At 41.0% G+C, this 60,948-nt stretch overlaps 8 protein-coding genes across 11 annotated transcripts; 6 read left to right on the top strand and 2 right to left on the bottom strand.

Annotated features, from left to right (window-relative positions):
* Positions 1-386: 386 nt before the first annotated feature.
* On the top strand, positions 387-5,863 carry LOC122034940 (glutathione hydrolase 1-like). 2 transcript variants are annotated; one of them, XM_042594298.1, is made up of 7 exons: positions 708-824; positions 947-974; positions 1,699-2,217; positions 3,174-3,409; positions 4,457-4,721; positions 5,071-5,208; positions 5,318-5,863. In XM_042594298.1, exons 2-7 carry the CDS (start codon positions 948-950, stop codon positions 5,567-5,569), a joined length of 1,437 nt encoding a protein of 478 aa, XP_042450232.1. In that variant the 5' UTR covers positions 708-824; position 947; the 3' UTR covers positions 5,570-5,863. The 2 variants fall into 2 exon arrangements, with proteins under 2 accessions (XP_042450231.1, XP_042450232.1); XM_042594297.1 differs by lacking the exon at positions 947-974 and having other exon boundaries at positions 387-824.
* An 8,752-nt stretch (positions 5,864-14,615) lies between these two features.
* On the bottom strand, positions 14,616-17,086 carry LOC122033408 (pentatricopeptide repeat-containing protein At2g22070-like). The gene has a single exon (XM_042592421.1). It carries the CDS (start codon positions 17,022-17,024, stop codon positions 14,661-14,663), a length of 2,364 nt encoding a protein of 787 aa, XP_042448355.1. The 5' UTR covers positions 17,025-17,086; the 3' UTR covers positions 14,616-14,660.
* Positions 17,087-25,457: 8,371 nt separating this feature from the next.
* On the top strand, positions 25,458-40,029 carry LOC122034325 (MICOS complex subunit MIC60-like). Of its 3 annotated transcripts, none has more exons than XM_042593527.1 (12): positions 25,458-25,660; positions 25,805-25,865; positions 31,839-32,507; positions 33,794-33,889; positions 34,066-34,188; positions 34,789-34,866; positions 35,997-36,089; positions 36,169-36,288; positions 36,455-36,532; positions 38,276-38,455; positions 39,225-39,326; positions 39,468-40,029. In XM_042593527.1, the coding sequence occupies exons 1-12, from the start codon at positions 25,650-25,652 to the stop codon at positions 39,693-39,695; spliced, it is 1,839 nt and encodes a 612-aa protein (XP_042449461.1). In that variant the 5' UTR covers positions 25,458-25,649; the 3' UTR covers positions 39,696-40,029. The 3 variants fall into 3 exon arrangements, with proteins under 3 accessions (XP_042449461.1, XP_042449460.1, XP_042449459.1); XM_042593526.1 differs by having other exon boundaries at positions 25,459-25,660; positions 31,842-32,507; positions 33,794-33,931; XM_042593525.1 differs by having other exon boundaries at positions 25,459-25,660; positions 33,794-33,931.
* A 650-nt stretch (positions 40,030-40,679) lies between these two features.
* On the top strand, positions 40,680-41,795 carry LOC122034463 (chlorophyll a-b binding protein CP24 10A, chloroplastic-like). The gene is made up of 2 exons (XM_042593725.1): positions 40,680-40,982; positions 41,077-41,795. Exons 1-2 carry the CDS (start codon positions 40,762-40,764, stop codon positions 41,624-41,626), a joined length of 771 nt encoding a protein of 256 aa, XP_042449659.1. The 5' UTR covers positions 40,680-40,761; the 3' UTR covers positions 41,627-41,795.
* On the bottom strand, positions 41,665-44,947 carry LOC122034462 (pentatricopeptide repeat-containing protein At1g74600, chloroplastic-like). Its single transcript, XM_042593724.1, has 2 exons — positions 42,416-44,947; positions 41,665-42,213 (listed from the first exon to the last, which is right to left on the bottom strand). The coding sequence occupies exon 1, from the start codon at positions 44,897-44,899 to the stop codon at positions 42,581-42,583; it is 2,319 nt and encodes a 772-aa protein (XP_042449658.1). The 5' UTR covers positions 44,900-44,947; the 3' UTR covers positions 41,665-42,213; positions 42,416-42,580.
* On the top strand, positions 44,898-48,222 carry LOC122034099 (type I inositol polyphosphate 5-phosphatase 5-like). The gene is made up of 8 exons (XM_042593227.1): positions 44,898-45,020; positions 46,047-46,131; positions 46,389-46,587; positions 46,675-47,194; positions 47,277-47,473; positions 47,562-47,670; positions 47,748-47,896; positions 47,991-48,222. The coding sequence occupies exons 1-8, from the start codon at positions 44,898-44,900 to the stop codon at positions 48,220-48,222; spliced, it is 1,614 nt and encodes a 537-aa protein (XP_042449161.1).
* Positions 48,223-55,867: 7,645 nt separating this feature from the next.
* LOC122035053 (probable LRR receptor-like serine/threonine-protein kinase At4g31250) lies at positions 55,868-57,022 on the top strand. Its single transcript, XM_042594421.1, has 2 exons — positions 55,868-56,181; positions 56,274-57,022. Exons 1-2 carry the CDS (start codon positions 55,890-55,892, stop codon positions 56,888-56,890), a joined length of 909 nt encoding a protein of 302 aa, XP_042450355.1. The 5' UTR covers positions 55,868-55,889; the 3' UTR covers positions 56,891-57,022.
* Positions 57,023-57,858: 836 nt separating this feature from the next.
* On the top strand, positions 57,859-58,629 carry LOC122034098 (putative protein TPRXL). The gene has a single exon (XM_042593226.1). It carries the CDS (start codon positions 57,859-57,861, stop codon positions 58,627-58,629), a length of 771 nt encoding a protein of 256 aa, XP_042449160.1.
* Positions 58,630-60,948: the final 2,319 nt, after the last annotated feature.

Genomic DNA, 60,948 nt, shown 5'->3' with positions numbered 1-60,948 from the left:
GTCATAAATTGAATCATATTATTATTGTGTTAACTTTGTTTTACAGGTTAGATATCGTTGTGTTGGACTCATTTCAGTTCTTATAGATTTCTGAGGTTGCAAGGAGTTCAAATATGTTATCCATTGTTTATTTCGACTTCTCAGAGATATTACAATATAATAAGAAAGAATCGTCAAAATTCTCCACATTGAGCACATTGGGTATGGATAAATGTGGATCTTATATCATTCCATATCACTCACATTGGGTATGGATAAATTCAAAAACCTGGATGCGCGTTTTTAGTAAATTATCGATATTAAAAAATTTTGCTAATTTTTTTAGATTATTAACAGTTTATACTACACTTAGTCACTAAATGGTTAACATATAAGAACTTGTTAGTTTCCAAAATAGAAACATTGGACCTTCAGTTTCAATTTTGTTTATTATATCTTCGTCAATGGACTTGGGCAGTGTCGCGTAATCGTGTCAATTACTTCACCAAAACCGTGGAATCTCCATGGTGTTCTTCTGGGCGGTCCTCGCTTTGGGCCTCCTCCTTCAATTGCCACCGCCGACGGCGGGATTGGTGCCGGAGTTCATTACCTCCAGGCGCGGAGCCGTGGCCAGCGATGACCGCCGCTGCTCAAGAATCGGGAGGGACGTCCTCCGGGAGGGCGGCCATGCCGTGGACGCCGCCGTCGCCGCCGCTCTCTGTCTTGGTGTCGTCAGCCCTGCGTCCAGCGGTATTGGCGGGGGTGCTTTCATGCTTGTGCGGTCGGCGAGCGGGAGCTCACGCGCCTTCGATATGAGGGAGACCGCTCCCTTGGCTGCCTCCGAGGTATGGGCTTGATTTTTGTGGTCTTTTCTCTTTTTCTCTTACCCTATTGGCGAGTTTAATATTTTTTTTTTCCTTTTTCTCATGTTATAATTTCTATTTGTTAAATTTTTATGGGAAAATAGGATGCTGGATTCTTATGCACTTTATGAGGTAAGCTTTGCTGTTTTCTTTCCAGTATAGTTGATTTAGGTTTCAGAAACGTAAGTCTGTGGTTGTATACTTTTTTTTTTTAATATTTTCTTCTGGTTGTTGTTAAAAATAATTAAAAGTGGTAGAAACCACGATTGGAACTTTGTAGTTTGATCTTTGCATCGAATATATAAAGGGTTGTTGTGCAACTTTAACAGGCCAAATAAATGAACTAGTTAAACAACAGTGCAAAACAGATATAAGTTAGATGGGATGCTGAGATATGGAAGAAGCTTTTTTTATTTTTTTTTGAGTGTGTGTGTGTGTGTTGTTGTTGTTGTCCTATAGCCTTTGTAGAAATATGGTGGCGTTTGATTTGCTGAATGTCGTAGGTGGGAAATAGCGTGGATATGGACTCAATAGTATGATAGATAAGGAATAACTTGGGTTGTAGCTTGCAAGTGATTGAATCGCTCAAGCATGCCTGAGCTCCAAAAGGGCTCAACCAATGTTTTGAACTTCTGGTTCAAACTGGTTTATTGAACTGGAGGCTAGAACTATAATCAAGCTTTTAGTAAGTTCTTTAGTCAACTTCATGTGCAGTGTCGAAACTCAGTGTACTTTGTTTCTCTCTTGCATATGGCTTCTACAAATTTCCACTTCATAGTTCAAATGAATATTAAGAGAATTGCATTTTAGAAGTTTCCATTGAAAAGGAATACTTTTTCTTTGCTGATGCTTGCAGAATATGTATGCTGGAAATGCTACACTTAAAGGAAGTGGTGCTCTCTCAATAGCTGTTCCAGGGGAACTTGCAGGCTTGCATGAGGCTTGGAAGCATTATGGAAAACTTCCATGGAAGAGACTGGTGATGCCAGCCGCACAGATTGCTTACAGAGGATTCAAAATATCTCCTTATTTATATTTTCAAATGAACAGAACAAAATCAGGCATTTTGGCAAATAAAGGACTGTTTGACATTTTTACATCAAATGGAAGCCTCCTGCAAGTGGGAGATGTGTGTTATAATAAAAGACTTGCTGATACTCTGAAAGAAATATCTAAACACGGACCAGATGCGCTTTATAATGGTCCAGTTGGAGTTAATTTAATCACGGATGTGCAAAAGTCTGGAGGGATATTAACAAAAGAAGACTTGGAGAGATATAAAGTAAAAGTGAAGAAGGTTGTATCCGGTAAATTCATGGGACTAAACATACTGGGCATGCCACCTCCTTCAGCTGGTGGTGCTGGACTCATACTTGTAAGTACTATGTAAATATGTGTTTCCAGCTAAATTGTTAAAAATTCAATCTTTCATCTAATAGGCACATAGAGGTTAGTACATACTACTGCTTGTTATCTCAAGCAATTTGGCATCTGGACATAAGTTTCCAATGTCAGGGATCTGATGCTTATGTATTATTTGACATTAAACTTTAAATGGCATGTCCACAAACTTAATTGCCATATACCCCTAGTTACTTAAAATGTATTCCAAACATCTGAGGAGAAAATTGACTCTACATTTAGCTATTTGTTAATTAACCTTTTTGTCCTTCCTTGGCATTTTGCAGTGACAAATCAATAAAAATCATTAGAGGACACAATGGTTCGTATTTGGTAAATACAGTGCCAAAATTGATAAAATGTTGTAGATTTTTGTTGTGACTTTCTAGGTTGAATGTAATCATTAATTCATCAAACTAATCGGAATAACTACAATTTTCTCCAGAAATCAATTGCTATGGTATCTTAGAATTAAGTTGTGCTTTTGCCAATTTTCCATATGATATGCGTCGCTTTTATACTCAATCAAGTAGCATGTCGAAATAAGATCACTTGCACAAAGAAGCTACACAAAAAAAAAAAATGTTAAAGAATAATTTCAAGTCACTATTAAATGGAAGTGTTTAAAATGCCTAATCAATAACCAGCCTCTAGGAGTAAGATTGTGGAATAATTTTCTTTTTTTTCCAGAGGGAGGGGGGAGCTACCTATGTGCCGTTTCATAAAATAGCTATATCATGCTATCTAACCAAGGTTTCTTTATAAGTTTAGTTCACCTAATAGCTTTTGAACATCTGAGCTTTTAGGTACCAGATCCTGAAATTAACAATGAAAGATCTGGAGAGAATGCTTTTTGTTTGCAAAGCAATAAGATTGTGTAGTTCTTTCATGTAACAAAAGTATCCTTTCTTTGATTTCCTTGTGGCGCAGATATTAAATATTCTTGCTCAATATAGAATTCCATCTGGTGTTTCCGGCTCTCTTGGACTTCATCGATTTATTGAGTCACTAAAACACGTGTTTGCCATAAGAATGAATCTCGGCGATCCTGACTTTCACAATGTCACACAAGTTCTTTCAGATATGCTTTCTCCTAAGTTTGCAGAAGAATTGAGAAAAACCATATTTGACAACAGGACATTTCCTCCTGATTATTATGGTGGAAGGTAAGCTGAAATACATAAAGCTGCTTTAGTAGCTAAGTTTGTATAACATGGTAACTTTGAACTATGTTCGCTTTAGCGTCTTTACATTTACAGAAAGTAACAAACATGCAAAACCTAGGGTTGGTCCATCTTTAACTCCAATGAACCAAGGGTGAAACCGTAATAAAAGACACATTCAATGCAAGGTTTTCTTATTTACAAATTGCATCATCTCTTCTAAGCTGAGTTTTGAATTGCAATGTCACTCAATAATGTGCATGTGGGCTCACATTTCATTCCCGTACTTTTGTTGGTAGCTTAATTTTCTCACATGAGAAATTACATGCAGAGTTTGTTAGCTGTACTGTTTAATTTCCCATTAATAGACTAGCAGTTGCACAAAATTAGTGAGGCAAAGCTGGAAGACGAAAAGATTATTAATGTACATTTGTTGAAGGGGTTTGTATTTGATGCAGTTGACATTTTTTTTTGTTTGGTCAATTAGTTTTGTCACATTTTTGGACTGTCGAATATTGAGATTTTGGTACATTTCTGCTGCTTGCGCGCATGATGTTTAGCTTTGACCATGGCAAATAGGATCTCATTTTTTTGAGCATGTTGAAATAAGATCGGTGAGATATGAGCACTCTTCTGCTCACACCCATGAGATTAAACATGAGCTTTACTGGGAGCAAATAAAGGATGTCGTACTTTGTGAGTTTAAAATTGATTTCTTGATCAATAAGCAGCAACTTCTCCTATCGTAAGATCTGTCTTTCTATTAACATTCTGCAAGTAATTACTTGATAGTACTGCAATGTTAATACCTAAACCATGTTTAGATAGAGGATCATTGATTCTTTTTGGGACTGACATAGCTAAGATTTTTAAATTACGTCTCTATACTGTCTTACCTCAGAAAGGTAACATTTTTATCTCCTTTTTTTTTTACCAAATTTCTTGTATGTTACTTCTCATAATTCACACAAACCCATTTGTGCTTGTTTTTGAAAGTTGAGATACTGATTGAGATATTAGATACTTATTATCTGTGGTGCAAATATCCAGGTGGAACATTATCCGTGATCATGGAACTTCTCATTTAAGCATTGTCGACCATGAGAGAAATGCAGTTTCAATAACCAGTACTGTCAACTCATACTTTGGATCACACATTTTGTCACCTAGCACTGGTATATTGCTCAACAATGAAATGGATGATTTTTCCATCCCTGGTAATTTTTCTGCTGATGTTGCGCCACCAGCTCCTGCAAACTTTATTAGACCACTAAAAAGACCATTATCTTCTATGGCACCTACAATTGTGGTTGAGGTATGACATTTATGGTCAAAGCTTAATCTAATTCAACATACAAAATTTTAAAAATTTAGTCAGGGCTACCTGCTTTTCAAGAACTGTGGTGAATGGTGATTCGTATGGTTAAATTGTACGATAAATATGAGATTAGTGATATACATTTTGATATGCGTTTTCATTTTTCATTTTATTCTACATTTTTGTATTCATAATTCATATAGTGACAGTAGTTGGCAGATAAACATTAACTTAGCTATACCATCAATTCAAAATATATGTACATAATGAGTTAATTCGTAGAACTGTTGGCAGTGTCAATTGTGAACCATTTTATTGTATAAGATCTTCATTTATTGCTTTGCAGGATGGACAATTGAAAGCTGTGGTGGGTGCAAGTGGTGGGGCTATGATCATTGCTGGGACTGCCCAAGTATTTCTGAATCATTTTGTGAAAGGAATGGATCCTTTATCTTCAGTTCTAGCACCTAGATTGTATCATCAGGTTAGCCTACAAAAGCGACTTTGATAGATCAAAACCTTTTTGTTTTCTTAATAACCTTTCAGCATTATAATCATTTCATTTAAACCAAAATGTTTTTCTGCTTTTGTAGCTAATACCGAACGTGGTTCAGTTTGAGAATTGGACGACAGTAACAGGAGGCCACTTTGAAGTCCCCGCTGCAACAAGAGCAGCCTTGCAAAAGAAGGGTCATGTTCTTCAAGGCCTTGCTGGTGGCACAATTTGCCAGTTTATTGTTCACCACCTGGGGAAGTCATCTGTCCATGGAGACGGAAGGGTTTCTTTCGGCCGACTCACTGCTGTGAGTGACCCTAGAAAAGGAGGTTTACCAGCTGGTTACTGAAGTGCTATTCAGATGAGCTTAGAACCATTCAAGGAAAGATCACACTTAGATAGTTAATGGTTTTTCTTTTCCAGTAGGTATCTTGGAGTAGTCAGGAGAGTTAATGGCCTTTTTCCAGATTTCTTCATTCAGGAACAAAAAATTAAGAACAATCTGTGTGTCTGATGGCACGTCAATATAGCCTTAGTTGAGTTATACTGGTTACAGCTTACATGATCATGTCTCAGCCTGATTCAAATAATGTTCTATGTATTCACACATCAAAAAGTGCATGAATAAATCAACTTATTTTAGGAATGGCCAAAACTGTTCCTTAATATGTTTCCATTGCATCTTACGAGTCAAGGCCCAACTTAGTAGAAATTTTCTGTATTACTTTCCAATTTACATGAGTGGCCATGTATATCTTGGAATCCAATCTTGAACTTTCTAGCATTTCCCTGTTTTCTTTAATGTACTGTAAGCCTAGATGTTCTTTGTTAGGCGTGGATCTTATGCTACTCCACTGCATCTGCAGAGCCACATATCTAGATAAATAAAAGTTTTATCACCATATGCCAAAATATATCTTGCATTCTACCAGAAATCGCTGCACGAGCAAAATCCATCTCTCAAATGGTGAGAGCGAGTAGCATCTCTCACAAATAATTTCCCTTCCTGCAACTTTCGATATAAACTTTATTGCAGAATAACAATCATTACAAGCTCTTAGGGTTTTCAATTTCTTTTCTATAACCAGATGTCCAGTTTTACGATCAATTAGTTGTGGAGGTGATTGGTTGGATCCTACATAAGTTTTCCACCCGTTTCCAAAGATAAATCACGGAAGCACAATATCAAGTCATTAACAATTGATTTGTCTTCGCTGTCCCTATATGACCGTCCAATGTCAAATCGATATTCTGCTTGTGAAAACAAATTTATGGGCTTTTTGTACCCATGGGTACTTTAACCCACGGTCTCTCAATCTAAGTTTTCCATTAAATTCAGCGCTAAATATATCCCAACAAAGGATCAAACTGTGACATTCTGAGAATCCCTGTTACGCCTTAACCCAACACCATGCTCGTGAGGAAGCTCTTAGGTTTTTCATAATCCTTATAGTAGGGTTTTCAATAGGGCTCTAAATAAATCGAATATTCATAGATAAATTTGATGTTCGGATTGGTAAGAGCTTATTTATATTTATTTAATACAGAAGATCAATTAAATAAATAAGTTGTAACAACTCATTAAACTAAATGAACAAGTTTGAACACATATGTGTTCGGCTCATTAATATTCGTGAACGATTCATGAACAACGTTCGTGAACGATTCAGGAACAATATTCTTGAACTAGGTTTATTAATAAAACTTTTATCAACATACTAAATAAATAAAGAAACTTTCAAAATAAATAAATGAATTTGTATAATCAAGCTCAATAACCATGAAACAAACTTAAAATGTATAAGTTTCAAACAATCAAACAATGTTGAATTGAGGGCTTAATAACATTTAAACGAATTAAGCTCAGGTCAATTTTGAATCGAACTCATGCTTATAAAAAAGAAATCAAGCCAAGCTCGAACCATTATTTCAATGGTTTAGTTCATTTTAAGCTCAATTTAACTTGTCTCGACTATCTTATCAAATAAATTTAAACATCTCAAAGCTTAGCTTGGCTTGACTGTTCCGTTTATAGCCTAGATATGACCAAAATAATTCAGATATCTTCATAATTATATGATATTGTCCAGTTTGGGTTTTACTCTTGGACTCTCCCCAAAACGCCGCATACCAATAGAGATATCTATCTCTTATAAACTCATGATCTTTTCTATGTGTTTTCAATGTGAGACTATATTTGTAACCTTTCAACCCTAACATGACACCCTGCACATTTATCCTAAGCGATATCCAATGTGAATGATCTGACGCGGCCTTTACTCATTTTTTATTTTTCTCTCTCATCTGCATGTAACTTTTTTTTCTCTCCGACATGTAAATATTTCTCCTGCATGCAAGGGGTGCTGGTTTGAAACCAGCACCAACCAACACCAATGCTGATTTGAAACCAGCACCAGCCAACACCATGTTGGTGTTGGTCCTTAAAAATCAGCACCAGCTGGTGCTGGTTTCAAACTAGCACCAGCTGGTGTGTTCTTTAAAAACCATCACCAACTCTAGTGCTGGCCTTTCAAATTAGCATTGGTGTTGGTCTTTAAAGACCAACACCAACGTGGTGCTGGTCTTAAAGACCAGCACCAATGTAGTATTGGTTGGTACTGGTTTCAAACCAGCATTGATTGTACTGGTCTTTAAAGACTAGCACCAACACTGGTGTTGATTTGTAGAAACTAATATTAATTTACATGCAAGAGAGAGAAAAAAAGTTGCATATAGATGAGAGAAGGAAATAAAAATATGAATAAATGCCACGTCAGATCATCTATGTTGGATGTCGCTCAGGATAAGTTATGCAAGGTATCATTCTTGTGTGTGTGTGTACACATACACACGCTAGAGGGGGGTGGGTGAATAGCAACATTTGTTAAAAATCGAGAGTTAAAACGAGTTACGCAACGGAATAAAGAAAACAAAAGCCAACGCTAACACAGATGATGTTACTTGGTTCGGAGCCTGTAACGACTCCTACTTCAATGCTCGCGATCGTCAATCATTTTTGTTGGGCAATCAGTATTAATCCAAATAATGTGTTACAAGCATTGCCTACAAGAACTGAAATAATTATTATCGACAAACAGAAAGGAAATTGAAGTATTTCATTATTTGAACTTCTAAGCAGCCTTTCGGTATCGTCGGAGCCTTTTCAGAGCAGCACGCAAGAATGAAAGCCGTAGAAAGTGTTGTTATGAAGCTGCTGGTCGAAAGCCCTTATATAGGCCCATTCCGGGAGCCTAGAACTTCTCTAGGGGCCTAGACCATGTTGATATGGTGATCTCTTGTCGAAACTTCATCCGTGAAGTTTTATCCACCTTCGAGCACTTGGACCCCCTCCAGGCGCTTAGAGTACTGTTGACGTGGGCTCGGCCAGTCGATGTGCTCCAACTCAACTCCTAGATAATTTTTTGGCTATGGTCGGTTGGACCAATTTTAGACGCCCAGACCGCTAGGGTGCCTGTCAAGGTACCCGCCCAGGTAAGCTGGTTCGAGCACCCCGACCAGGTATGGGCACTCGGAGTCAGGGCGCCTAGACTGCTCGGGTGCTTGTCCAGGCACCCGCCGGGGCGAGTTGGTCCGAACGCCCCGACCATCTCCAAGCACCCAGAGTCGGGGTGCCCGGATCCCTTCTAGGCACCCGGACTCCCCTTTTTCACACTTCTCTTTCCTAAAAAAAAGTTAATCCACACAAATAAAAATATGGTTATCTTATAAAACAGAGTTAGCACAATATAATAAGATAGAGTTAGTCCAGGATCTAGTCAAGGTCTCAACTTAGGTTTCCCAAATGGACCTAAAATAGATCTACGCCTACAGTTCTCTCAACCAGGAATAGGTCCTCACTGGATCTCTCATCCAGTTACTTACTTCTTACTTACCAAATGCAGTCACTTGACTTACCTTTGACCCACCAGGTCTTCTCGCCAGTTGTCAAGTCCACAGACTCAACTGAACTTCGACCAATTGTCAGGTTCCGCAGATCCAATCAGACTTCCCGTTAGATATCGGGTCCCACAGACTTATTTGGACTTCGCTTTAACTATCAAATCATGTGGACTTAGTTAGATTTCAGCTTGATGTCAGGTCCTCCAGACCTGTCAAGTCCTGCACACTTAGTTAAGCAATTAGATAATAAATATTCTAACTTCAATCTATTTATCATTTATCAAAATCTAAATTAAATTATTAATATAAATTATACCAATATATATCTCGAGAGATTTGATACCCTGTATACTCAATAAGCAACTCTTTACAATCTGGGTGTCTAAATTGTAAAGGATCACCCTGAGTATGGATAAGAATGTATGGACTAAAAAATCTTTATTATATATAATTATTACAACTCTATTGCATTCCCTACTTTAAACACATTAATTGTATTTTTTTTTATGAATATTACATTATGCCATTTTTTTATTCCATGAATTTAAACACCACCAATTTTTTTTTTAAAAAAATACGGACAAAAAATTGAATACTTACAATCAATGAGGTGTCAAAATAATCCGATCTCAATAAAATATGATGTGGAAGTAATGTTTTGAGAACTTGGTCAAAAATTTAGTCATAAATTTTATCTCTGATGGAATTATTACAAATACCAGGGTAAATGATGTATTTATTAGACATTAATACTAAACTAGTTACACTCGTATTTAGTAACCAAGTCAGTTAGCAAATTTATCATTTGGATTGTTCTCAGTTCTTACAAACTATTGAGTTTTGACTAGTCCACTGTGTTTCTTGTCAACCAAGTTGTCTTATTTCAGCAACCTTGCCAGCCAATCCAAGTAGCTTCCCATTCTTCCTCCTACAAAGTCCTCCCTCATTCTCACAGTCTCACAACTCATGCAGCAGTTACTCTACTGGAACAAACATTGTTAGTCATGGCTTTTGCAGGGCGCGACATTGCAGAAATCTACATCGCGAAGAAACTCTGCATGGAGGAGATGAAGTCGAGTGAAGAGAAACGAGAGACAGTGCAGGCAAAAGAAGGAAAAATTTGGTGGAATGTTTTCAGAATTGTAAAGAAAATACACCCAAGCAAGAGCAAATCAGACCTGAGATCATCAAAGAATGATCATATGAAGTAATTTATAGGTGTTGGCTTCAATTGTATTGATATTTCAACCATATCGTCCTCACGTATCTTAGTGTATCACTACAAAAATTATCATTATTACCGACTGAATTTTCCGTCGGTATTCCGTCGGTATATGAGATTACCGACGGAATGCCGACGGAATTTCTGATGTCGAAAGAATTTTGGTCGGCAATAACTTTACCGACGGAAAAATACATCCGTCGGTAATTACCGACGGAATATATATTTCCGTCGGTATATTACCGACTGAGATTCTTACCCGTCGGTAAAAAAACAAATGGCGGTCAACGGAGACTACCGACGGAAACCCTAATTCCGTCGGTATAATTCCGACGGAATCAGTTTTTCCGTCGGTAAATACCGACGGAATAGCCTTTTCCGTCGGAGAACACCGACGGAAGTATAGTTTCCGTCGGTGTTTGCCGACGGAAAAGGCTATTCCGTCGGTGTTTGCCGACGGAAAATATGTTTCCGTCGGTGTTTACCGACGGAATTAGTTATTCCGTCGGTATTATATCGAAGAAACCTGTGCTGTTTTCGATAAGTTACCGACGGAAGTTATAATTCCGTCGGTAAAAATCTGGAAAAATTTTGAAATCCAGCCCCTGTTTTGCTAGTTTCCCATATACAAATTTAATACAAATACAAACCATCACAATCGATGGTATCACAAACACAATCCACACAATATATTAACAATATCACAATATAAATCAATCCACAATCTCCAAAATACAACATACAACAAATATATAAACATAACTGAACGACAAATAGAAAATCTCCAAACTATAATAAAATCTAAGTATCAAGTTCTCACAATCAAAAATATCTAAATTTATACAAGTGAACGACAAATACAAAATATCCAAAATACATACCATGATACATCACTTATACATATATCCGAATATAATCCTGTAAAAGTCAAATACAATAGATTATGATTAGAATAACTCGATGCAAATGTAATATAACTCAAACATTGTTATATATGACTAATTTTACTTGTAAAAAAAAAATACCTGGATTATATTTTGGATAACCAATAATAGTGGTGATGGTGAATGCATCAGTATGAACTCCTGAAAAATGTAAAACACTTTAAGATAAGTATCTAATAATATACAATAAATATATTTGACTTAATGAATATCTAAAAAAATATAAAAAAAAATCAAGTTATAGATAAACATACCTCAACAAAATCTAATCATCAGCGGGGTCTGGGTCTGATGGGTCTGGGGTCTCCTCTGACTGGGGCTGCTGTGAGGGGTCCCATCGTGCAATGATTGCTTGCATCTGGGCCAATGTCTGCTCCTGTGCAGCCCACTTCTTCTCCCACTTCTGATCCATGGTAGTCATCGAGTCTTCAAGTCTTGGTTTTCTTTTCTTAATGACTCCACCTCAGAAGAAGAAGAAGAGGAACTCGCACGACCCCTAGGAGTCCTCAAGCGATCAAATACCACCTTCGCCTGGGAACCAAGGCCGTAGAGGGAGGAGTTCTTTGTCCTTCCACCCACAACATCATAATAAATTTCATTTATATCCTGGGTGGATAGATCCTGTGACTCCCCTCCCTCTACTGGTGGCTGAGATGCCTGAGCAACCCTGCTTGTCATTTCCTCCTGTGTAGAAAAAATATACAATTTATATATTATACACAATTAGTAAAGCTAATTAATCATTATTAAAGATTAAATATAAATTAATTCAAACCCCAATGTTCTTTGATCGATCATCAATATATGTGCCATCCTTTCTCTTGTGAGTTTTGAGAAAGATCTCCAAGCAAGTGGGTTGTCTTTCTAAAGAACGCTCCTGCATGCACAAACAAATTTGACTAAAATTATACAAGTTCATTAATAAATAAAAATTTAATTTATATAACTTTAAATTAAAATCACCAGATCCATAGCGTGCTCAACAATGGAACGAGATCCTGATGTATGTCGAGCAGATCCAGTACTCGGACCACCTGGCTCTGTATTCCTATTCGCTCGAGCTTTTAGAGCATTTGTTTGCCATCTTTCTGCAGACCAAGTGGTCGTCCATGCACTCCAAATCTCCTCGGATACATAAGCAGGCCGTGTGCCATCCTTTCTCACATAGTATAATAGGTCTTTGTACAACTTGGCACAATAAATATTCCAAGTTTTTGCAAATTCTACCTCGTATCCCTCCTCCCATGTATATTTTTTCTGCAATTTAAAAATAAAATTTTAGAATATTAAAGGATAAATATAATGTACATATTCAATTTACTTACCACAAATTCTTGATAATAGAAATCCTTAGTTCCAGCATCTACATGTCTCCATGTAGTCCCAGATATGCAGACTCTTTCCTTAAATTTCCGTGTGATATAGGTGGATACTCGATGGCCGTCGGGAGTAAACCTACATATAAGCAATATTAAGACATAAGATATATGTTATAAATAAAGAACTTGAATTACTAATAATAAAAAAAAATACTTACGACTCTCCAACAACCCTAAGTACGGTGGATCCACGGAGTGGTGCTGGAAGATCTGCCATGATACCTTATATCTACAAAAACCATATTAGCACACATCATAATAAATCTTTAATAACATGATAAATAAGCAAAAAAACATGATTAAAGCATAACTTACTAGATGAATAATAATGCTAAAATTTAATCAATGCTAGACTCTGGAAGCATTTCTACTCAACAAAGCACCGCTACAATTGCGAGCAGGTTGCTGGCCGCGAGTAGCGAGCCGTGAGCAGGCCGCCAGCCAAGAGCAGCCCGCTAGCTGCGAGCAGGCCGGCGGCCGCGAGCAGGCCGCTGCCCGCTGGCCGGCGGCCGCGAGCAGGCCGCTGCCCGCTGGCCGGCGGCCGCGAGCAGGCCGCTGCCCGCGAGCAGCCCACTGGCCGCCGGCCTAGAGCACCCCATTGGCCGCCGACCTAGAGCACCACAGGAACCCCCAAGCAGCCCGCCAGCCGCAGGGCCCCTGCCGGCCTCGAGCAGGCCGCCGGGCGCAAGCAATCTGCCGACCGTGAACAGGCCGCCAGCAGCGATCAGCGAGCAGGGCGCGGCTGTCGGCGTGTGAAAACACAAACGAGAGAGGAGAATAGAAGATCATACCTGAGAGATCGCCGGAACGGTGTGCACGGGAGGAAAGGGCGCCGCCGAGATCGCTCGAAGAGCCGCCGAGATCGCTCGAAGAGCCGCCGGAAAATCGCCACCGCCGCTGAGGGAAAGATCGCGCGAAGAGGAAAGGGAATTCTGTGCCCTAAATCGAGATTTACCGACGGAATTATACTTCCGTCGGTAATCACCGACGGAAGTATATTTCCGTCGGTAATCACCGACGGAATTATTATTTCCGTCGGTGATTTCTGCTAAGTTAGCGGGCAAGGTTTAGCGAACGCAGAGGAAACGGGTACGGGGGAAATTTCCCGACGGAATTATATATCCGTCGGTATAATATAACCCTAAACCCGTTAATTACCGACGGAATATTATTCCGTCGGTATTCTTTACACCCGGACCCGCCTCTTTACCGACGGAATAATAAGTCCGTCGGAAATACCCAAAATTCTAACGGCGATTTTATGCTACTCGTCGACGGAATTAAGAATTCCGTCGGTGTTTACCGACGGACCTAAACCCCGTCGGTACTTACCGACAGAATTATATTCAGTCGGTATATGCCGACGGAGTTAAGATTCCGTCGGTACTCCCGTCGTTAAACTCATGTATTTTTGTAGTGGTATGCTTATGATACATGTGATTGATCAAATAAATTTGTATACGAACTGTAAACCTGTCATGATTGTTTCTGCATGATGACAAACTTGGATGAGGATTGGGATAACCTCTTCAAAGACTATATGGAACTAAAGAGCATAAATAGAAAGTGATATAACCAATATGAAGGGTGAAGGACCATCAAGTAATTCTAACTCAAAACAACTTCGTTATCCTCTGCAACTCATAAATGAAGATCACTCTCCCCATGTATACGTATCAGTTGTTGGATAGACAATATGAGCATTGTAGCGCCATTAAATGACCGCTAAAAAGTTTTCACCATAAAAGAATTACTCATTTTCATGTTTTATGAAGTGTATTTTGTTTATATGTATGCTCATTAGGGTATACTACTTATTTAACGCATTTGATCTCAATAATTAATAATCAAATATAATATTATATACATAAAAATTGAGAATTTCAAATCTCAATATTGATAATTTGAGTCTGTTTCTTTTATTTATTTACTCAATGTGCCACATATCTCTAAATAAATAAAAGTTTTTCTCCATATGCCAAAATATTTTACATTCTACCAGAAATCTCTGCACGAGCAAAATCCATCTCTAAAATGGTGAAAGCGAGTAGCATCTCTCACAATAATTTCCCTTCCTACAAATTTGGATATAAACTTTATTGCAGAGTGACAATCATTACAAACTCTTAGGTTTTTCATAATCCTTAGAGTAGTGTTCTTGGGTGTACTGATCAAACCGAAAGCTATAGCAAGTTTTTCACTGTGACGACTTAGTAATTCCTCCTTCAACTCATCATCTATGTCATGCAACACAGATTGTGTATCTGGAACAAAACCTGCTTTCTTAATCTCTTTCCAGAGCTTTGCAGCCATCTGATATATTTCATATCTCTGTGGGTGCAATCCGTCATCAGCGCCAAAGACATGAACCTTATTCTTTGAGTACATCCAGCTGAATCCTTGTTCTTTCCTCACTCCTTTGTCCTTCATTGATTTCCAAATCTTAGCAGCATCATTCCATCTGCCACATGCAGAATAGACGTTAGCAAGTGCAGAATAAGCACCACTATTGTCAGGATTAGTTGCTAGTAATCTTTCTGCAGCAATCTTTGCCAGCTCTGCATCTTTGTGAACTTTACAAGCAGCAAGAAGAGAACCCCATGCTATATCATCTGGATCTATAGGCATATGTTTGATGAATTCTTGTGCTTCCTGTAGTAAACCAGCACGTGCAAAGAGATCAATCATGCATGAATAATGGCTTTGTGTGGGTTGAATCAGATGTTTTGTCTGCATCCACTGAAAATACTGCTTGCCTTGTTCCACCAGTCCTGCATGTGTACAGGCTGAGATGACACCGACATAGGTTATATGGTCAGGCTTCACACCTGTGTTGATCATCTCTTCAAACAAGGTTATAGCTTCTTCTCCAAGACCATGTTGAGCTAATGCGATGACCATTGAAGTCCATGAGACTGTTTCTTTAAGTTGGCATATCTGATCAAACACTCTTCTAGCTCCTGTGATGCTTCCAGATTTAGCATACATTGTAATAAGGGCATTGCTTACTGAGACAGACAGGTTCCCGGATTTGATAGCTTTGCAGTGAATTTGCTTTCCATTGTCTAAAGATGCCAAGGTAGAACAGATACTTAGTACTGCGGCCAATGTGTAATTGTTTGGCTTAGGGCCTTTGTCAAGCATCAACCTGAAGAGGTCCATAGCTTCACTATTAAAACCATTTTGCTCATACCCAACAATCATAGCAGTCCAAGCAATAACATCACGATTTTTCATCAGCTCAAAGATTTCTCTAGCTGGTTGCAAATCTCCAAGCTTAATATAACCCTCAAGAAGTGCAGTGAAGGATATGACATTGAGATCAGTAGCCACTGTTTGTTTAACAAGCCTTCGAGCAATTTCAACCCCACCTGATTTGGAGTACATAGAGATCAAAGCATTTACAAGATGCATATGGAGAGACTGTTCAGTTCTTATAATGTGAGAATGAATTTGCTTCCCTACATCCAACCTTCCAAGGTAGCCACATGCAGAAAGAACACTGGTAAAAGTGAAGGTATCAGGGGCTGCAGATTGGTCTTTAAGCATCCGCGAGAAGAATTCCATTGCCTCCTGGTTCATGTCATTCTGATTGTACCCTGCGATCATTGCATTCCAAGAAACAATGCTGCGCTCCTCCATCTGCTCAAGTTGGTCAAGAGCAAGATCCATCCTTCCAGATTGAGCATACAAGGTAATCATTGAATTCCAACTCGACACACTCCTCAATCTCATCCTATTAAAAACAGCCTTTGCAGTCACTGCTTCCCTCGACTTCCCATACATGTTAATAAGGGAATTAGCAACTGGAACAACGCTACTTAGTCCAAGCTTCACCACAAAAGTGTGAACCTTCCTGCCAATATCTAATGCCTCAAGGGCGGCACACGACGAGAGCACATTTGTGAATGTGAAGTGAGAAGGTGGAACGCCGAAGCGAAGCATCTCCAGAAACAAACAAACAGCTCGCTCAAAATCTCCCACCTGATTAAATCCCACGATCATTGTGGTCCAAGAAACAGAGTCCCTCTCAGGCATTTTGTCGAACACGTTGTTCGCCACCTGAGTCATTCCGGCTTTGGCATACATGGACAGCAAGGAGTTCCAGGAGAAAATGTTCTTCAGGGGCATCTCGTCGAACACAAGGTGGGCATCGCTGAAAAATCCGAACTTGGAGTAGAAGTGGATGAGATTGTTGGTGAAGTAGACGCCGAGTTGGAGACCGGCTTTGATGACATGGGCATGAATAGATCTACCGGCGGAGATGTTCTCGGTCCGCAGGCACGTCTGGAGGAGAGAAGTATAGGGCTCAGAGAGCAATGGCCGGGAAAGGACAGATTGAGGCCTAGTTAGGAGCATTGGTTTAGAGCGATAGAAGAGGGAGAGGGAAGATTCAAACCCTGATATACTTATATTAATTTATTTGCATTTTGAACGTGAATAACATATATATATATATATATATATATTTTGCAAAAGAGTTGTTTTTCCCACCCCGCTAAGGGAAGAGCCCATCATAAAATACAATGATATTTACCTTTCTATCTTTTTTCTTATTCCTCATTCACGTTTTTTTTTTATTTTAATTTTTTTAAGTTTTGTTTTTTTAAACTAATTTTATTTTTTATCAGTTTTATTTTTTAAATAATTTTATTATTATTTATTTTAATCTTTGTTTATTTTTATCTTAGATTTTAAGAGTTAATATTTGTAAAAATTTAAATAGTATAAAAATATGGATCAAAATAAAAATTATAAATATATATATATATATATATATATATATATATATATATATGTTGAGTGGCAATACTTTTTCCACCTTCACGTTTTATTTTGTTTTGTTTTATTTTATTGATTTTTCTTTTTTAATCAGTTTTTTTATAATTTTAATTCTTTTTAATTTTTTATTATATATTTATAATCTTTTATTTATTTTTTAGTCGTAGATTTTCGCACACATTCCCTTCTCAGTCCCATCATATTATTTACCTTTGTACCATTTTTTTTAAAAGTATTTTCTCGGCAAAAAGTCATGTTTTTTTTATATTTGTAATATGAGATTGGATCTTTTGTCCCCAATTTTCTCTGTCCTCTTATCTTACTCGTCGCCTCAAGCCCACTACCGACGGCCTCTGGTCGTCGTCCCGACCAGAACTATACCTAGGGGAAGGTGAACCCGGGGGTCGCTATCAGGGAGATCGACGTCGAAATTCGGCCGAATTTAAGCAGGGATTCAATCGTCAATAAAGGAAAGTTTACTCAAATCCGGCCGAATTTTGGGGTTGATCGCGTCGATGGCGACCGCATTCACCTTCCCCCTAGGATATAGTTTTAATCGGGGTGGCGGTCGAAGGCCGCCGACGGTGCCGCCGACGATGGACTGGTGTAATGAGTGGGACACGGGGACAAGTAATATTGGGATAGAGGATTCGATATCTTATAATCTTTGTTTTTTTTAATAATAGATTTTAGGGGTTATTATTTATAAAAAATTTGAAAGTAAAATATGGATAAAAAATAATAAACAAAATTTATTTTAAAAAATAAAATTAAGGAAGTAAATAAAATTGAAAAAAATAAAACTAAAGAAAGTAAATAAAATTAGAAAAAAAATAAAATAACTTGTTATTTTAAAGGAAGGGGTAAAAAGATCATTTAATAGGGGAGAGAGGGGGGTGCTGTTAGAAGTGGTGGGAAAAATAATTTACATTTTGCAATTGTTACCACTCTGTTGCATTCCTACTTTAAACCCATTGTATTTTTTTTTTATGAATATTATTACATTATGCCATTTTGTTATTCCATGAATTTAAACCCCACCAATATTTAAAAAAAAAATGGTAGAAAAAATTGAATATTTATAATCAACGATGTGTCCAAATAATTAATAAAATATGATGCGAAAATTAATAACTAGAGATAATTTGCTACTCTCTCGTAATGTTACGATGACTATAAAATTTGATATTTTCATTCATAACAAAATTTAGTGCTTAGTTCCTCGTATTATCTCCATAAATATTATGGGTTTCAAATGAGTCTTCCGTCTCAAGTATCATGTATTGATGACTCTCTGATAAATGTCTCCCTTATATGCTAGTTAATATTCCAAAGGCTAGTAGTCGTCCGTGATTTACCTCCTCCGTATTGGCCCTGGACGAGTTGGCGGAGGCGCTGGGAGTTAGCGTATTCGCATTTTACCATCATGTATTGATGACTCTCTTGAATGGTATAAAACTCATCTTGTGACAAAATAATTCAATTAACAGCCAGATATTGACTTTAACAACACATTTAGCCTAGTCATTAAGATTAAAACAGTTAGATTATTATTATTTATAGTTATTAGTTTCAATTTATCAATTCTACCATTAGATATTTTCAATACTTTCCTTCCTTCATAGTTGTCTTCAGGAAAATGTATTTATGGAGCAATTGCCTAGGTTCATCCATTTATAATTCTCAGCACATATTTATCAGCTCAAGAAATCTATATATATGATCTTCATCAAATTCCTCGTGCATAGTTTTATCACCTACTACTTAGCTATACACTCAAGGATTCTACCAATTCTTCTTTATTTAATAAATACAATGCTAGCTCTTGATATTTCTTCTTATTTATGTAATCGATATTCTACTAACTGACAATGATCAAGAAGTCATCTCTTCTCTACTCCATCTTCTTAATTAAGAATTTTCGATCCGAGATGTTAGCAATGGTCATTATTTTTTTGGTATTGAACTTTTTCAAATTCTGGAGGTTGTCTTCTTTCACATAGCAAATGCATCATTGAAATTCTATAATGGACTAAAATGAATAGTGCATGTCCTATTTCTATACCGATTTTTGTAGATAACTTTTCTACGTCATCACTGTTGGATCGTGAAAGTCGATAGAGGGGGGGGGTGAATATCGATTTAGAAATTCGTTGAAAATCGAGTGTACAGCGGAAAGAAAAAAAACACAACGCTAACACAAGTAATTTTTTACTTAGTTCGGAGCCTTGGTCGACTCCTACTCTAAGACCCGCACTCGTCGAGTGTTTTCGTTGGACAATCCACTAGCAGTTCGAAAATTTGATTACAAATTTAAGGTACAACAACTTTTTAAAAAATACCGACAATAGTAAAGAAATAAAGGCAGCACGTTGTCGGAGTCGCTTCACGACGTCGTAGGAGCATAGCACGACAGAGCAAGCTTTAGAAGGCTTTGTTGTTCGTTGTTCTTTGCTCCAGGGTGCATCCTCCTTATATAGGAGGCTCCGGGGGCCTGGATCCCTTCCGGGCGCCTGGAGTGTGACGTAGCCCAGCCAACCATAAAGCTCCACGTGGAGACGCAGCAAGAGGATATACTTTGTATTCCATACACCCAGACCTCCGGGCGCCCGGATCCCTTCCGGACGCCCGAACATTTGTTTTCCAGCAACCTGCAAAAAACATTAGTCCGAGACAAAATGCAAAACTACCTTGCAAAACAAAGTGTTAGCATAGTATAGTTATAATAGTAATAAAAGCAGTAATTAGATTCTGTCTTCTCGAGACCGGAATCTAGTCACGATCTCAACTTAAATTTTCGAAATCGATCTAAGTTGGATTGACGCCTAATGTTCCCTTCCCGAGAATGCGTCCTCATAGTCACTCCCCTCCAGTGACTTACCTTAATTTACCTGCTAGACGTCCGGTCAGCCTTCGACCCGTCTGGACTTCGTGCCAGACGTTCGGTCAGGTCTTCGTGCCAGCTATCAGGTCAGCCCGTCGACCTAGCTGGACTTCGTGCCAGACGTCAGGTCAGCCCTTCGCCTCATCTGGACTTCGTGTCAGCTATCAGGTCAGCCTGTTGACCTAGTTGGACTTCGTGCTAGACGTCAGGTCAGCCCGTCGACCCGTCTGGGCTTCTCCTTCACACTTGGTCAAAGTGTTAGATCAATATGAAACTAACTTAACCTATTTTGTCATTCATCAAAACTTGAGTTAGACCATTAGTGCTAACCGCACCAACAATCACCTTCTCTGCCTATGAATGATCCTCAAATGTATTACACCCAACTTGATATTGCTTTTGTTGTCAATCAAGCTTGCCAATTTATGCATGCTCACTTTGAACAACATTGGGAAGGCGTTAAAAGGATCCTTTGACATAGGAATTAGATGCCTATAGTGATACAAATGAGATCTGTTCTCTTGAAGATAGATGTTTTACATGTGGATATGCAATTTTTTTGGGTCGAAACCTGGTTTCATTGCATTCTAAAAAGTAACATACTATTTCCTGCTCAACCACTGAGGTCGAATATAAACCTATAGTCAATGCAACATCTGAAATCATTTAGCTTCAATCCATTCTTTCTGAACTACATCTTTCTACCAGTATTGCTCCTAAAATATGGTGTGATAAAATTGGAACAACATACCTTACCACAAATTCAATTTTTCATGCTCATACTAAGTATGTGGATATTGATTTTTATTTTATTCGTGAATGTGTGATAACTCACAAATTTTCAGTTTCTTACCTCTTTAAAAAAGATTAAATTATTGATATATTCACCAAGCCCATATCCAGACAACGCTTTACCAAATTGGCATCCAAACTTAACGTTCGAATACTCCCATTGAGCTTGTTGAGGGTAATAATGGTAGAGAGAATAATAATGGACAATAATATGGAATTGATTTCAATCAATCGAGATTTATCATGTCTGGCATCATCGACATGAGTCGATAGTAAAAAATAATAGTCCTGGGGCAATGGTGCAACTACAGACCACCTTTTCAATTTTTTAGACATCTAAGGATCGAGTCTCAGTTTCGATGAATTAACATATGAATTTCCTTTAATGGATGGTTGACCTAAGAACGATGGTCTTTTGAGTCACCCGCTGTGAGCGTTTCTCGATTTACACTAGTGGCCGGTGGAAAACTTCTGTAGGACCGAACTGATCACCTCTAGAATTAATCGACATATGTTGGATACCCAGTGTCAACTAAAAAAATAGCAAAAAATAATATTTCCAAATTTATCATATTGATTGCTATGATTATAATTTTTTTTAGTTTCACCGGTATCCAGTTCTTTGAACCAACTAATTCTAGGGGTGACCAGCCTAGCCTGACATAAGTTTCCTATAGGCTACTGGGTAATCGAGAAGTGCTAATTGAGACTCATCCAGACGACTAGAATTCTTTGGTCATTTCTACGATTATAATGGTAGTATAGCATATTTAATCTTTTCATTTATTATTTAGATAACTTATATAAATATACCTTTTAAAGTAGATCCGCTATTATAATTATTTCCGTAGTGTCGGTTCTACGAATATAAAGAAAGATACATGCAGATACACAGAAGTTAGACGTATGGTGGGGTAAATCTTAGGTCGTCAGTTCCCGTCTTCCTGAGAATCGACCCCTGATTATTATTATAACAGAGATATTATGTGTCCACCATCTGTGCTACGCCCCGGGGACTTATAAATAAATATGCCCTTTAGGCTTTAGATCCTACATTAAGATATCCAAAATAATTATTCTCAATCTCTCTATTAATATTTTAAGAACTTGGTCAAAAACTTAGTCCTATAGTTTCTTTCGGATGGAATTATTACAAAATCCAGAGTAAATGATGTATTTATTAAACATTAATAGTAAACTAATTACCCTTGTATTTAGTAACCAAGCCAATTAGCAAAATTTATCAGTCGGATTGTTCTCAGTTCTTGTAAATTATTAAGTTTTGACCAGTCCACTGTTGTGTACTTCCTTGTCAACCAAGTTGTCTTATTTCGGCAACCTTGCCAGCCAATCCAAGTAGCTTCCCATTCTTCCTCCTACAAAGCCCTCCCTCATTCTCAGTCTCAAAACTCATGCAGCAGTAGCTTATCTACTGGAATAAACATTGTTAGTCATGGCTTTTGCAGGTCGCGACCTTGCAGAAATCTACATCGCGAAGAAACTCTGCATGGAGGAGACGAAGTCGAGCGAAGAGAAACGAGAGACAGTGCAGGCAAAAAAAGGAAAGATTTGGTGGATTTTTTTCAGAATTGTAAAGAAAATATACCCAAGCAAGAGCAAATCAGACCTGAGATCATCAAAGAATGATCATATATGAAGTAATTTATAGGTGTCGGCTTCAATTGTATTGATATTTCAACCATATCGTCTTTCACGTATCTTGCTGTATGATTATTGATCTTGTTGATACCGGGAGAGATGACGTGTTGAGTACATGGTTCTATTGTTAACGGGAAAAAGACCTCAAATTGGTCTGAAAAGGACTTCTAACCTCTCCTTCCTCTATGTGCACATTAAAGAGAGAGTAAAAGGAATCTTAGAGTGAGAACTAGGGAGAAGCAAACACTACAATGCTTAAGTTAGTATGGATAGCCGAGTAAAAAATAGAGAAGAAGAATAATAGATATATGTGCATGGTGTAAAGTTTGCAAAAAATATTGTTATTTCGCTAACGGAGAGAATCCCTTTTATATTACGTCTCATAACCTCTACAATAATGAGACGATAAGGAATATTCGGCATTAGAAGATGTTGGATAATGAAAGATGTACAATCTTCCTCTAAGGAATTTTCCTTTACATGTATATGAACATTCTTTTGTAACCTCCGTAATAATGATAGAAACTGCGTGGCCATCTTCCTAATAAGGTTCTGTTGCAGGTATGTGTCAGATATAAGAATATTTTTTGGTGAGTAACTATTATTCCTCGATAGGATATTACGATTCTCTGATAATATTGTCCCTTGGATGTAGCCCAGCTGGATCTTTAGCCAACCGTATCTTGGCCAGGTCTTTAGCCGACCGTATCTCAACCAGATCTTTAGCTGACCTACCGTATACTGTGATGCCTGTCTTTAAAGAGCGGGGATTCAAGTCCCGAAAGATCCTATCGGCTTTGGACCGATCGACCATATGTTATGAAACTTGCCCCTGAAATGCTTTGAGATTTGGAGGTCCTACCGAATCTATATTTAAACAGGGTTGAATTGAGAGCTGCCTTATGCATTTGCCTTATTTATACATATATGAGACAGGAACACTGAACCATGTAAATCTGACTGGCTGACTGATAGGCTATATGGAGGGAGACTGGCACATAAGAAGTGAATATAATTGAGATGCTTAGGTTCGACCGATTGTTGGGTCGACCTAGCAATATACTAAGTTATATTGTAGCAATTATGAGGAACTGTATATGCTTGATTAGCGCTAGGACTGTTCGGGTTTAATCTATATCCCTTGACATTGAGTGGCACGATAAATTTCTTAAGTCTGCCCGGTTCTCAGATATGTCACCACTGGTCCACTTACAGCATTCCGTTTCACTTATTATATAATTGATCAAATAAATTTGCATATGAACTGTAAACCTGTCATGATCGTTGTACAAATGGCACCCTTCTCAAGTAATTCTAACTCAAAAAATACTTCGCTGTTCTCTCCAACTCATAAATTAAGATCGCTCTCTCCCAATGTATACAAATCAGTTGTGGATAGACAATATGAGCATTGTAGCGCCATTAAGTGACCACTTAGCGTTTTCACCATAAAAGAATTACTCAAGTTCATGTTTTATTAAGTGTATATGTATGCTATTGGGACACATTTAATCTCAATAATTAATAATCACATATAATATTATATACATGATAAGGAAAGTCTTGATGCATAAAATTATTATGCATAGATATCTTATGATAATGTAAGATAAGACTTTGTTAAATAAATTTAATATAGTCTGACTCTGGACTCCGTATTGACGGAGTTTCTTATATGAGATTGTCGTTGTTTTTTTAAAAATAATATTATATAAATAAAAATTGAGAATTTTAAATCTCAATATTGACAATTGGAATATATTTCTTTTAATTATTTACTAGGTCTTGTTATTTTTGTTTATGATAAAGTAACAGGTTCGATTTGACCGTTTCAATTCTATGTATCATTGTGTTCATTCCAACTCTACCAATCCAAGGTGATTCTGAAGTGATAGATTTAGTCCTATAAAATTATTTTATTAGTCTTGCGGAAAAATTGAGAAGTATAGATGATCAAGTATTACAAATTATTCAAACACACCAAACATAACTTACCTTAGATGAGATTTGGACCTTCACTACATAGAGATTGATCCATTTTATATCATGAGAGGTGAGCATTCGATTAATTTGGTACATAAATTAATCGAAAATTGATTTAGTGTTGGCTAACCAAATCCAATCAAAGTTTTACTAAAACTGAATTAACCGAATTAGTTATTTCAGTTAACACCGAATTAACTAAATTTGTTTAAAATAATAATAAAAAGAATTTATACAAAATTAATCGAATTAATCCGAATTAACCGAATACTTACCCTACTACCATCGCACCATAGGCGGGCTCAATTAACTTTTATCTGATCCATTTAGACCTTTTGCTCAAAATATGATGGTTTGCCCTTAGCACAGGGCTATGGTGTAATGGTAGAATATTAAGTTGTCACCTACACTTTTGCGATTTAATTCCTAGCTATGACGTATTTGTAGAGATTTGTCCTTCAAATGAAGCGTAAAATTATGTGATATTGAGCTTCTAGATCATCTGTTACGGACGTTTCTTAATTTATCGAGTGATTGATGAAAAATTTACGTGGAACTAGAGGATTACCTCATGTTCGGGTGATCGGTTTGTTTTTTTTTACAAGACATGGTGGTTTGATTTTGGAAATTTTAAACTTCAGAGGGGTTTTCTGAAGAAACGATAAAATTAGGCTTCCAGTCCTCCTGCTAACCCGTGTTGTTCTATTCTTCATTTTCCCGATTTCGGGACCAATCTCTCCTCCCACCGCGTTTCGCCGCCTCTTTTCCCTTCCTCATCACTGCGAAAACCGTCTGACAATTCCTTGCGATCGACATCCTCAGCGTTTCATCAGGCCGATTGATACTTTAATTACGGTGACCTAAGGCTCGGTATCGTTGCCGTGATGTTGCGAAGGTACTTCATTTTTTTTGGTTGTTGAAGAAGACTATCTTCGTCAAGTTCTCTTCTAGGATGCGTATTTTGTTTGATATTCCTCTTCGGTCACTTGCTTGAATCCACCATTTTTCATAGTTTTTTAATGACATTGTACCGATGCAGGTGCTTTTGTGAGATCTCTTCGCATCAAGCCATCTGTAGGATACGACCGATCTTGTCTCAGGTATGCATGCACCTCTCCTCGAAATTGATCTCTAGTAGCTTCCGTTCTTCTAGTTGAGTTATAATGTTTATGAGGATAGGTTAGGTTTCGACTTTGTACAAAATATTTGCTATTTCTGTGAAACACAAAACTTGATTTACTTTTAACCTGGTAAGTTTGTTTCTTTAAGTTAATTTTGAAGTTAAAATTCCTTTTACAATTTCTGCATTGACCAAGTGCGACCCATTTGGAACTTGTTATTGAAATTCTTTATACCTACATTACCAGAAGAGTTGTGACAAATACAGTATCTCTAGTTGATGAGTATGTATACAACATGAATTTTCTATTTGTTTTTGTTGTGCCCTGAGCAACTCTTACCCTCTCCGCCTCCTTTTTGCGGAAGAAGATGAGAGAGACGAAATAGAATTGATCACAACAAGGCAACCAAGGAATCCCACATAGGAGAACTGCGAAGAAACCAAGAACGAGAAAGAAACAAAAAGAAGAGACAACGGAGGATTACTGTGGTTTGGCAATGTGCTTACTCCACAAAACGGTCGAATCTTTATTAGAATTCTCTCTACATCTTCATAGAGTTACAATGATCCCATAGTTATAGTGTTCAAATGCTTACATGATATTCCGGATCGAAAATACTGAAAAAATCCTGAAATCTAGGTTTTCTGTTGCCTCTCGGATGCAACATGGTCCGACCGTGCCTCCTGGGCACAATCGTGTCGGGCCGTGGGAAGCCTCCAGAACCGGACATGGTGCAGCCGTGCCTGGCCGTGTCGTTTCTCCAGAACCGAACACAACCATGTTCAGGAATCATGCCAGTGCCTGGGCATGCCAAACCTCCTGAACCGGGCACGACCGTGCCATGTGCGGTGGGCACGATCGTACCTAGCCATGCCCCTTTCTCCTTTCTTCCGTGACGGTCTTCGTGTCGTCCTCCACTTAGATATGAGTCACTTGGCAACCATCTCCACTTTGGCGAATATCCACCCATTCGAAGAACACGAGTATTTGAGCAAAACTCCACTTGGAACTCTGGGTTTGAACTTCCTCTAGCATCTAGAGACATGGATCAAATTCAAGCAATGCTTGATTTTCTTTGCGATCACTGGCTTCGTCAATATGTCTGCAATATTGGTTATAGTGTGAATCTTCTCAAGTTGAATTTCCCAGGAAGCAATTAACTCTGATCTTGTGAAACCTCATATCAATGTGCTTAATTCTCACATGACACACTTGATTCTTCGTCAAATAGATATCACTTTGACTATCGCATAACAATTTGACTCCGTCTTGCTGATAGCCCCTTTCACTGAGCAACCGTGTAAGCCATAAAGCTTCCTTCGCTGCTTTAGCTCTAGCTTTGTAGTCCGACTTCGTAGTGGACAATACAACAATAGATTGTATCATAGACTTCCAACAGATAGATCCTCCCGTCATAGTGAACACGTATCCTGTAGTAGACCTGTAGTCATCTAAATCTCCTGTATAGTTTGCATCTATGTGATCTTCCGATTGTCTACATGCTATAATCAATTGCATTTCTCAAGTATTTGAAAATCTATTTCATCCCAATGTTGTTGACTAGGATTTAAGAGAAACTTGCTCACCATACTAATCGCTTGCTCCAAATCAAGTCTCGTGCAAACCATAACATACATCAGACAACCAACCAACTGTACTGACATAAGGAGCTTTTGACATCTCTTGGATTTCCTCATCCATTTTTTTTGGCACTGTGTACCAGATAACTTGAAGTGATGCACTAAGGGTGTGCTCACCGGCTTTGCATTTTTCATGTTGAACCTATCAAGAACCTTCTCCATATAGTTACGTTGAGACAACCATAATCTCCTTGTAGCTCTATCCCTGTGAATCTCTATTCCAAGAATCTTCTTGGCCTTGCCCAAATCCTTTATGTCAAATTCCTTGCTCAACACCCTCTTCAATTTATCGACCTCTTTCATCTTCTTCGCAACAATCAGCATGCCATCTACATATAGTAGTAAGGAAGCCAGTGATTCATCTTCAAGGCTCTTCACATATATACAACATTCATACTCACATCTTCTATAGCCGTTTTGAACCATGTATTAATTAAAATGCTTCTACCATTACCTAGGAGATTATTTCAATTCATAGAGCTATTTCTTCAACTCGCAAACCAACTGCTCTTGTCCAGGCTGACTAAATCCCTCAGCTTGTGACATAAAAATTGGCTCCTCCAAATTACCATGAAGAATTGTTGTCTTCACATCCATTTGCTTCAGTTGCAAATCGTGATGTGCCACCAAAGCTAACACCACACTGATTGACGTATGTCTCACCACTGGAGAGAAAATCTCATCATACTTAATCCCCTTCCTCAGTGAATATTCCTTTGCTATCAAACGAGCCTTGAATTTCACTTCTCCCTCTGACATTACTTCCTTTTTCTTGAATACCCACTTACACACTATAGCTCATTTTCCCTTAGAAAGTTCCACTAGATCCCATGTTTGATTCTCATGCAGCAACTCTATCTCCTTCGTCATAGCACCCATCCACTTGTCATTCTCATGTGTATCGCCTCCTAAAGAGATTAGGGTCTGCACTAGTAGTGATAAGTGCATAAGATACCAAGTCTTTGAATCCGTATATAGTGGGTGGCTTTACGACTCATCTCATTCTGCCTTCAGCTATAGTGCGATGCTCCATGTGTCCTGAGATTGAATCATTACAGTCATGAGTCTCTAGTTTCACTAGCATGATATCTTTTTCCTTGTTACTATGTGGTGTTTCCTTTCCTTCTTTCTAAGTACGCTGTAGCGTGACCTTATCAAATGCCACATCTTTACTAATCATGACCTTATTTGTCTTAGGATCTCAAAGCTTAAAGGTTTTAACTCCTTTTTGATATCCTAGAAAAATACACTCTTCACATTCAGTTTTGATCTTTCCTCACTAGATATGTGCATATGCATATAGGCTGGACATCCAAATACTCGAAGATGAGAGTAATCAACTAGATTTCCTGTCTACACCTCCTCTAAAACTTTGCTTTCTAGTGCTGCTCTTGGTGATCTATTAATCAAATAACTCGCCATGTTAACCGCTTCAGCCCAGAAATTCTTTGTCAACCCTGTATTGAGTCTGAGACACCTTGTCTTCTCAATGATTTTCCTGTGCAACCTTTCTACCATACCGTTATGTTGAGGTGTATTACGAACTGAGAAGTGTCTCATAACCCCATGCTGCTCACAAAGCTCCTGAAACTTTGAATTCGTGTATTTAGTCCCATTGTCTAACCTAAGACATTTATCTTCCTTCCGGTCTGGTTCTCCAGTTCAGTTTTCCATAATTTTAATTTCGCAAAAGTTTTTGACTTGTGATACATGAAGTATACCCCGACCTTTCGTGAGTAATCATCAGTAAAACTCATAAAATACAAGTACCCTCCATATGATGCTACATTGGCTGGTCCCTAAAGATCCATATGTACGTAGTCTAGAATCTCCTTCTTCTTGTGTGTTGTCATCTTGAATTGTAGTTTACTCTATTTTTCAAGAACTCGGAATTTTTAGAATTCAAACTTGCACATCTTAATGCCCTTCAACATATCTCTCTTGTGAAGTTCCAGCATCCCATGTCCGCTCATGTGTTCTAACGGCATATGCCGTACTATTTAATTCAAACTCCACTGAGGCGACTCCACCTACAACTGTAGTCTCTATCAACTTGTAGATATTCCTACTAACTTTTTTCCTTTCGTCACCGTCAGAGCTCCTTTGCTGACTTTTATCACTCCACTTGTAATGCAGCTAATGCCATACAGTGTGTCTAGTGAGATCAAATTATTTCTTAGATCTAGTATGTGTCTGACATCATATAGGTTCTTACCACACCATAAAATATTTTGATTCTGACATTCCCTATGTCGATGACTTTTTAAGATCCATCATTCCCTATTAACACTAAACCAGAATCATCTGTCCTATAGAGTCTAAAATCTATTCATTCGTCAGCTCTGAACTTGACATAACTGATATCTTATCTCCGTCATTGCTCTCTGAATTTTCCACTTCAACTATGTCGACTTTGCTGAACTATCTTTGTTCTCTGCAACATGTTTCTTTATCTCTAGACAATATCTTTTCATATGACCTCTGCACTTCTAGCACGTGATCATCTTCTTCCTCCTCGACCTGGAACGAGCTTTGTTGTCGTTACCCGATCTATACCAAGTTTTGCTCCTACCACACTCTTGGTTACTATGCACTACAAGTCCTCCCTCGTACGTAGGAGATGAAGTTAGAGAATACAGCAACATCAGCGCCTTGCCTTCTTCCTTGCTCTTTACATCAACCTGCTTCAAATTGCTCGCAAATGTTGAATACGTTGATGTGCTGACTTAGATCGGTTCCCTCTGTCATCTTCAGCCTGAATAATTGTTTCTTAAGATACAACTTGTTTGTCAATGACTTTAACATGTACTGACTTTCTAGCTTTTGCCAAACTACCACCGGTGACTTCTCATCCATGACGTATATCACATCATTCGTAAGACAAAGTCCGATTGTTGCAACTGCCTTCGCCTGAAGCTCCTCTAAATCTGACATTTTCATACTTTCCGGTTTCCTTTCTTCTAAAGCCTTCATCATGCCTTATCGCACCAACAACTCCTTGACCCTCCTCTGCCACAATCGCCACAATCTAAAGTTTCCAGTTCCGTCAAACTTCACCGTATCAAACTTCGTAGAAGATGTCCCTGACCTGTTGAGAATAATCAAAACTTGGCTTTGATACCAATTATTGTGCCTTAGCTACTCTTACCCTATCCACCTCCTTTTTGCAGAAGAAGAGGAGGAGAGGCGAAATAGAATCGATCACAGCAAAGCAATGAAGGAATCTCATGCAAGAGAACTGAGAAGAAAACCAAGAATGAGAAAGAAACAAGAAGAAAAGACAATGGAGGATTACCATGATTCGGCGATGTGCCTACTCCACAAAACGGCTAAAGCTTTATTAGAATTATCTCTATATCTTCATAGGGTTACAATGATCCCATATTTATAGTGCCCAGAACCTTACATGATATTCCGGACCGAAAATACTAAAAAAGCCCCGAAATCGAGGTTTCCTGGATGCAACATGGTTTGATTGTGCCTCTTGGGCACGACTGTGTCGGGCCGTGGGAAGCCTCTAGAATCGGACACGGTGTGACCATGCCTGGTCATGCCTGGCCGTGTTGTTTCTCTAGAATCGGATATGGCCAGGCCATGTTCGGGAAGCACGCCCGTGCCTGGGTGTGTGGGCACGGCTGTGCCCCTTTTTTCCTTTCTTCCGTGATGGTCTTTGTGTCGTCCTTCGCTCGGATACGAGTCACCTGTCAACAGTTTTGTTCCTATCTTTTTTTCCTGCTTTGTTTCTGGTATTGCCACTACGAGCTCTAGTATTGGGAATAACCTAGATAGAATATGTGGGATATCAATTTCTTTATATGGTGACTTCATCTATTGGAGCATTTATGAGAAGGTTTAGATGTGCTCATTTTTTTAATTCATTCTGTCATATAGAAGAAAAAAAAAAGTAAAAAACCAAAAAATTTTGGTCAGTCCATAAACAAGCCGTCAATGTGCTATGTGGATACTCAATATTTCCATCCACAACTCAACAAGGTAAAAAGATCAACTCAAATCATAAAGGAGCAAATTTACCAACACCATTTTATCTAAAGATTACAAGATAATTTGAAATCGAGGGGCTCTTTGATGAGCGAAATTGTAAAATAGTTTGTTTGACTGTTTCTTTGGTGTATTTGGGAGTGTTAATCTGTGCTTTTAATATATTATATTACATTATTGTATTTGGATCCTTGGTTCTAGGAGCATACTCATGAAAGTTGGTTTTTGACAATTAGCAATTATAGTGAGTTCTTAACTCTTTAGCCTTCATTCCTGATTGCTAGTACTAACCATTACCATTTCCTTATGTTAGCAGACATCATTCTACCTTTCATCAAGAAAACAGTTCTCAGGTGCTGCTAAGGAGAATTCTTCACAGAAACCTGCTCCTGCAGAAAATGATTCTAATTCTACAAGCTATATCTCAAAACTTGTCTTTGGAAGTATGGCTGTTGGGGCTGTTGCAATGGCAGCTTATAAAGCTGACTTGCTGGGCATTCAAGTGATGGAGGAACGAGCTTCTCATGATGCCACTATACTGAACGAGGCTAAAACTCCTAAAGACTTGGAGCAGTCAGTTGATCAAGCCATTGCTCCAATTAACAGTGAATCAACCATGTTGGAACCTGAAGTGGATATTGTTGACAAAAGTGATGAACCTCAAAGCCAGGAAATTGAGATTAAAACAGAAGCAATTGCGGTTTCAGTACCTGGAGAGGAAATACTTCATTTAAAAGAAAATGAACCAGAAGAAGTTGATTCTAAAGAACCATCTGAAAAGATTGTTTCAGTCACCAATGAGCAAGTATCTGTTTCTGAGAAATCACCTGAAGATGCAAAGTTGGATGACATATTGGCCCAAACAGAAGTGAGTGTGGAACAGACCAAGGTAAATGCTACTTCAGAAGAAACCATAGGATTAGAAAATGTACAAGTCTCTGAAGAAGCTGGTTTAATGGAAGTTCCTCCAAAGATGGTAGAGGTATGATCTTTTTCAGTTAATATTCGTAATGCACTAGTGCTGATTATGGGTAGTTCTTATTTTTTACTTAACATATCAGAGGGACCCATAAATTAGTTAGTATGAAAGGATTGTGTGTAGTTAAACTACGAAATCTGTTGTAATACTGATATTCACTAATAAAACCTGGTTGATGTTGCTGAGTAGATAGTTTAGTACCACACAGGATTCTGTTGATCAGCAGAGAACTCGCATGGGAAGGTAACCTTGAGTGAAAAGAGATGTACATGTGTGAGGCAACATCCAGCAGAAGGCAACATTAGGAAGAGTGAAGGAATAAACAAGGCATGCAAGAGTAGAGCAGAAAAAAAGTGAAAGAAAAGGAGGAAAGCCATCCCCCAACCAGGATTGAAGAAGAAATCCTAGAATTTAAAAAGACTACTTATTCCTAGAATTTCTTGCTCTAATAACAAGTCGAAAGTGATAGAGCAATATTATTGAATTTAAAAGGACTACTTATTCTCACATATACAATTATACAACATGATAACTAATACAAAATTATCCCATGTGAGACTAAATTATTTATTCTAGTTTCTAACAACATCCAACTGTTTAGTTTTTATGCATGTTTATCTTCTAAATCTCTTGTAGTTTAGTAAGCTATATTGTCAATAATTTGGAATAGAATTTTCTTTACCATGATATTTAACATAATGGTCTATATTGAAAAGGCTATTTATCTTTGTTAATGTCTTAATAAACTAAATAAAACGGGAAGCATACTGACATTTAACTCTGACAGAGGGCCATCTTGTAATGTACTGGCATGAATATGTGCATTTTTTAGTATATGAGCTGGCATAGTAGCATGTACAGAGGGCCATCTTGTAATGTACTAGCATGAATATGTGCATTTTTCAGTATATGAGCTGACATAGCAGCATGTAACACATAATGGAGTCACGCCAATATTTTATGCTGTTACTGCAATAGTTTGCTAAAATTAAATGCAAGAGCAATTATTGATTAAGAAAAACAAAAATTGAACACTTAAAATACTCAATTTCCACACACTATTTACATTTTACATCCACTAAATGCAATATTGATCTCTTTGAGTCTGAAATTATTCTGACTTCCCTGTTTAGTTTTGGTTATTTTCCTAGAAATCAAATATTTTTTTAACCCTAAATGTGATAATATTCCATGAATGCTAGAAAACAATGGATTAATAGTATCATATGATTTGAATGTATCTTTTCTTTTGGCCTGCACATGTTCATCTGCTCTGTTGGTATATCCAGCTAGATTATGCAGATGCTGAGAAAGAGACACCAAAACCCCTCTCTGAGTCGTATTTGTTACAAGATGAACAGAGCATTGACATTTCCAGTGAAAAGGTGAATAATGATGCTGCTGGAAGGTCTTCTACTAGTAAAGAGGTTATTTAAGCTTAGTTTTGTGTTTCTTTATTCATGTCAAGGTTGTTTTTTTTCTCCTGAGTCCTGACAAAGTGTTACCTGATTTTATTCTCTTATGATTGATGTCTTTTTTTCATGATACTGAACATCCAAAGGATAAGAGAACTCCTGAAGATGAAAAAAAAATATTTGACCTAATAGAAGTTATCCATGCTGCTGAAAAAAAGCAAGCTGAATCAGATGCCTCCATCTTTGCTGAGGAAAAAAGAATCCTGAAGGTTGGCTTTTGATATCAACTCAATGTCATTGAGGAAGTTCCCTCCTTAATATGTGTTTTGTTTAATGAATTTTTAAATGGCCATATCAAGACATTTAGAGAAAAATGAAACATATGTTCTAAGTAGATCTGATATATCAGAACATTTTAATCCTCTACCAAGTATCTGTTTGCCAATTAGATAAAGTGAGCATAACCATCTGGACCATTTATATAGCTTGTAGTTGCCATTAAGGAAGAAAACAAGTTAATTTAAAGCTCATGCTCTTACTCATCTTTATCTTAGATTAGTGATTTGGATCGTGGCATTCTACACATTGGTTTCTCCATATATTGCAATTTTTCCACGGGCAGAGTTGTGTTAAAAAAAATGTAGTTAATGATAAATATACTTTTTAAATCTACAGAGGAAGTGTTTGTAGAGTTTCAAGCTGACTTATATATATCGTCTTTTGTCCTTATCTACACAATTGAAGCTATTTAATATATTTTGGAAATGACTTCGCTATCATATGAGTAGCTTACAAGCAACAATTCTTATGTTTAAGCTTTCGGTTGAAAAATCTTAAATGTTCATTCTCCTCATTTATCTTGATCTCAGGAGAAGTATGAAAAGGAACTAAAGGATGCTAGGGCACGAGAACTGATGTATGCAGAAGAGGCTGCAATTTTGGACAAGGTTTACACACTACTTGTGTATGTTTCTATAATAATGTCATTTAGCTAGTGTGATTAGCTCCTCAGTCAATAGTCAGTAGTTCTTGTTCTTCTTCCCTACTGTATAAATTTTAACTCCACTATTTGATTTTGGAATCCTTACTCTAAACTTGGTGCTTTGACTTCCATTTGGATGCGTATTCTATGGTTGGACTTTTTTTTAATCTATTCTTATTACTGAGTTGTATTCAAATAATTAGTCAGTTAATTTGTTTATTGACAAAATAGATTTTTTTTCATCATGCATTAATGTAGTGACTGTATGGCTTAAAGTGCATTTTTCATGATTTTCCCATTTACAAGTGCAAGGGAATAAAACTATGAGTTGTACATATGTACATTAGCGATCTCTAATCAGAAATAAAAGCTCCATAAGGAGCTTATTGTAATTTGTACCTACTAGGTCAGCGTCTTTAACTAAGCTCATTGCTTCTATTGCATGCATGACTGAAAGTTTCTTGCAAGTCCGTATCTCTGTACGGTCTACCTTTTCCCCCATGTTCTGATGGAAGTTTCTTGTGTCAGCTAGTAATAGGTATTTGTTTTCCAGTTAAAAAATGGAGGATTTGCAGCTAAATTGCATAGATGTTGAAATTCATTGCAATCTTGATTGTTCATCTACTCATAAAGGTTTAGGTCCTTCGGATATTCACATGCACAAGTAATGCAAAGATGCAATGCAATTGATGCCAGTTGCTAGCAGACCCTTGAATGGTAAAATTGGTTTACTGAGTTGAGACTCTATAGTTGAATCTAAATATTGGATTATTTTCACATATGATATTTGGTAAAGGAGAATAATTCTAACCTGAGGTCCTGCTTGATTTTGTTCTTTTTATCAAGTTTGGTATTGTACAAAATGGATTGGCTTGAGCTCAACTAGTGTCATCAAAATTATCTGTAGTACTTTGTGTACTATCTTTGATGTATAATATTCTAGTCAATTACATGCTGATTAAAAATTCAAGTTGGATAGACATGCTTAATAATTTGGGTAACTTATCAATTAAGTCTGAAGATGATGATTCACTTGATTGATATGCTTTCTGCATTTCATTGGAAACAATCTCTTCATTTCTGCACTATTTTCAGGAATTAAGCAAAGTGAAGACAAAAGCAGCAGCTGCAATCAAATCAATTGAGGAAAAAGCTGAAAACAATCTTCGGGGAGAATTACAGAGAAAGGTTCAGCTGGAACAACAACCACATGCCGACAACACTTTTATGCTTTTTGTTCAAATTCTAAGGTCAACACTCTTTGCAGGATGAGGAATTTGATATGCAGCTTAAGAAAGTTACAGAGCTAGCAAAAGTAGAATTAGCTGCAGCTATTGCAAAGGAGAAATCATCTCAGATAGAAAAAATTGCTGAAGCAAACTTAAATGTAGGATATTTTATCAGCATTCATCATTCTTATTGTCTACATTATATGGCTATTTATTGTACAGATAAGTTGCTGTGGTACACCAAATGTCCTTTATAAACAACAATATTATTTGACATAAGAGTAACACTGTTTTTCAGTTGATTTACATGCTTTTTTTTGACAGATAAACGCGTTGTGCTTAGCGTTCTATGCAAGATCTGAAGAAGCACGCCAGACTCATTCAATTCACAAGCTTGCTTTGGTGGGTTCCCCAGCTTTTTTTGCTATCCTTTCCTTTAAACCTCTGGGCAAATGAAACTTCATATAAAAAATAGGCAACATAAGTCTCACTTAAATCAGTTTCTAGCTAGGATTGCATTGTTTTGCAGAATATCAAATATGAGCCACAACGTAAGATCAAAGACATTATTTTCACTAGGTCTCACACAGCACATTTGTATGCTGATTTTTCTCTTGTGATTTTTCTTTACCAAAAGTTTATGTGAAATGCATAATACAACTCTGAACCAAACCACTATGAAAAACATAAATCTGGCTGACTTTAGAGATGCAATTGTAGGATCGAGACGTGCTAGGGGAGGGGGGTTGAATAGCACTCGCGGCTTTTTTTGATTTTTTGGAAAACATAGAATAAATGCAGCGGAAATAGTAAGCAAAATAGCGGAAGTAAAACAATCGCTAACACGTGTTGGTTTTACTTGGTTCGGAGTCTTTGACGACTCCTACTCCGAGGCTCGCGATTGTCGATCGCTTTCGTTGGGCAATTCATTATTAATTCGGAAAATCTTTACAAAGATGAGTACAATAGATTGATGGTTTAAGTACTATAATTGAAAATATACCGACGACTTTTAAGGATCTGGAAAGTTATGCTTTCGGTTGTCTGAGTCACGTCACGGAGTAGCAAGATCGTCCTTGGAGCAACGACACATAGGAGAAAGGATGCGAAAATGAAGTGTGTCTAAGCCTTTGGTTGAGCACACCTTTTATGGGCTGTTGAAGGCGCCTTCAACCCCATTAAAGGCGCCTCCAGCTTTGCAACTTATCCCCAGCTTCTCGTGTCGATAAGCTCTGCAGCCTGCGTTGTTTATCCATCCGAAAGCGCCTTCAAGGCATCGAAGGCGCCTTCCATCCCAGCTCCAAGGCGCCTCCCTGCCTCTCCGCGCGAGCCTTCAGCCAAGGTGCTCGAGGCACCTCCAACCTCACTAGAGGCGCCTTGAGCACTATTCATTTGAGCTTATTTTGTGCTTTTCACTCCCTGCAAGCCATGTTATTTCAAAATACAATACATACCATGTAAGACAAAGTTAGCACAATAAAATGTGAATAATAGAACTTCTTGAGAGTCTCCGGATTGTCCGGTTCCGACTTTCGGATTTCTCGAAAATCCTAGGTCGAACTGACGCTTACTGTTCCCTCAACGAGGAACGCGTCCTCACCTACTCCTCTCAGGAGAGTTTACCTTTTGCCATGCCGATCCTCCAGACCATCTGGACTTTTGCTCAGCGTCCGAGACGTCAGGACTTCATGTTGAATGTATGAACCCTGATCCGTCCAGTCTTCCACCTAGTGTCTGTGGCCCCGGGATTTTCACCTAGAGTCCTTAACTCTAAGATTTTTCCCAATGTCCTCGACCCGCCAAGACTTTGCCCACTTCGTTGCCTAACCGCAGCTAGGACTTTCCATAACCTAGGTTACCTCCCCTAGGACCTAAGGTTATCTTTCCTTAGGGTTTTCCACCTGCCTAGAATCCACTAAGACTTTTACCTAAGAACACTTAGGACTTCCTTGCAAGCTGAGTCACACTTGTTAGATAATAAGACATCTTAACTTTTGAACCATTTTCCATTATCAAAACTCAGGTTTGATCATCTGGTGCTCCCGGCACCAACAGTAATTTATGCTACTTCTTTTCAAAAACTTAGGTGTTTCAAAGCATAATTTAAAGTTTACATGTTTTTGCTAATTATTTCTGATCATACAGGGAACACTTGCTTTAGAAGATGCTCTATCTAGAGGATTGCCAATTCAATCTGAGGTTGTTGCATTGCTTAAGTCGCTTGAAGGCATTGATAAAGATTCACTTTTACAAGTGGCACTTTCATCCCTTCCAGAAGAAATATTGGATAATGGAGCAAACACTCAGATGCAACTAAATGAAAAGGCAAGCGAAAGATCCTATTCTTATTGTGTTTGAGAGTCATTGTCTTTGTTTATAATTCTGTGATGGTTTTCAGCTTTTAATTATCAGTTTCGAGTGTACAAACTAATTTTTAACAGCCTTACTGTTGGAAAATAGTACTGTCATTTTCATTATTGTATTTAGAATCCACTGCTCTCACCATGCGAACCTGCATTATGATTCTGCCTACCCTGTAAATTTTGTGTTCCAGTTGAATATTTTCATTTCCAGAAGCAATATTGTACCATACAGCTAGACTACTTATTCTTGTTTGTCATAAGATGCTATAACATTTACATTGTTCTTGACGTGTAAGATTAGTTTGTGTTGTTCCGTCTTGGTGCCATTTGCACTCTTACTCTAAACTTTTTCCTAGACCTAGATGAATATTGGAGAGGGGGTTGCTGTTTACCATGTTTAGACAGTCTATAGACTGTTGATGTTTTGACCTGTTTTGATGTTATATACTTTTGTATAAGCTTGCTACCAATTCTAGTGGGTTAATCTCAAGTTCAGCTGAGACAGTTTGTTTCAAATTTCTAGTTATGTTTATCCAGATTGTAAGTTATTAAGCTGTTAATCTGTACAGTTTCAGTATTAATAAAATTGTGTCCATCTAATGACTACTTGTTTACACACTGTTGAAGCTCCTTACAATAGTAGTCAACTGTTAACTATGAAGATGATACCTTTTTCGTATTCTGCCTTTCTAGAACATTGTATTACTTTTCTGAGTTCTCTTTCGTCGCAGTTTGAGTCCCTCAAGGGCATCTTGCGACATTTCAGCCTTATTCCAGCCGGTGGTGGTGGTATCCTTGCTCATCTTGTGGCTGACATTGCATCTTCATTAAAGGTCATCCTCATATTAAACTTCAAATGCTGATTTGTGATGATTTGATCTATCACACTTAAAATCAGACATCATTTTATTCGTCTGGAACCAGTAATACCTTAGTAACTTAAAGAATGCGCCTGCTCTTATTTGTTTCATCAGATGAAAGAACAGTCTGGAGATGGAATTGAGTCTATCATCAGTAGAGTTGAGAACCTGTTGGTGGATGGCAATTTCACAGAAGCAGCAGATGTCTTGGAAGAAGGGGTTCATGGCAGTGAAGCCAAAGAAGTTGTTGCTGAATGGGCGAGACATGCAAGGAACCGTGCTGTTGCTGAGCAAGCCCTGTCTCTTCTTCACTCATATGCTCTGTCTGTCACGTTTTCCTAGTTTTGACATGGTTTATTCCACTACGATTTCAAGAGGTATCCTTGTTCTGATCCCTACCCGACGCAAATTACTCTTGAAGCTACCAATTTGTTGGTATGAACATATAAACCTGTCAGCCTAGGTTTTCTCATTGAGCCAGGCACCATAACACTCAAAATAAAAGAGAAGCGATTTTTGTATGAGATCTCTTGTATGGGCTCTCGACCATTTTGTAGCAGTTTATAGCTCAAAAACATCCCAATTATAAAAGTACAAGTACACATGTTACATGTATTCTATTATCTGAGGTTGTACGACCTGAAATTTCACTTACATGATAATTGATTTTGATCAATCCAAAAGAAGAGAATCTCTTGCTCTCGGAAGCTGGTGTATGAGTTGATTGATTGGAGGGATTTTGTGGTTGATTCATCAAGTCATCAGTGCGGTAAATATTGATCTTTTGTTTGAAATATGTATGCTGTTAACTATAGTTTAGGTTTGTAATGAGATGTGCTATCAATGTAGCAAAGGTGATAACTCTCACCTTGAGGGCTTTATAGAACTGCCCTATGCAATCTAGAAGGGACATAAATAACGTGGGATTTCATCCAATAACTGTGCTTGAGGAAAGATTAAGTGATCCACAATGTATTTTATATACATTGAGAATCGAGCTCATGATCTATTACAATAACACGTGTAAGTGCTAATTGCGTGTGAAAATTACTTGTCACTAAAGAAACGACCTGAGTCGCACATCAATACAGCAAATGAGACCGACGAGATGGCCCGAAAAAATCAACTGACCTATTAAGAGAGATACGCGTGGCCAACACATATATCGATCTAATTTGATAAATTTCAAGGTGAACAAAAAACTAGAGGCCCATATCCACGTTTGAGGTAGAGGGATCCGCGTCAGCAGATTAAGCAGCTCCTTTCCAAGTTCCCCATTGGTCAGTAATCTATCCTCTTTCCAATCCCGGATCTCCCTTAGATTGGGAGCCGTCTCCACTCACTAATTACCCCTCGCGCATCCACGCCCCTCAGCTGAACAGACCAATTCATCAAAGCAGCAGCAGCAATGGCCATGGCTTCCACCTCTGCCGCGGTCGTCCTCCAAGGCCTGTCCACCCCCTTCCTCTCCGGCTCCCGGACTCTCCTCAACGCCACAATCGGCGGGAGGTCCTCCGCGGCTTCGTCTCGTCGGCTCATCGTCGTCGCGGCCGCCGCCCCCAAGAAGTCATGGCTCCCCGGCGTCAAGGCCGGTGGCAACTTAGTCGACCCAGAGTGGCTCGATGGCTCGTATGCCCTTCACTTTCTTTCTGTATAGTCATCGTCAAGAATTAGGGATTTGTCGAAAAATCAAATCTTTTCTGCCGTGTGATGATGAGTGCAGGTTGCCGGGGGACTACGGGTTCGATCCGCTGGGGCTGGGGAAGGACCCCGCGTTCCTGAAGTGGTACAGGGAGGCGGAGCTGATCCACGGGCGGTGGGCCATGGCGGCGGTGGTGGGCATCTTCGTGGGGCAGGCGTGGAGCGGCGTGCCGTGGTTCGAGGCCGGCGCTGACCCGGGCGCCATCGCGCCTTTCTCCTTCGGCACCCTCCTCGGTACCCAGCTCCTCCTCATGGGGTGGGTCGAATCCAAGCGGTGGGTCGACTTCTTCAACCCGGACTCGCAGTCCGTGGAGTGGGCCACGCCATGGTCGCGAACCGCCGAGAACTTCGCCAATGCCACGGGCGAACAGGGCTACCCCGGCGGTAAGTTCTTCGACCCCCTCGGCCTCGCCGGCACCATCAAGGACGGCGAGTACGTGCCCGACTTCGAGAAGCTGGAGCGGCTCAAGCTGGCCGAGATCAAGCACGCCAGGATCGCCATGCTTGCCATGCTCATATTCTACTTTGAGGCCGGACAGGGCAAGACCCCACTTGGTGCACTGGGATTGTAAGTTGTAAACCATAAGACTTGAACAAATGTATTAATCTACCCTACTGTATCATCGTTGTCATAATTGTGTCATTTCTAGAGGTACTTAAGGCGGCAGCAGTTAGTCGTCTATAAAAGATCTTGTAGAATTAATGCTGTGAGTTGATTATGTGATTGAGTTACAGGCACTATTTATTTGTGTTTCAAACCTATGTTCAAAGAACAAAAACATAGTGCTTCCCGATTTATCAAGCCGATAGTAAATTTTCATAGGATCAGATCGGTCACCTCCTGAATTAGTCAGTATAAGCTGGATAATTGATGCCAGCAAATTAGAAGTTTGGGCTTAAACATTTGTGGCACATTAGTATTTAATTCAAGAAAATCTCTGTTTAACATTATTCTCAACACCATATATTCATGCCCAAATATATATATATAAAGAAAAATCTCTGTTTAACAGCAATGAACATGGCCTGGCACTATTAGGTTTGGGAGAAGCATCTCACCATGAGTTATCAGTTGCATGGATCAGTCAGTGGAGAGACACTAAAAAGCTAGTGAAACCATCACCAAATGTCTTCTGTGCTTCTGCTTCACCTGATGAATCTGCATACAAAGTGACAGGGTCGATTAACATCAATATTTAAACCTACACAATCAATGGAGATTATTGCCGATTGAAAGAGTACACGATGGAGAATTTTGCAAAGTTAATGGACATGTTAGATTATTGTAAATATGATATAGATAGCCAATCGTTTCTTAGGGGTATGTTACTGAAAATTTACTTTCAGCAATCTGAGCTTACCCTTAAGCTACAAGGCTCGGCCTTATCAAGAAAGGATAAAGGTCAAGGCTCTGCGTTGATGCATTTCAACATCTAATGATGATCTAACTGATTTATGTCCAACCTTATAGAGGAAAAACAAAGTGATTCTTCTTTTGAGTTTGGAGTGCCGATTAGTTATACTGTTTAGGTTACACTCCAGCCAGGTTCCTTCTTTAGTCTAGTTCCCTTCATTGGGCTTCTTATCATAGTAACATGTTCCCAATCTCCTAACTCAGCAGATATATTCGACAAAGAAACAAGAGTTGCAGAATCTTGAGGTTCCAGTTCAAGAATTTTCTTTGCAGCCAAATTTCCTAACTGAATATCTCCATGGAGTTTACAACCACCGAGCAATGTGCTCCATACCAGTAGATCAGGTTTGAAAGGCATCATACTGATAAAACTTGCCGCTTCTTTGAGCCTTCCAGAACGACCAAGTAAATCAACCATACAAGCAAAGTGATGTGATTCTGGTCTAATCCCATAATCAGAGCTCATAGAGTTGAAAAGGCGAAAGCCTTCTTCCACTAAACCATTACGACTACAGGCAGACAAGACGCTAACAAATGTCACAAGATCAGGCCTGACCCCATTTTCTTTCATCAGTCGAAACATTTCAAGAGCTTGAATGCCATTCCCATGCCGAGCATATGCATCAACTATGGATGTCCACATGACTACATCAGGGTCTTCAGTCTCATTAAAAATTCTACAAGAATCGTCAATTCTACCAATTTTTGCATATAGTGTCAATAATGCACTACTGACCAATATACAAGAAATAGTGTTTCTTTTAATTGACAGAGCATGCAATTGCTCACCGATACTTGGTCTCCACAAATTTGTACAAACTCTAAGAAGGGATGAGCATGCATATTGATCAACCTCAAAGCCAGCACTAACTAAGCATGGAAGTTCCATAAGTGCTTCCTCACTATAACCATTTGAAGCAAAGCCTGAGACTAAGGAAGACCACATTATCTGGTCTTTTGGTGAGACTCCATCAAAGACTTGTTTGGCTAATGCTGGTCTTTTGCATTGCAAATACATTGAGACTAGCGCACTACCAAGAGGTGGATCAACGAGGAACCCATTACGAAGAGCATATCCATGAAGTTCCTTTCCTTTGGTCAAGGAATATTCACCATGGCAAGCCATAAGAATGGAAGATATAGTCATGTTATCTGGTATAACCTTTTCCTCCATCATGTCCCTGAACAACTGGAATGCTTCATCTGTGTGACCATATCCTACAAAACCAGAAATCATAGATGTAAAAGAAATTCTGTCTTTCTCCTTTATGGTCATAAAAAATTGATAGCTTTCTTCTAGGCTACCACATTTGGAATACATGGTAAAAAGTGCGTTTCCAAGAAGAATATCATGGACGCCCCCAAATTTTATAGCATATGAGTGTATTTGCCTTCCAAAATCAACATGGTCAACTATACTTAGGATGCAAGAGCAGCAATTCTTGTCAGGTTTAAGACCTTCACTAAACATCCAGCAGAAGAGCTGCATTGATCTCATCAAGCATTTGTTTTCCGCAAGGCTGCAGACCAAAGCTGACCAAGTGGAAGCACTTTGCACTGTACCTGTCTCTTCAAAAACCCTATTGACATACGTAATATATCCAAATTTCCCATATGTTCTGAGCAACGCATCTTTTACCTCAAAATCAACATGCAAGCCTTTCTTCATAATCAAGCAATGTACTTGGTCTGTCTCCATTGCCGTAGAGGATTTAGAGCAGGCAAGTAGTACACTTGTCAGAGTAAACTTGTTAATCTCAACGCCTGAAGACAACATTTGTTTGAAAAGTAACAATGCATCTACGAACTCACCCTTCTGGACAAAACCAGAAATAACTGCTGTCCAAGTAACCACATTGCGGATTGCTATGGACGAGAATTGCCGCATGGCCGCATCCATAACTCCACATTTCACATACATGTCGACGATCGCCGTGGCAACAAACACATCAGCAACAGCATCATTCTTAATCGCCCAACCATGTGCAGCTTCACCTGCTTCTAGTTTCCCAGAAGAAGCACACGCACATAAGATACTTGACAACGTAAAAGGATTTGGATTGCAAAAGTCCACCATCAGACGGAAAAGATCCAATGCCAAGTAAATCTCGCCATTTCGCACTGCACCAGTGATGATCATGTTCCAACACACGACATTTCTGGCGGCACCCTGCCATAATACCCCTAGAGCATCGTCTAGACGACCATGCGCGGAGAAGATGTCAATGAGCCTGGAACAAACGTATCCATCTGAACAAAACCCGTCTTTGATCACTAAAGCATAGAGCTGCTCGGCCAAACCAAGGTTCAGGGAGGTAGCACAGGCCGAGACCGCATGCCTGTATGTGAATTGATCGGGACGCAAACCTGAAGAGCGCATGCGGCAGAAGCCCGCGATAGAGCTGTCCCGCTGGGGCATTTCGTCGAACATGCACCGAGCGTCCCGCACGCCGCCAGAAGTGCAGCTCTTGCCAGAAGGAGGATTCGCTGCATGGATATCTGAGTTCGAGGCGGCGGCAGGGGCCCCAGGCGCCGTGCTGGTGGACAGCAGCGTATGAATATGTGCGCGGAGAACGGAAGCACAGATTGGGAAGGGCGATGGAGGAGGATGTGCCGCGTGGATTTGGAGGCGGAGAAGGTTATTCAAGATACTAGGAGAAATCCAAACGAGATGGGAAGCAAACGGGAGTAGATTTCGCATCGCTGTGTTCCTGCTCCGCGACGCCTACATCTTGTTCGACACTTTCTCTCAATGGCCAAACGCTCAACTAATCACCCGCTGTCAGTCATATTAGCTATGACTCAGTTCGCATTCCCAGTCCCACTCGACCTCATCTGTGTCAATTCGATGTTGGCCAGTCTCTCTGTTACTCCTTTGTTCGTGCCGATATTGATGCAGTCACCCACGTTTTTAGGAAAGTGGAACGAAAACAAATCTCAACCGTGTCAACCTGGTATAATACTTTGCGAACATGTTTCAATCGATCCAAATTAAGTAGTATTTGATTAAAAAAAAGTTGTTATTTATCAATCAACCAGAGTGATTGAACCTTTGAGGCAGTTAAACCCAGAAATTGCAGAGACCGGGTCATATCTTTGTCAAGATTAGGAGCCTAAAAATTGCATGCATTGGCTAATCTGTTCTCCCCCAACGACACCCAAAAAACATAGAGACGCCAGAATGGCAGAGGAAGAGTAGTAGGAGTTGGTCCTTAATTCCTACCTCCTCCTCTTCTTCTTTGTTCCCAGTTCCCTCTCATCCATCCATCATCCATTTCTCTCTATTTCTCGCATGTTTCTAGTTGATCATCATCCCCAACAATTCATCTCATTCTCCTCCTCTGAGCTCCACATGATATCCCTCAATCGAGGCACGGGCAACGGCTGACCCTGCGACGGCCCCAATGTGTTTCTGAATTGGATGTCATTCGACGAGCCTCCCTCGGACGACATGACTAAGTCCAGATTCCTCGACGACTCTGCCAGGAATGATAAAAAGAAAAAAGTATGCCGTATCTCTTTTATTTTTCATTGTTCTCTCATTTTGATCAATCGATCTTTCATTTCTTGTTTGGTAGTCCATTTTGCCAAGCATTTTCAGTAGAAAAGGGAAAACTAAGAGAAACTCCGACGGTGACCTCCCAAGAACAGAGATCGTCTTCGGTAATTAAAGAACCTTTTTTTTCTTCTTGAATTTGACTTTTGTATTCTTTTTTTTTTCATCCCACTTATAACTTGTTGGGGTTTTGGAATTCAAAAGACTTGGAGAGCAGCTACATCTCGAGGAGAAGATTTCCGGAAGCGTACCCTGTTGCAAGAAAAATTCTATCAGGTGGCTAACGTGAAACCATGCGTGCTTTTGATGGATTCAACTTTGAATCAGAATCTATAAACTCATCATGGATTTCTCTAAACTTTAGGCAGACGCACAAACTCAAGAATAGAAGGGCTCAACCTATCTATTTTAGAGAGGCACAGAAGGAGAGCTGCTGTTCGTCGAACTGAGGAGTACAGTATATTTGTGGGGACATGGAATGTAGGAGGAAGGCCCCCAAACAATGACCTCAACCTTGAAGACCTTCTCCGCGTAGAAGGATCCTCTGACATCTACGTTCTTGGGTAATAATTCAACTATATATCCTTTTTTTTTTTTAAGATTTACTCAACGATGAATTTGATCGATTGCTAATGTGTTTGATTCGTCAGGTTTCAGGAAATAGTTCCTTTGAATGCAGGGAACGTGTTGGTGATCGAGGACAACGAGCCCGCCGCCAAATGGCTGGCGCTCATCGGCCAGGCGCTCAATAACAAGACTAGATACGATAACAAGGAGATCTCAAAGTCGAGCAGTGGCCTCTTCTTCCAGAAGCCATCGCTGAAGGTCCTCAGCAAAAACTACCGCGCCACTGGCGCCGCACTCGTCAAGGCCTGCAACTGCAAGTACGAGCCCGGCGACGCAGGGGGGCGGATGGAGAGGAAGATGAGTGAGTACTTCATCGACGACTCGGGCTCTGACGACGAGTTCGGATGCTACTCGACGTCGTCCCAGTTGGTGTGGCCGGAAGTCCGAGGCACCGCCGGGCAAGCGGATTACTGCCTCATCGCGAGCAAGCAGATGGTGGGCATTTTCCTGTCGGTGTGGGTGAGGAACGAGCTGGCGCAGCACATCGGCCACCTCCGGGTCGACACCGTCGGCAGAGGAATCATGGGATGCCTCGGGAACAAGGTGCAAATTTGAGCTTTTGAAACTGATAAGCAGCTGCTTAATTGAAGCACAGCTGAAGCTCATCGAGTGTGAAAAAAAACAGGGATGCGTTGCGCTGAGCATGTCGTTGCACAGAACGACCTTTTGCTTTGTGTGCAGCCACTTGACTTCCGGCCAGAAGGAGGGCGACGAGCTGAAGAGGAACGCCGACGTCGCCGACATCCTTAAGAGCGCGCAGTTCCCCAAAATTTGCAAGATCCCCGGAAGTCGAAAAATGCCCGAGAAAATCCTCGATCATGAGTATGCAACTTCAATTCATTAATCCTTTTTCAACTCGAAATTTTCATCGTCGGAGCGAATGATTTTTTATCAACGAACGTATGATCAGTCGCGTTGTGTGGTTTGGTGACTTGAACTACCGGATTGCACTGCGCTACGAGGACGCAAAAACACTGCTCGAGGATAATAATTGGGATGCTCTGCTAGGAAGGGATCAGGTAATAGGACTAAATTGAATTAACAAATAAATACATTAATCAATGATTCTTGTTCTCGATAAATTAACTGATCGCAGCTGAAGATGGAGAGAGAAGCAGGAAAGGTGTTTGATGGATGGAAGGAGGGCAACATCTACTTTGCTCCTACTTACAAGTACGCGCAAAACTCGGATGCCTACTCAGGGGAGACCACCAAATCCAAGAAGAAGCGTAGAACACCGGCATGGTATTTGAAAAAGAGAGGGAAAAAATTGGGTGATTAAATAACGAAATGCAAGTAAATAATTGAAACTTATATAATTATTAATTTTAAAATATAGGTGCGATAGGATCCTGTGGCACGGGAATGGCATAGAACAGCTGCAGTACAGGAGAGGGGAGTCGAGATTTTCCGATCACAGGCCGGTTTGTGCAGTGTTCAGGGCTCAGGTGGAGGCGAGCAGCAAAGGCGGCGGCGGCGACGCCTTATGCCGAAAGGGATTTTCCGGCGTCTACTCGAGGATGCCTCTCCACGATATCATACCACGAAGGCACAGCTTCTACGAGTGCTAGGAAACCAACGCTTTATGCGAATTATGTTTATGCGGAGATTCATTAATAACTGTGGTGGGTTGCTCTGTTGGTATGATCCATACTGAATATAATGAGATTATTAATTGTTTACTCCGAAAATTATAACTGATCTCGTCCGGAAGCTGATCCAGATCGTCGGATAAGGTAGATGAGATGTTGACGAAGTCGTAGCGTCCCGGAGGGAGATGTGCTGAGATGACTCTGGTGTTGACCAAGTCTTCGGAAGTCCTCTGGTCAACGCTACCTGCAGCCAGTGACCGAGTTGACCCGGCCCCCGGTACCCCGATGCTCGAGGCGGATCCAACGAATATATGAGTACAAGACTAAGCCATAAAATAATGAAATGCGTATAAAGAATATGAACGGAGAACGTACCCTGGCCCAGGGGGGCGCCCTCGGATGGGACGCGACTTGAGTTGTCGCGACCCGGAAGAGTAGATGACTCCGATCAAGCTGGAGAGCTGGATCTGGCGACTAGAAGCAGAACGCGGAACGGGCCCGGAAGACGAGCTGTAGGTCGAGATATAATACATGCACGCGCGCGAAGGAGGAAGAAGAAGAGAGGTGGACGGCTCCGACGAGGAGTTGAGCACAAGGGAGAGAAGGGGAGAAGAGGTGGAGGTCGCTGGCCGGTGTAGGTGCCGGCTAGGAGCCTGGGAAGGAGGAAAGGGCTGGCTTCTCTGCCGGCAGCGCTGCGAGGAAGAGAAAAGGAGCAGTAGCGTCGCATCGGCCCGGTGGTGAAGTCGCGAGGAGGAAGGAAAAGAGAGGAGGCCGGCGGCCGGCGTCGTCGCCGGCAAGGAGCTCGAGAGGGAGAAGCAGGTGGTGGCGGCGCAAATCCACCAACGCACGAACCCCCCTTGCATGCTACAGTGCATCCTCACTTAAAGCCCTAGTTAGCGAAAAGACCTAAATACCCTCCTTCTTTCCCCTTATTTCTTCTCTACCCCCCTCCTATCATATCTGTATCACAAGCCTCCCCCTCAAGTCTAGTCGAAGGAGGCGCAAGTCCGACTGACTAGACCCATCCAAACAAAAAACAGAATCGCTACTGAATGCATAGTCATATCGCAGGTCTGTCATATAACGTCGAACGAGTAGCTGTGGCAATGTTAAGCATGTGACTCAAACAGAATCGAGTGAGCGACGAGAAATAATTCGAAATGCACGACAAGCAAACGATCGATCAGATGCTGAGGGAGACCGAGTGATATCGCGAAGACGCTCGGACGAGGCCGAGCAGAGCGATCGAGCGATTACTGAGCGAGGCGAGAGGCGATGGACGAGCGATGTTGAATGCACGACCGAGAAAATGTCATCCAAATAAATCGTGACAAGGACGAGTAAAAGTCGTAAGTGCGACCGGGAACGTGCCGATCGAGTGAGTGCCGACCGAGCGAGCACCGACCGAGCGAGTGTCGACCGAGCGAGTGCCGACCGAGCGAGCGCCGACCGAGCGACAATAAATCACGACCTGGCAATGAAGAGAAGGATAGACGCGCAAAGTCGAGAGCGCGACCGAGCGAGTGCCGAGCAGAGCGGCGAAGCGTGCACGATGAGTGCCAAGCAGAGCGGCGAAGCGTGCACGATGAGTGCCAAGCAGAGCGGCGAAGCGTGCACGATAAGTGCCAAGCAGAGCGACGAAGCGTGCACGATGAGTGTCGAGCAGAGCGGCGAGTGAAGCGATGAATGTCGACCGAGCAACAGCAGTGAGCGGAACGTGGGAGCTGAGTGTCGGGCAGAGCGGCGAAGCGTGCACGATGAGTGCCAAGCAGAGCGGCGTAGCGTGCACGATGAGTGTCGAGCAGAGCGGCGAGTAAAGCGATGAATGCCGACCGAGCAACAGCAGTGAGCGGAACGTGGGAGCTGAGTGCCGGGCAGAGCGGCGAAGCGTGCACGATGAGTGCCAAGCAAAGCGGCGAAGCGTGCACGATGAGTGTCGAGCAGAGCGACGAGTGAAGCGATGAATGCTGACCGAGCAACAGCAGTGAGCGGAACGTGGGAGCTGAGTGTCGGGCAGAGCGGCGAGTAAAGCGAGTATGACGAGTGTCATGCAAAGCTGCGAGTGAGTGATGAGCGCCGACCAAGAGGTTGTTGGGCGTGAGAGCATGTTCACTTATAACTCGCACTGGGACGAGAGTCTGGGACAGCCGACCGAGCAGCTCGGTCGTTGGGCGTGAGAGCAGAGCTCACTTATAACTCGCACTGGGACGAGAGTCTGGGACAGCCGATCGAGCAGCTCGGTCGTTGGGCGTGAGAGCATAGCTCACTTATAACTCGCACTGGGGCGAAAGTCTGGGACAGCCGATTGAGCAGCTCGGTCGTTGGGCGTGAGAGCATGCTCACTTATAACTCGCACTGGGGCGAGAGTCTGGAACAGCCGACCGAGCAGCTCGGTCGTTGGGCGTGAGAGCATGCTCACTTATAACTTACACTGGGGCGAGAGTCTGGAACAGCCGACCGAGTAGCTTGGTCGTTGGGCGTGAGAGCATGCTCACTTATAACTCGCACTGGGGCGAGAGTTTGGAACAGCCGACCGAGCAACCGAGCAGCTCGGTCGTTGGGCGTGAGAGCATGCTCACTTATAACTCGCACTGGGGCGAGAGTCTGGAACAGCTGACAGAGCAGCTCGGTCGTTGGGCGTGAGAGCATGCTCACTTATAACTCGCACTGGGGCGAGAGTCTGGGACAGCCGACCGAACAGCTCGGTCGTTGGGCGTGAGAGCAGAGCTCACTTATAACTCACACTGGGGCGAGAGTCTAGAGGGGGGTTGAGCGTGAGAGCAGTGCTCACTTATAACTCGCACTGAGGCGAGAGTCTGGAATCCGACCTGTCGGTCGTTGGGCGTGAGAGCATGCTCACTTATAACTCGCACTGAGGCGAGAGTCTGGGACTCCGATCGGGAGGTGTTCTGGGGGCCTGACCAGGAAATGTTCTGGAGGCCTGACCAGGAAATGTTCGGGAGACCTAACCAGGAACTGCTCTGGAAGCCTGACCAGGAAATGCTCTGTAGGCCTGACAAGGAAATGTTCTAGAGGCCTGACCAGGAAATGCTATGGGGGTCTGACCAGGACTTGATCTGGAGACTCGATCGGGAAACAATCTGAAGGCCTGATCCGGAATTGATCTAGAGATCTGACCAGGACTTGATCTGGAGACCTGCTCGGGAATTGATCTGAAAGACCGACTGAGAATTGGTCTGAAAGACCGATCGAGGATTGGTCTGGAAGCCTGACCGGGAATTGATCTAGGAGCCCGACCGGGGATTGGTCTGACCCCCCCGACCGAGAGATCGCTAGCAATACTCAGATCCGAGACTGGTGGTACTACTATGGTCCGAGACCCGTGGCGATAGCTCGACCCCGAACGGGGGAGGTTAAGCCTTGAAGCTCATAGAAGCAAAGCTGATAGCAACATGAGGAGATAGAGCTTTTATCATACCTGATCGCGAAGTGATGTCAACTGGCTGGCTCAGCTCAACTCCCAAATGCCCATACAGTCAGTGAGATAAATAGTGTCAATCCCTTGACTCCCAAATATCCGCAGAGTCAGGGAGAGAATAATCTGAGCCTTGACCGTCAAAGGAAGTGAAGTCCATAGCCATATGAGAGAGCAGAGTCCGTAATAATAGAAGGAAGCAGAGCATCGCGAGTGTAAGGAGCAGAGCCTGTATACATAAGAGGATGCAAAACAAGTGGAGGATGTAGAGCATATAATAATAATAAAATGAATCGCCTATAGTAGTAGAGAATGCTGAGCTCCTGATGAAGGGTGCAGAGAATGTAACAGTAAGAGGATGCAGAGCCTCATGGTGAAGGGTGCAGAGCCTGTAACAGTAAGAGGATGCAGAGCCTCATGGTGAAGGGTGCAGAGCCTGTAGCACACATGATCGAGGAACTGGGCCCCTGGCCCCTGATCGGAGAGTAAGGTCCCTAGCTTGTAATCAAAGAGCAAGGCCCCTAGATCCTGATCGGGAAGTGGTACTGCAAGTCTATGATCGGGGAGCTGTGTCCCAAGTGTATGAGTGGGGAGCTGTGCCCCTAGAGTATGAGCGGGGAGCTGGGCCCCTAGTGTCCGATCAAAAATTGAAGGCTCTAGTATTTGATCAAGGAACTAGACTCTTACTCTTTTATCAGGGAAATATAGCAGTTCCTATAATCGTAAAAAGAGAGCAGAGCTTGTAATCGTACCTGATCGGGAAGTCATGCCAACCGGCTAAGGGTTTGTCTCGGTCCCTTAACTCCCGAATACCCGTGGAGTCAGGGAAAAAAACATAACGGAAAAACTAACCTGTCAGCCAGCTGAAGCTCCACTCGATCCCTCAACTCCCGAATACCGGTGGAGTGAGGATAGAAAATAATATGTGCATCGAGATCCTCCGGGATTATGATAATAGCATAGAACCTCCCAACGTTGTCCATCTTCGCATTCCAGAACAGGCTGTTGTGTTCCCACAGACGGCGCCAAATTGATCCCGTCCGGAAGCTGAGTCATACGGACCGCCGAGTGAGGTGGTGAGAATGTTGACTAAGTCGCGACGTCCCGGAGGGGGTGTGCTGAGATGGCTCCCCTGTTCGCCAAGTCTTCAGAAGTCCTTTGGTCAACGCTACCTGCAGCCAGTGACCGAGTTGACCCGGCCCCCGGTACCCCGATGCTCGAGGCGGATCCAACGAATATATGAGTACAAGACTAAGCCATAAAATAATGAAATATGCATAAAATATGAATAGAAAACATACCCTGGCCCAAGGGGGCGCCCTCGGATGGGACGCGGCTAGAGTTGTCGCGACCCGGAAGAGTAGATGACTCCGATCAAGCTGGAGAGCTAGATCTGACGACTAGAAGCAGAATGCGGCACGGGCCCGGAAGATGAGCTGCAGGTCGAGATATAATCCAGGCACGTAGACCGGGATAAGAGATCGGCACGTAGGCCGGGAGGTACTAAGGCACACAGGCCTAGACACGAGAGTGACACACAGGCCGGGAAACGAGACCGGCACGTAGGCCGAGAAATAAGACCGGCACGCAGGCCGAGAAATGAGATCAACACGCAGGCCGGGATAACAACACACCAACAAGAGTAGCACATAGGTCGGAACACGGTGAACAAGCTAGATTAGCACTAAGTCAGAGCACAATCACGGCACGAAGACCGGGACACCAAGCGGCACAAAAGCCGAGAACACCATAGTGACACGCAGATCAGAAGCATACGACGACAAGGATTCTCAAAGGTGGCAACACTCATCCATCGTGTAGAGGGGGCAGCGGCTACGGCACGAACTGGTCGATAGTGCCGGCACAGCGAAGGGGGATATGGACGGGCATGCCCTGTGCCGGTAGCGGCGCGAGTCCCGCGTCGTTGGCCTGGGAGAGGAGAGAAGGCTGCTGGCCACCTCTTTGGTCATGGCAGCGTGGAAAAGAGGGGGTGGGGGCGGCTGGCGGTTGCTGCCGGTGAGGAGACTGGCGGCATCGCGAGGAGAAGAGTCTAGCGGCGGTGTAGCGAGGAGCAGGGCATGGAGAAGGAGGAGAAAATGAGGCGAGGCTGTGGCCGGCGTCAACGTCGCGAGGAGAAGAGGAAGAGTCGTGGCTGGCGACGTCGTGATGAGGAAGAAGAAGAGGTCGTACTGTGGCCAAAGGTTGACAAGGAGGAGAACAGCTGCTGGCTGTCCTCGGCGCCGGCGAGAAGGTGAGCACGAGGGAGAGAAGGGGAGAAGAGGTGGAGGTCGCTGGCCGGTGTAGGTGCCGGCTAGGAGCCTGGGAAGGAGGAAAGGGCTGGCTTCTCTAGCGGCGGCACTGCGAGGAAGAGAAAAGGAGCAGTAGCGTCGCATCGGCCCGGTGGTGAAGTCGCGAGGAGGAAGAGGAGGAAGGAAAAGAGAGGAGGCCGGCGGCCGGCGTCGTCGCCGGCGAGGAGCTCGAGAGGGAGAAGCAGGTGGCGGCGGCGCAAATCCACCAACGCACGAACCTCCCTTGCATGCTACAGTGCATCCTCACTTAAAGCCCTAATTAGTGAAAAGACCTAAATACCCTCCTTCTTTCCCCTTATTTTTTCTCTACCCCCCTATCATATCCGTATCAATAACTATGAAGGATTTTTTTTTTTTTAAAAAAAGTAGACTAATTTTTTAGTGTAACGAAATTTAATATCAATGCGTTTGTTCCTTTTATGAAATATTAACATTTATGAAATATTAACATAGTAAGATTATTATCTTATTGTTTTAGTTGATCACTCTTGTTTGTGATGGGAATTTCTGGCTTTGGATGACATCTTTTTGGATCTTCTATTTGATGCCCCCTTCTCTTGCAATATCTACATAATTAAGAATCTTTCTTACATTGATTTGTGTCCGCAATAGGATATCCAGATTGTCACTTAGGTATTCACGGTTCGAACTCCAGCTACGACGTATTTATAATAATTTTTCCTCCAAATGAAAGGTATAACCAAAGGATTGTATCAAAAGTGTCCTATCTCATGATATTTAAAATAGAGACCTATTTCTGGCCGTTTGCAAGAAGAATTGTATCAAAAGTTTTTTCAGCCAGAAGCACAAATAAAATCTAATCATATTAAGATTACTTGCTCGTCTTTATTAGATAATGTCTGAAATTAAATTGTTGTTTCAATCATACTTTTTAAACAAAATGAGAAATCTTTTATCAGAAACTTATCTCTAGTTCAGATTGTGATCCATTTATTCCAAAGAGTCAAATTTGGACAACGATTAAATATCAACTTTCTGCATAGTTCTTAGCTATTATTCTCGCTGAGAAAAAGAACCTTCTAAACAGAGTAGTCAAGGTACACATTGTTTAGACCAAAACATAGAACAGTTTGTAATCTTTGACGGAAAATGTTGATGCGATGACGTTAACATCAAACACAAAAGGCATGTCCTTATCCTTCGAATTGATTTATGGATGCATCCCCTGTTCCAACCAAAGCTTAATTAATCACAGCCAAGCATATGCAAACGAAGGACAAAATTGGCCGTGTCACAATCGAGGTATTAGATACGTTCGAGGACTGATATTTACAACAGACTCTCTAAATGACATCAATTCAGATTTAATCAAGAAGAATATTACCAAATCCACTGGTCTTCAAATCCTGTTTTACTTCTGATAAATAATCTTTCCAAGCATGAAGAATAAGATAATTCAGAAATTCCTGGACTTGTTTAACTGAACCAAAGCTGGAATTTGATGATTTATGGAGCATATGCCAGATTCGTTGGATGATTGTTATATAAGCAATGCCACGACTCCATCTCTTTCTTTCAACACCCAACATTCCACCTTCCCAAAGCACTCAATGCACTCTACTCTCTTGCGTTCCCAGCTGCTCCTGCTGCTCCTCTTAGCGCTCGGCCATGTCGTGGCCGGAGAGGGCCAGTTCAACGACCTGTTCATAATATTCTTCGTAATATTCATCCTCGTGCTGGTCATTTTGCTTTTGAGTATCCGCCGATTCTGCTGGAAGCTACAAGAGCGTGAGAAAGTGAAGGAGAAGTCCATCGAAGTGGTGGAGGAAGGGGAAGCCGAGTTCTGCCGGGCTAGTGATCATGTAAGAAGCAGTGGCGAGAGTGACCAGAAGGACGCGGTGATGGTTCAGGAGCCAGGGAAGATAACGTTCACCAAAGGTATGGGCGATTTCAATCTCACCGATCTCTTTCAAGGGTCGGCAGAGGGGTTGGGAAAGGGAGGATTCGGAAGCTGCTACAAGACGAAGCTGGAGAACGACAAGACGGTGGTGGTGAAGAGACTAAGGGACCTTGGACCAGTAACCATGGAAGAGTTCATGAAGTATATGAGACTGCTATCTTCCATGGAGCATCCAAATCTACTGCCTCTGCTTGGTTACTACTATTCCACTACTGAGAAGCTGATGATCTCCAACTACGCGAGCAATGGCAACCTATTCTATCGCATCCACGGTAAGATTAGAACTGAGAACACCATTGGCATGCCATTTCTCTTAGATTTATTCAGAGTTGATTTAAAAATTTGTTGCAATTCAAATGAATAGGAAGAAGCGCCGACAGAAGTCCATTCACCTGGGCCTCGAGATTGAAAGTAGCATATGGAGTGGCCCAGGCAATGGAGTTCCTGCACAGGAAGATGAATGGGGCGGCCATTGTTCCCCATGGCAACTTGAAGACATCAAACGTTCTTCTCGGTGAGAATGACAAGCCACTGATTTGTGACTATGGACTTCTGCCTCTGGTGTCCCCGTCCCTCGCGGTACATAGGATGGTGTGCTACAGGTCGCCGGATCACCAGCAGAATCAAATGGTACTGTCGAAGAAGACGGACGTGTGGAGCTACGGTTGCCTCCTCCTGGAGCTGATGACCGGAAGAATCTCGATGAACTCTAAGCGGGGCGGCCTCCATGGCATCCATCTCTGCCATTGGGTTAACCGAGCAGTGCGCGAGGAGTGGACGGCGGAGGTGTTCGACAACGAGATCCTGAAGAATACGAGGGAGTCCAATGGAATGATCAAGTTGCTGAAGCTTGCTCTGTGGTGCTGCGAATGGTCGCCGGAGAAGAGGCCGGACATGGGAGAAGTTGTGGCTGAGGTTGGGATAATAATGACGGGCCGGTTGGATGCAGAGAGCGACTCGTCGTATATCGACTCGGTTTAATTCGTTGCGTTGAAATGTTGTTTATCGTGAATTAATGATAGCTGTAAATAACAGAAGAGAAGCATCCTCTGTAATAATATGCAACGGTGCCATGCTCTTGTATGATCGACTGTGGTTTGCAGTAGCCGCGATATGGTATAATGGTTAGATTTTTAAATTGACAATTAAAAGATGGTTCGAATCTCAGCTGCCTGTTGGTAATTTAAATGAATTTTCGTAAGCGCTTTCTAACTTATTTTATTAGTAGATGGAAAATTTTACTCAAGTCAGTAAATGACCAGGTGAAAAACAGAGACGAACTACAGTAGAAATGAGTGAACGTAGTAAGAAATGATGCTTAATAATCTATCAAGCATGTATAGTGTATCTTGCCAACAAAGAGAAACCTCCTCTTATATACCATATCTGATAATCTCCGTAATCAGGAGGTGACAGAAAATGTAGAGTGTTAGTATTTGTCAAGTAAAGAAAGACGTATAACATGAAAGATGTACAATTACTATCTGAGGAATTTTTTGTTATATATGCGTAACTCTTTTGTAACTTACACCATTAATGAGACGATTAAGAGAATATTTTGTCAACTGATGGAAGATGTATAATCACCTTCAAAGAATGTTCCATTGAATGCTTCTGTTATGATATACGAATATTCTCTGACGAATAGTTGTTACTCTCTAATAGGTTATTGTGATTCTTTAACAATGCTATCCCCTGAAGATATCATGGTCAGATATTTAACCGACCGATTGTACATTGGTGGAGTACTACATAAGCAGAGTACCTAGCATCATAGGCCCACCTGTCTTATCGGTCGCGTAGCAATATGATGTGGATATAGGTTGAGTGGCAGAGAAGAAATTAGGAGGAGGAAGGAGGGCATTTCAGTCTTTTCGCAGGGTAGGGCTTTAAAGGGGAAAAGGAGGCACTGTAACGGGGGGTTGGGTAGGGAGAGTTTTTCCGCCGCTATGAAGACCAGGGAGAATGAGCCACCTCTGCGGTCTCCGACTCCGACGACGTCCAACGCCGGCAACGTACGACGCCGGCCGCTCCTTGCTCTCACTCACGAGGCCTCACGCGAGCGCGACGACTTCCCCTCCTCCCCTTTCTCCTCTCCACGCCACCATCACACGCCGGAAGACGATGCCACCACTGGACCGACCTCGTCGCCTCCGAGCGCTTCTCGCCGGAGCCACCTCGGAGACATCCTCCCTCTGTTCTCCCACCCTCTCCTCTCCTCTCGTCGGAGCTGCCTCAGAGCCGTCCCTCTTCCTCTCGCCGGAGCCGCCTCAGAGTCGTCCCCCTCTCCTCCTCCTCGCGTGTCGCCGCTGCCGGACCGGCTACTGCCCCTCCCCTCTTCCTCACGCTTCGCTCTTCGTGGCGCTCGCCACTGCTCCTCCTTCTCCTCACGACAACCGCCTCTCCACTTCCTCCTTCTCTTCGCGACGTCGGCGTCGGACATATTCGTCACAACTCCTCTGAGCAGCCTTCTCCACGCCTCTGCAATTGCATCACCTCCCTCGTCGCCTCCGGCCCAGCCGCAGCCACGCACGTTGTCGCCGAGCACCGCCTCCCACGGTCATCGCCGGGACTCCTCTCTACACGGCGACCAGTGCAGTTCCTCCTCTCCGCATTCCCTACATCAACGACAATATCTACTGCCGAGCCACCATTGTATCCAGCAGCCCCGCTTTGCTCCCTCTCCCTCTTTACCGACGTCCGTCACTCCTGTTGGTTAGTCCTAGGAAAATCGTACCGGTTCCACTATACAAAAATTTTATACAAGTGTCGAACCTTTCCTAAAATAACCTATTGTGTTCTTTAGAAGTTAAATTAGGAATCGCAGACGGAACTTAACATCATTGATTCCAAATTTAACTTATCTGTTCTTAATGGTTTAGATTTGAATCACAAGTGGAACTTAACACTATTAATTCAAATCCACCTATGTTATTAATTTCATTAAATATTAATTTCCAAAATTAGCTTCTAGGACTGCATGGCGAGGCACATGGGCTTCTTGGATATGGGAGCAACCACCACCGCCTAGACAAAGTCTTTTAAGGAAAGCTAATATTTAATTTCCTTAAATAACTCTAGGTTTAACCAAAAAGAACAATCGAATCACAAATTCGAAAAATAAAAGAAAAGAAACACAACTTCGAAACAAATCCGAAAACTCTAGAATCATATGCCTCTTGTGTTTGGTATTTCCAAAAAAAACTATACAAAGAAAACTAGTATGATGCGGAAAATAATTACTAGTTATACCTTTCTTTGTAAGCAAATAACCTCTTGATCTTCTACCGTATTCCTCTTCTAACCTCGGGCGTTGTGTGGGCAACGATCTTCCGAGATGAGAACCACCAAGCACCTTCTTCTTCCTTCTAGGTTTTGGCCACCAAGAGTTCTTCTTGATGGATAGGTTCGACCACCACCAATGCTCCAAGGGATGCTAGAGACTAGGCTTCCTTTCTCTCCTTCTTCTCCTTGCTTAATCCGGCCACCAAGAGAACTCCACCAATGAAGAAGTTTCAACCACAATAAGGAGAGGAGAGAAAAAGAGGGGCCGGCCACACCACCAAGGAAGAGAGGGAGGAAGAAAAAGAATAGAGTCGTTACCCATGAAGGCACCTCTACCCCCTCTTTTATAATCCTTGGTATTGACAAATAAGGAAATTTAAATAAAAAACTTCCTTAATTCTTTTTCCATGAAAAGGAAAATTTATTTAATTAAAAATAATTTCCTCTTCTCACATTACATGGCCAGCCACATCTATAAGCTATAAACAAGGAGAGTTTTAATTATAATAAGAATTAAAACTTCCTAATTTGTCTCTGGAAATTTATAAAAAATTTCTCCAATAATTTTTCCCTTCATGGTGGTTTATAAAAAGGAAATTTTATAAATTAAAATCTTTCTTTTAAACATGTGGATAATTTTCAAAAAGGAAAGTTATCTTTAAAAATTAAAATCTCCTTTCAATCTACAAATAAGGAAAGATATCAAATCTTTTCTTAATCTTTTGTGGAAACTAATAAAAGATAATATTTAATTTTTAAACTCTCTTTTAAATTATGAACATGGTTAAAAAAGGAAAGTTTTCTCAAAATTAAAATATATCTTTCAATCTACAAATAAGGAAAGATTTCAAATCTTTTCTTAATCTTTTGTAGAAAGCTATAAAAGGAAATATTTAAATTTTAAACTCTCTTTTAAAACCATGGAATCCACATAAGAAAAATTTTAAAAAATAAAATTACTTTTATTTTAATAGGGTCGGCCACCTAAGCTTGGGTTCAAGCTAGGGCCGACCACCTCATGAACCCATGAACCATGCCTTTGGCCGGCCCTAGCTTGGACTCCAAGCTAGCTTGGCCGGCCCCTATAGGATGGGTAAGAAGGTGAGTATAGGTGGATATAATACTCTATAATTAAGAGGCTACGATAGGGACCGAGAGGAGGAATTGGTTTTGGTCTTCCGATAAAATTAAGCATCCCGTGTTCGCCCCGAACACATAATTTAATTTCATCAATAATAATTCATTCCACTAAAGAACTATTATTGAACTACCGCACCAATCCCAAATTACATTTTGGGCTCCTTCTTATTATGAGTGTGTTAGTCTCCCTGTGCTTAAGATAATGAATGCCCATCAATTAAATGAGTTACTGACAACTCACTTAATTAATATCTTAGTCCAAGAGTAGTACCACTCAACCTTATCGTCATGTCGGACTAAGTCCACCTGCAGGTTTTAACATAACAATCCTTATGAGCTCCTCTTGGGGTCATTCTCAACCTAGATTACTAGGACACAATTTCCTTCTATAATCAACAACACACACTATAAGTAATATCATTTCCCAACTTATCGGGCTTATTAATTTATCGAGCTAAATCTCATCCATTGATAAGTCAAAGAAATAAATACTACATATATGTGTTTGTTATTATATTGGATTAAGAGCACACACTTCCATAATAACTAAGGTCTAGTTCTTTTATAAAGTCAGTACAAAAAGAACTTACCTAAAATGATCCTACTCAATACAC

The sequence above is a fragment of the Zingiber officinale genome, chromosome 11B, assembly GCF_018446385.1.
Source record: "Zingiber officinale cultivar Zhangliang chromosome 11B, Zo_v1.1, whole genome shotgun sequence".
In the NCBI taxonomy this organism is placed as follows: Eukaryota; Viridiplantae; Streptophyta; class Magnoliopsida; order Zingiberales; family Zingiberaceae; genus Zingiber; species Zingiber officinale.
Note: the sequence above shows the minus strand (reverse complement) of the source record. Positions and strands in the feature narration are given on the sequence as shown.

Coding starts and splice junctions, on each gene's coding strand:
- LOC122033408 (XM_042592421.1), bottom strand. CDS start 17,024: ATGCTCCTAACTAGGCCTCAATCTGTCCTTTCCCGGCCATTGCTCTCT.
- LOC122034463 (XM_042593725.1), top strand. CDS start 40,762: ATGGCCATGGCTTCCACCTCTGCCGCGGTCGTCCTCCAAGGCCTGTCC. Junction 40,983..41,076: donor CCAGAGTGGCTCGATGGCTC/GTATGCCCTTCA, acceptor TGATGAGTGCAG/GTTGCCGGGGGACTACGGGT.
- LOC122035053 (XM_042594421.1), top strand. CDS start 55,890: ATGGGCGATTTCAATCTCACCGATCTCTTTCAAGGGTCGGCAGAGGGG. Junction 56,182..56,273: donor CCTATTCTATCGCATCCACG/GTAAGATTAGAA, acceptor TCAAATGAATAG/GAAGAAGCGCCGACAGAAGT.
- LOC122034098 (XM_042593226.1), top strand. CDS start 57,859: ATGAAGACCAGGGAGAATGAGCCACCTCTGCGGTCTCCGACTCCGACG.
- LOC122034325 (XM_042593525.1), top strand. Junction 33,932..34,065: donor GGTCTTCTACTAGTAAAGAG/GTTATTTAAGCT, acceptor GAACATCCAAAG/GATAAGAGAACTCCTGAAGA. Junction 38,456..39,224: donor AGATGCAACTAAATGAAAAG/GCAAGCGAAAGA, acceptor CTTTCGTCGCAG/TTTGAGTCCCTCAAGGGCAT.
- LOC122034940 (XM_042594297.1), top strand. CDS start 504: ATGGTGTTCTTCTGGGCGGTCCTCGCTTTGGGCCTCCTCCTTCAATTG. Junction 825..1,698: donor CTCCCTTGGCTGCCTCCGAG/GTATGGGCTTGA, acceptor TGATGCTTGCAG/AATATGTATGCTGGAAATGC. Junction 3,410..4,456: donor CCTGATTATTATGGTGGAAG/GTAAGCTGAAAT, acceptor GCAAATATCCAG/GTGGAACATTATCCGTGATC.
- LOC122034462 (XM_042593724.1), bottom strand. CDS start 44,899: ATGTTCGACGAAATGCCCCAGCGGGACAGCTCTATCGCGGGCTTCTGC.
- LOC122034099 (XM_042593227.1), top strand. CDS start 44,898: ATGCACCGAGCGTCCCGCACGCCGCCAGAAGTGCAGCTCTTGCCAGAA. Junction 46,588..46,674: donor TCTGACATCTACGTTCTTGG/GTAATAATTCAA, acceptor TTGATTCGTCAG/GTTTCAGGAAATAGTTCCTT. Junction 47,671..47,747: donor CTCTGCTAGGAAGGGATCAG/GTAATAGGACTA, acceptor AACTGATCGCAG/CTGAAGATGGAGAGAGAAGC.